General features: G+C 46.6%; 1 protein-coding gene and 1 pseudogene across 2 annotated transcripts; both read right to left on the reverse strand.

Annotated features, from left to right (window-relative positions):
• Positions 1-18,402: 18,402 nt before the first annotated feature.
• PLAUR (plasminogen activator, urokinase receptor) lies at positions 18,403-38,741 on the reverse strand. 2 transcript variants are annotated; one of them, XM_088449727.1, is made up of 7 exons: positions 38,638-38,741; positions 29,106-29,219; positions 26,486-26,635; positions 23,403-23,540; positions 23,144-23,287; positions 21,020-21,145; positions 18,403-18,925 (listed from the first exon to the last, which is right to left on the reverse strand). In XM_088449727.1, exons 1-7 carry the CDS (start codon positions 38,684-38,686, stop codon positions 18,687-18,689), a joined length of 960 nt encoding a protein of 319 aa, XP_088305853.1. In that variant the 5' UTR covers positions 38,687-38,741; the 3' UTR covers positions 18,403-18,686. The 2 variants fall into 2 exon arrangements, with proteins under 2 accessions (XP_088305853.1, XP_088305854.1); XM_088449728.1 differs by having other exon boundaries at positions 18,758-18,925; positions 21,024-21,145.
• An 18,210-nt stretch (positions 38,742-56,951) lies between these two features.
• Positions 56,952-57,936, reverse strand: LOC148502534 (uncharacterized; annotated as a pseudogene).
• Positions 57,937-72,089: the final 14,153 nt, after the last annotated feature.

Here is a 72,089-nt window from a genome sequence, read left to right on the forward strand (position 1 = left end):
TATTCCTCCCCTTGTAGTGCCCCCAGTAGTATTCCCCCCCTGTAGTGCTCCCAGTAGTATCCCCCCCCTTGTAGGGCCCCCAGTAGTATTTCCCCCCTGTAGTGCTCCCAGTAGTCCCCCCAGTAGTATTCCCCCCCTGTAGTGCTCCCAGTAGTATCCCCCCTTGTAGTGCCCCCAGTAGTATTTCCCCCCTGTAGTGCTCCCAGTAGTCCCCCCCTGTAGTGCTCCCAGTAGTATCCCCCCCTTGTAGTGCCCCCAGTAGTATTCCCCCCTGTAGTGCTCCCAGTAGTCCCCCCCATGTAGTGCCCCCAGTAGTATTCCCCCCTGTAGTGCTCCCAGTAGTATCCCCCCCCTTGTAGTGCCCCCAGTAGTATTCCCCCCCTGTAGTGCTCCCAGTAGTCCCCCCAGTAGTATTCCCCCCCTTGTAGTGCCCCCAGTAGTATTTCCCCCCTGTAGTGCTCCCAGTAGTCCCCCCTTGTAGTGCCCCCAGTAGTATTCCCCCCCCTGTAGTGCTCCCAGTAGTATCCCCCCCTTGTAGTGCCCCCAGTAGTATTCCCCCCTTGTAGTGCTCCCAGTAGTATCCCCCCCCTTGTAGTGCCCCCAGTAGTATTCCCCCCCTGTAGTGCTCCCAGTAGTCCCCCCAGTAGTATTCCCCCCTTGTAGTGCCCCCAGTAGTATTTCCCCCCTGTAGTGCTCCCAGTAGTCCCCCCCTTGTAGTGCCCCCAGTAGTATTCCCCCCCCTGTAGTGCTCCCAGTAGTATCCCCCCCCTTGTAGTGCCCCCAGTAGTATTCCCCCATGTAGTGCTCCCAGTAGTCCCCCCCTTGTAGTGCCCCCTGTAGTAATCAACCTCCCCCCGCAGTAGAGACATAATAAAAAAATTAAAAAAACCCACTTACCTGACACCCGCTCCTGCTCCTGGTCCCGCCGCCAAGATCAGCTCCTCCGTCCGCCGCTTTGCATTATGGGAGTGACGCGTCACTCCCATTACCCACTGCGGGAACCGGAAGATGTCCGGCTCTGGCAGTGGGAGCAGCAGCTGATGAGAGTCTGTCTGACTCTCATCAGCTGCTAAAGCAAACACACAGCTGCCGGCGCCGGCGGCTGTGTTTGTGCTGTGTAGCGCTGACCGAACTCCGTCCGGTCAGCGCTACACACGCGGTGCAGCTGTGTCACAGAGACACAGACTGCCCGCAGCCCACATGGTACGCAGCTGAGGCATCCCTTCACTATGTGGCGCCTTACGAACCGGCCCTGAAAAGAGGTATATGTGACATTTAGGGGTTTAGTGCGGGTTTTTAGAAGTGGAGTTATTGCCCATAGCAACCAATCAGATTCTAGCTATTATCTTCTAGAACTAAGATACTAGATAAATGATAAGTAGAATCTGTTTGGTTGCTATGGGCAACATCTCCACTTTTAAAAACCTGCACTAATGTACCCCTTAATGTCTATTACACGTGATGTGAATGAGTTAATGCACAGGTTCTCAAACTCGGTCATCAGGACCGCAAACAGTGCATGTTTTCCACATCTCCTCACAGAATCGCAAGTGAAATAATTAGCTCCACCTGTGGATCTTTTAAATTGTGTCAGTGAGAAATGAATACACCTGTGCACCTGCTGGGTGACCTGGAAAACGTGACCTGTGTGGGGTCCTGAGGACCGAGTTTGAGAACCACTGAGTTAATGTAAGCAGTCCTTCTTCATTGACTTCTATGGACACCATTCTACTGAGCACAGACTATTCTGTGTACCAGGACACCCTTTGTGTACATACATCTGCCATGGATCAGCAGCCCTGTGCTTATCCTGGTACTAGCATACCTCCCAACTGTCCCGCATTCAGCGGGACAGTCCCGTTTTTCTGGAACTGTCGCGCTGTCCCACCTGCGGGCCACAGTGTCCCGCGGTGGGGGGGAGTTGGGGAGAGCACACCCGCTGCTCTGCATAGCAGAGCAGCGGGCATACAGAAGGTGAACAGATGCCGTGCGACGCGCACGGCATCTGTTCACTAGTGTAGGGAGAGCCTGGGGGACTGCCCAGCATCTCGGAGAGTGCTGGGCATGCCCCCTATAACGACGTAAACGGGGGTTGCCACGAGGCTCCGCCCTGGTTTGCAGATGCCACGCACCGTTTTCGGAAACGTGCGAAGGGTCCCTCTTCCCAGCCTTCAAAAGTTGGGAGGTATGAACTAGTATGATAAAGCTCTGGGATTGTTCCCATGTAAGGATATTACAGGTGCACCGGTGTCATCACTTGAACTGTCTGTGACATCTGACTCCTCAGTAGGACTTTGAGCATAGAGAGGTAATAATGGTGGTGTGTGGAGATTAATAGGACTGTGTGTAGTTTTGTAAATGTTCATGTTTGTCTTTACGCAACTTTGGGTGAACTTACACTTGTAACCTTTGTTTTTCGAAATCCGAAATGTTTTCTCTATTTTTTTCTTTTGTAGCTGCGTTTTTTTACCTTGTATTTGCGAACTAATTAGCGCATTTTTAATACTTTCTATTGTGACTTGTATTTGCGAACTACTTAGCGCATTTTTATTACTTTCTATTGTGACTTGTATTTGCGAACTAATTAGCGCATTTTGAAATACTTATTCATCACGTAAAATTGTTTCTGTTTTCTCTTTAGCATTTGTTGGTTACATTTGGCCACAATTTGACGTAGTGTGCGCAATGTCGTTTTGCTCTTTGGCCAAATGTGTGTTTCTCCCCTTTTATGTTTGGTCTTGCCCAAAATTTAGAAACAGAAATGCCCAGCATAAAATGATGTATATTTATGTTGTGATTATTTCCAGTTTGCACGTATCATGACAATACCCCGGCATGTAAGCATCAATGGATGGTATCATCAAGCTAAGTGTTTTTTTTTTTTGGGGGGGGGGGTTAAAAAGCCTTACATTCAAATCTTGCCATTTCAGGTTGATCTGGGTTGGATTGTTCTGGCCATGCTCCCGGAAGCCGACCAACCTCAATCTCGTCCCAGGCGTAGGCATCGTAGGCGTGCAAGGCCCCAGATATTTCGAACACATGTCACCCTTTTTGGAATGCCCGATGATGAGGTTTTAAGACGCTACCGTCTTCCTCCCAAAATCATCATAGACACTCTCTCATTAATAGAGAGTGATCTTGAGCGGCAAATTGACAGTCCTACAGCAATACCACCACTTACGCAATTTATGGCGGTGTTACATTTCTGTGCCTCAGGATCGTTTCAAACAACGGTGGGAATAGTGGCGGGCATCTCACAATCCTCCTTTTCCCGGATCCTGAGGGCAGTGATGGAGGCACTTTTCAAGCACCTCCATCATTTTATTCAAATGCCTTTGGATATGGGTGCCCTTAGTGTTGCCAAGGCCAATTTTTACCAAAGAGCTGGCTTCCCACACATCATAGGGGTTGTGGATGGTACTCACATACCACTTCAGCCTCCAGCATGGCTGGAGGCAATATTTAGAAACCGGAAACACTATCACTCCCTCAATGTAATGGTGGTATGTGATGCCTCCCTCCAGATCCTGTCCCTGAATGCAAAATTACCAGGAAGTGCACATGACTCCTTCGTCATCCGGCAATCAGGGATATGGCACAAATTAACCAACCTACAAGCTGGTGATGCATGGCTTCTGGGTAAGTGGAGACCTTTAGTACATAACAATGTTAAGCTTCATACAGAGTGAGCCTGATGTTGTCTATTCTTTTTCACAGGAGACAGTGGCTACCCTTGCACGTCCTGGCTGCTCACTCCTTATTTGGCTCCCACACCAGGGCCACAAAGTGAGTTTAATGCCGCACTTACAGCCACTAGGCAAGTGGTGGAGCGCTGTATCGGCCTTTTAAAAGGCCGATTCAGATGCCTCCACCGCTCTGGTGGCGAGCTCATGTATTTGCCGGATATGGTTTCGAAAATTGTGGTCCTGTGTGGGATTTTTCACAACATCGCCATAAGGAGTGGTGTCCCAATGCAGCAAGAGGATGCCTTACCTGAGGATGGCCCCCCCAAGGTTGGTCGGAGGTCAGTATGTGGGGGGGCCATACGCGATGATGTGGTGGCCAGATATTTTAGGTAATTATTGTCCAAAAACAGTGTTTATACCCAATGTGGTACGGTTTGTTTGAGAACATCTAATTAATTTTTATTATTTTCTCCATCTTCTGTTTTTTTCCATAATCTTTGGCACTCCAACGATGACTACTTCCTGCTACCCTTAAAAAACCTGTATGTGGAAATTTTGGGGATATATTATGGAACCCATATTGCAACGCCATATTTGTGGAATCATGTTGGCATGGTCCTTCGTCAACCAGTTCTTGATTTGTTGTGTTTTTTTTATGTTTTGTTGGTATGTGTTGTATTTGTGATTATCACTGTGTGTTTTGTTTGTGAGTGACCACTTTGATTTTTGAGTTATGTTGTGAATAAATGTCTTGAGAGTGAAATTTTGTACCTTTTTTTGCACGTTACAAGCAAGTGTAACCAGGTTCACACACGTTACATTTGCCTAAGGGGTAATCCAGTAATGACGCAAGTTGAGCTAAAATGTAATATGTTTTCAGGGTCCAAACCAACACCCAAAGGAATCCTGTACAATCAGTTGGCTTCGTAATATCGGCCTAAGCAGCTTGCACCACAACTAGGAACCTGTAAAATGTAGTAATATCTAATTGTGACTACACCAAAAAAGGGAAATGAGATTGTTACTGTTAGGTGTTTCTTGTGCCTGTTTTACATAAAAATACAACACACAATCTTAGTGTCAAAAATTGCAAATCCTTGCAGGAAGAGTCTACTTATGTCAGGGTAAACAATCTCTGATTTTGAAATAACGAATGAGACAGAATGTAACTTTGAAAATATTAATTTATTTAAATATAAGGAAAAAAAAAAAAACTAGTCCCGAAGGAGAACCGACATATGGTCAAGGACCACCAGCAGACCGATTATATTGTCCCGCATACGGGCCACACAGGCGGCTAATTCAGCCCTACGCCTCTGTTCCTCTGTGGGTGAGAAAAGTGTGGGGATTAATACAACAATAATGAAACCACATTAAAAAACAAGCAAATACAAACAAACCAACAATACCAATATTTTGAAACAAAGCATAATTACACCATTAAAACCCATCCCCCCAAAATGGTGTAGCCCAAAAAGACAAGTCCAAGAAACAAATTCCAACAGGTGTGATATGTGTATGTTGAAATCAGCAGTAACAGGTAAAGGCAATCTGCTAAATCACCAAAAGTCTACCCAAAAACTCAAAAAAAGGGAACGACACATGATTACATACAAACAGTTTGTGGCGAAAAAAAAAGAAAAACACAAACATACCGTTAGAAAAAACGGCAGCTCCAGAAGGCCCTCCCTCGTCCTCCTCGGAGGTGCCTCCATTCCCCAACGATCTGGGCGGGGTAATTTCAGAATCCGGGGAGGGGGTAAGTCGAAGAGGGGTGGTTGGAGGAGAGGGGGAATTGGGACGGAGGGGAAGGAGCCCCGAAATTTCAGCCAAAGGGTCTTGGAAGGCTGGGGAGAAGTGGGAAATAGGGGAATTTGTGGTTGTGGAGGGTTGGCTGGGGGTTGGGGAGAGTGGGCGGGAGCGCCGTCTGGGATGACGATGATGGCGTAGTCTTCGCTGTGCCCCTAAAAGATGTGAAACAAATTGTTGTTAGTTTCAACCCAAAACCGAGATAAACACTATTTTCTGACCAAAAAAAAAAAAAACATGGCCATGCAGATATGAGTACAATGAATAAATATGACATACATGAAAAACATGGCCATGCAGATATGAGTACAATGAATAAATAGGACAGACATGAAAAACATGGCCGTGCAGATATGAGTACAATGAATAAATAGGACAGACATGAAAAACATGGCCATGCAGATATGAGTACAATGAATAAATAGGACAGACATGAAAAACATGGCCATGCAGATATGAGTACAATGAATAAATAGGACAGACATGAAAAACATGGCCATGCAGATATGAGTACAATGAATAAATTGGGCAGACATGAAAACATGCACACGCAGTTAGGGCCACAAAGACAAACATGAAAACCACAGTCCCTAAAACTTACTTTCTGCGATCTGCATGCGAAAGCATGCCAGCAAGCGGGGCGTCCGCCGTTGCAGGTCCGACCACCTGCGCTCCAGCTGCCCGATATGGCGGCGTGAGCCGAAGGAGTGCAGGCGGCCCCGTACCTCCGCATATGCGGAACACTTTTCGCGGTTGGTGATGGGTGGAGGCTGGCTGGTGATCCGCCTATCCATCACCTCCGTTAGCACCAGCAGCTCGCGCCTGGTGAATGCGGAGGCTCTCATGATGGCAATGGTGTATTTGTTAAAAATCATTTTTAATAAAGTGGCCATAAAAAATTTGATTGGCTAATGTATTTGGGTAATTAACAGGACCAATTCTATTGGTTAGTGTATGAGTCATGTGTTCGACAGGGCCAGAAATCTCTGGAGAGTTATGATAGGCTTGATGCAGTGACATGCGTAAGCAAATTTAAATAAAGAAATGAACCCCGGGAAATATGCGGGAAGAAAAACAAATAGAACAATTGTTTAATTGGGGCTAACATGTATTTTGACAAATAAAAGCGAATGTTTAAGCCGTACGCATTCTGCGGGTAAACACAAACACGGACAAGAATAAAGTTTATTGCATTGTGTTTAAAAAAAACAAAAAAACAATTAAGCTAATTGATATATTGATTGGCATGATACGATTTAGGGAGGTAGGCAGAATAAACGAGCAGTTAATCGAAATCTGACAGTCCCACTTCCGGTAGTACATGTGCGTGCGTTCCCTTCAAGCCACTTCGGGGATGTACGCTCGCTATTTGGTACGCTCGTTAGTTAGAGGAGGGGTCGGTTGAGTTTGGGGAGGATGTTTGGCTGCTTTCGAAAATACGAGCGAGTGCTTGAATTTACATATTTTTTTACGTACGCCGAACATACGAACGGCCACTTGCGTCCGGGTCTGAATGAGGGCCTAAGTGGGTTAAATAAGACAATAGTTAATCATTTTAACACTTTAAATAACTGTACTACCAATTTGCAAAAGATAACAAGCAATTATATAACCTCACACTACGGTTATTTCTTTAACCTAAACTATAACCTTAAGTGTTTCAGTCAATTCAGTACAAGCTAGCTCTGTAAAGGTGGTGCACAGTTGATGAATCTGTAATCCAATGCTCCTTGGATATGATCAGATACAAATAAATAGTTTTGGACAGGCTTGAAGGATCCATATATTTGGAGCAACCAATGACGTAGGTTATCCTTAGCAATAGTTGTGACTGCCTGATTTTACTATGTGACTCTGGGCCTGATTCAGAGCCGGACGCTATTTGCGGACGCTCGTTCAGAAAAAGGGGCTGGCTATATAAATTGAGCGCTCGCTCTTTGCGGTCTGTTGATGCCTCTATGTCTGAGCGAGCGTCCGAAACATGCGCTCGCTATTTTGTAAAGACGCCCCTGGCCGCTCGCATCATACGTCATCTCCGCTATTTGATTAATCGAGTACATCGAAAGGCGTATGAACTACTCGCTATTCTTGTGGTAGCATTTCCCTACTGCAATCATGCGAGCAGTTCAGGCTAAAAGACAACCAACTGACGTGGTCGATGACACTGCTTTGTTAATTATGCACACCCATTAAACGCCCGTTTTGACCATTTGGCACGCCTGCGTTCGGATCTCCACTCCCCCGTGTTCAAGCACCTTCCCCTGTTACCACCCACAAACGCCTCATCCTGTCACTCAAATTAGCAGCCCCTCGCTGTTTTACGAGCGCACGATTTCCGACCGCAATGACTGGTTGGCACATGCGTATTACGACCCATACGCATGCGCAGATGTGCGAACATCGCTCGGAGCGAACGAGCGACCGCTTACGAGCGGCTCTGAATCAGGCCCTCTGTCTGCTGGGTCTGGCAGTTATCAGCTGATTATGGCAACAAGCAGGCTGAAGACAATCAATTATTAATGAATAATTACTGTAGCTGCTCCCAGTCTTTTAGTTTCTCTAAAGAGGGGTACATCTACACTGGCAATAAGGGACACTGTAAGGCGAGGAAATGCAGGATCACTTGGATAAGAAGCTATGTGTCACATTAAGATCTGACAGCTGGGTAGTGAGGCTGTAATGCAGGGTAGTGCTTGGTGCATACCCTCCAACTATACCGTTTTAGCCGGTACAGTACCGTTTTCTAATGGTCTGTACCGGCAAACGGGGCTGTACCATTTTGTACCGGGTTGGTACACTCACCAGATTTGTTAAGCAGCGCTGTTGGGACACAGGACTCCCGCAGCGCTGCTGAGTGACAGCTGACCTCCGTGCTTCTCTGCCCTGACCGCCAGCGCCGGTATACATACAGAACATGCAGTATATTACTGCAAGTTCTAAACTAGCCAGCGCCCGATGCCGCCAGCCTCATGGACACGCCCCTTTACCCGTGACCACGCCCCTTTATCTGTGGCCACGCCCCCATGTACCGGGTTCTTACTGGAAAATGTTGGAGGGTATGTTGGTGTATTTACAGACCTATCCTGAAGCTGGTTATCCAGAGATGGAAATCTCTTCACAGTAGAATCACCACCCTTTCCAATTAGCTCCTCCATATATTGTACCACCTCCTTCCCAGCAGGTTATCTCAGGAAGGCTGGTTCCTCTGGTCCGTCTCCGCCTCCCCCTGACTCTTGTCCAGAAGGCAGCAGGTCTCACTGGGCACCCTCTTCCAGCTGTTACCGGCAATTCAGAGCCGACCACCACCGTTCCACTAAAGGGGCACATCCACTAGACGATCTACTCCCTGTCCAATCTCTAAACGACTTTTCCCTTGAAATTTTATCTTTCAGTCTGAACGATTTGCAAACGATCTTTAACAGATCAAGTGAAATTGACCTGCATGTTCGGTCGACTGACGAGACGATCAAACGACCAGCGGGAGCGCGCATCGTTGATCGTTAACGACCAAACACTGCACGATTTATAAACGATTTTTAAACGATTGAACGATAACGACGTCGTTATCGTTCAATCGCCTGCTAAAATCGTGTAGTGGATGCCCCCCTTAGGTCACCCAGCGCGGCTCTCGCCAGGCCAAACGCTGCCTCAGCACTGTTCAATGGCCGGTGAGTCTCTATCCGTGTCCTGGACGCTTTCTGCCAGGACCGTGAGCTGGAGCAGCCAACTGTCATTTTCAGTCAACTGTCCACTCTGCCCACACGCCCGCCTCTGCAGTTGTCCTCAATGTCCACTGTCACCAATGCCAAACAGTGCAGAGCCGCATGCACATACATTACATTATATTTAGACACAAGGGCATACTAGAATAAGTGGTACTCCCAGGTCCTAGGGTACCACACAATTCCTCTTAGCAACATATTCTCATTTGAAATCGATGCTTAGGGATGAAGTCACACAAGGTCATATTGCATTTGTAATTTATTGCATGGGCATCACAATGATCATGTATATTGTACTGAGTGAGTAGAGAAGAAATAACACAGCGGATAGCTGCAAACAAGAAATCCAGTATTGCAGGCAGCAATGTTACTTGCAAAATTTCCCAAAATATATTGATACTAATAATGTTATATAGAAATATGTCGCAACAAGCATTTAAGCATAGATACGCCCATAGGTGGAGCTAGACAAGCCCTTTGGGTGGAGCATAACACCCCCCTGCACAGCACGCTGCACATTCTGTTACCAACTATAATCTCCCTGCAACTAGTTTTCAAAAAGTAGGCAGTTATGGCCTAACCTTAATGTCGACGTTCTGACAGTGCTGATATCATAACTGTCGACCTAGTAGTTTCGAAATAATAATTGTTGATGTTGTATTGTCAATCTAATGTCTATGTGTGGGATGTACTAAGCATGAAAATGCGGCCAAAACTCAGAAAATGGAGGACGAAATTTTAATAGAATTGAGGAAAGGTAAGATTGCTGGTTTTCTGCTGCGTGTGGGTGTTGATGACAGCCTTGTTGCTGGGTTAAACTGCTTGTGTCAGATTGAGTGGATTATCCTATAGGATTGTTAGTAGGAGGAGCTAGGGTTGTCTATTTAAAGGGCTGCCAGAACTCGGCTCAGTCTCTTTTAGTTGATCTTCTTACAGAGCTAAGTATCTGAGTGTCAACTCATTGTGCCACATTTCTAGTATTTGCTTGCAGCATTCCCCTTATTCCACCCATCATGTCACGACTCCGTCGCATTGCTCCTCCTCCCAGCCGGCTGGCTGATTTTGCCTGCCCCATTCGCTTTGCTCCTGCCCGCGGATCATCCCCCATTCCTCAGCCTTCCCTCGTCAGTTTGTCACCGGGTGGATCCATCGCCCCCCCCGGCAGTCCCCTAGCACACATAGGCTCTCCCTCTGTGACCGCGCCCCCACCCCTGCTTTTACAGCCCTCCGTCAGGCAGGCTTCCCCGGCATCTCTCCCTTGCCGTACTTCGGACGAGTCGGGTCTCATGGCGGGGCGTCCTCCTTCCGCGTCTGTCGGCACTCCCGCTCCATCGCCGGGCACACCTTCCGGTGCCTCCGGGCCTGCCCCGCTCCAAGGTTTGCCCATTACAGCCAGCGTTTCTCCCCCTCCTTGCACTCCCCTCTTACCGGTTCTGGCGGGTGCTCCTCCCGCGAGTCACCCATCGGCGGCAGTTTCCCACGCTGCGGGCGGGCACATAGCAGGTCCTTCCACATGGCCTTATGCAGGCCCGGGTGCTGGGCTTGTTTCCCCGCATACCTCCTCCCCTGTCTCTATAGCACAAGGTGGTCCTGTTGGCCTGGCTCATGCGGCAGGTCCGGCGGCCATCTGACAGCCGGGCGCCATTTTGGGGATGGGCTCCCCATATTTCGACGGCACTGCCAGTCAGCTGCACAGCAGCATTGCACCGCGCTTATCAGCTCCAAGCTGGTTCCCCGCTCATGGTGGGGTGGTACCCATTTGTGTTATTTTGCAGGCAGCTTATCAGCCCCCGTGGTTTACACCAGCAGGTAGTCAGGCAGCGGCAAGCGCAGCACCAATGCCCCTTTCCATGGCCGGGCCTAACTGGGGCCAAGCATCATGGAGCTCAGGTGTTGCCCCACCTGTTTTATCCTCCCGTGCGGTAGCCCCTTCCACTTCTGTGTACGGGGCTCACTTCACGGCACCCCCTATTTACTACCCTTCAGCTTTGCCACAGCATCAATTGTACTACCCCTACTTGCCACCATGGCAAGCCTACACCTCCGCCCCGGCCGCACCCCCTCTTCGGCCGGTGTTTTATCCTCCCATTTCACTTGCGTTTCCTGTGGATAGCACCAGTCAGGCTCTTCCTATTCAAGGTCCGCGCACTGCCCCTGCGGTGGTGGACCCGACACCCTCGTCCACTATCGCTACCTTGTCCACGTTGCCGGTGCCTCACACGTCTCTTTCAGTTTCAGGTACAGATGTGGTTAGCGGGCAAGCTACCGTGGTGTCTGTAATGCCTTCGTTGTCTGAAACTGCGCAAGACCCCTCTACCCCGGCGACCGGGACAGGTGCGGAATCAAGGGATAAAGTGGGCGAAGAGGTTCCGGGCCCATCAGGTTCCGGTGAGTATGACAATGACGTGTCTTCTACTGATTCTTCCTCTTCACACTCTTCTGGCTCCCCTGCACGCCCCCGCAAAATTGCTCGAATGGTGGCGCGGCGTTTAGCAAAAAAGTCTAGTAACAATGCTAGGAAGGATGATGAGATAGGGGCAAAAGAGCAAGAAGCAGGCGCTGACACGGTACACTGTGCAAATACGGCGGTTCTCAGGGGCTTGCGTAAAAGCGTTAGAAGCAGGATTCGTAGAGGAAAATTCGTGGACCTTTTTTCGCTCACAGATGATATGAAAAAGGGTTTCACTCAGGCGAAGAAGTCGGGCGGCATTGGCGAAGATGCCTTTTGCAGCTTTAACGCATGGTTGAAGGGAATGCTCATTTTCGCGACATGCTACTTGGAGACCAGGGCAGCCGAGCATGTTAACATTCTAAGATATTTATTCTTGGTTCTTGACATGTTCGTCAGGTCTCGTAATCTGGCCTGGCGTGAATATGACTCTCAATTCCGGAAGAAGCATGACGGTGCTCTCCTCATTCCATTTGGGGTAAAAGACATAGAGGTTTGGCTGGAGGTGTCGCAGCAACGTCGGCCCCCCTTGGATGGTGCTCCCACTCGTAAGAATCTTGCAAACAACAGGCAGGGGACGGCGGGAGGGGGGAGAGGAAAATGTTTCGCCTATAATGACTCCAAGTGTACGCGAGGTGCAGGCTGTCGTTTTAGCCACTCCTGTCGTCTCTGCGGGGGGGAGCATCCAGCCAAGGATTGTCGACGGGGTACAGGAAGTGTGTCACAGGATAGAGGAGAGGGTCACAAAGGAAATGGTTAAAGCCGTTTCTCCAGTATGCTTGGCTTCTCTTACCAGATGGCTAAAGTTATATCCTTGTAGAGAGGATGCTTTGTTTTTGTTAGAAGGTTTTACAGTTGGTTTTCGTTTGCCTATAATGGAGCCTTTGCGGATAAGGGCGTCACAGAATTTGCGTTCTGCCAGGGATTTTCCAGGGGAGTTGAGGAGTAAAGTGGGTGCGGAGGTTTTGCTGGGGAGGATGGAGGGTCCCTTTCCCTGTCCTCCTTTGCATAACCTCTGTATATCCCCGGTGGGGGTGGTTCCCAAAAAAGTGCCGGGTAAGTTTCGCTTGATTCAACATCTCTCTCATCCTCGGGGCGGATCAGTGAATGATGCCATACCTGAGAGCTATTGTAGGGTAGTGTATCAATCTTTTGATGCTACTTTAGACTTAGGGCCTGATTCAGACCCACTCGCGAGCGGCTGTCCACTCGCAAGTGGGTCGATGGTCTGCACTGAGCATGCGCACGACGGAGGGAGCTCCGTCGTGTGCATGCGCCAGACGCGACGAGCGAAGGACTTTCCTTCGCTCGTTGTGTCTGATCAAAGGGGGCGTGCTGTCGATGTTGATTGACAGCACGCCCCCTTTGGTGGGCGTGCCGGGGGCGTGCCTCCCTGACGGGGGCGTTCCCAAGGGAACGCCTACCGTCAGAAGCCGGCCCACTGACATCACTAGTGATGTCAGTGGGAATGATTTTGGTTCTGATAGAGCCAAAATCACTCCGGGCCTTGCGGATGAAAACCTCAACCGCAGGCTCCGGCTCGCAGTTTCGATGGTCGCGATGGTCACGACCATCGCGGCCATCAAACTGCACGCTCGTATAGGCTGTGGGTGGTGACCCACAGCTATACGAGCGTCCAGGAGGACGCTCCATTTTTATGGAGGGCGGCCCTCATTCAGAGCGTGCGCTCTGCTCAGAGCGTACGGCTCTGAATGAGGGCCTTAGTTCGCAGTTTTGTTAGTGGCGCTTTAATGGCGAAGCTAGACATAGAAGCTGCATTTCGTTTGTTACCGATGCATCCGGAGGCCATGCAATTCATGGGTTTTAGATTGGATTCGGGTTATTTTGTAGACAAATGTTTGCCCATGGGTTGCGCGGTTTCCTGTGCCTATTTTGAGAAATTCAGCTCTTTTCTTCAATGGTGTCTGCATGCCGGTACAGGTCAGATGGGTATAGCACACTATTTGGATGATTTTCTCTTTATAGGCCCAGGAAAGAGCGAAGTTTGTGCTGATCTTCTCTTTTCTGCGCAGGCTTTGTTCAAAGTGTTAGGTGTCCCCATTGCCCATGACAAGACGGAGGGTCCGGTGGCGTGTTTGTCGTACTTAGGCATAGAGATAGACACGGCAGCGGGTTGTTGCAGGCTACCTAAGGATAAAGTGGAGAAACTGCAGGAACTAATGGAGTCGTGTTTAGCAGCAGAATCAGTTAGGTTACGCAGGGTTCAATCGCTCCTGGGTTCATTAAACTTTGCCTGTCGGATCATTCCAGGGGGTAGAGTTTTATGCAGAAAATTGGAGAGGGCCACAGTCGGTGCGACGTGGCCGCATCAGTATATTCGCCTGTCAGTAGAGATTAAAGAGGATCTTAGGAATTGGAAGCGTTTTTTGTTGCGTTTCAACGGTGAACGCATTTGGCCTTCACCCCCGTTGGCGAATAGCATGCTTCAACTTTTTACTGATGCGGCTGGGTCGTCTGGTTTTGGGGCCTTTTTCAATGGGGAGTGGTGTGCTGCTCCATGGCCTCTTGATTGGCACAGGGAGGGGCTGACGAATAACATGTTGTTGTTGGAGCTTTTCCCAATTGTCGTAGCGGTGGAACTCTGGTCTGTACGACTGAGTAACTGCCAAGTAGTATTTTGGTGTGACAATCTGGGAGTGGTTCACGCCATCAACAACCAACGTTCGTCCTCACCTTTTGTTTTGCGTTTGCTTCGGCATTTAGTTTTGCGCTGCCTCGAGGGCAATATAAGATTCAGAGCTAGACATGTACCGGGTGTCTGTAACGAGATTGCTGATGCTTTGTCTCGCTTTCAATTTGCGCTCTTTAAAGCTCTTGTCCCGTCGGCTTCTGACGTTGGTATGGTGTGCCCCCCTTTTGTGTGGCAGATCATCAGGCCGGCTTAGAAGGTTTGGCGTTACAATCGCTTGCCCCGTCAACTCTCAAGGCTTATTCGGCCGCTTGGCGGGATTGGCGCACTCATGGTGCACTCCTTGAGAAGGAGGGTAAGTCGGCGGAGGAGTTGATTTCTTCCTTTGTTTGGGAAAGATATCAACGGGGTAGGTCCAGGGCCTCCATGGGATCCGCGCTTGCAGGGATTTCTTTTTTTTGTAAGCTGAAGGGTTTGCATGACCCCACCAAGTCTTTTGTGTTAACGAAGGCCATGAAAGGTTGGGCTAAGGTTTTCCCCGTTCGTTCGGATTCACGGCGGCCTGTGGACTTACAGTTGTTGGCAAGTTTGTTATCAATTATGGGGAGGGTGGCTTCTGATAATTTTGAGGCTTGTCTTTTTCGTCTTACATTTGCAGCGGCATTTTTTGGTGCATTTAGAGTTAGTGAGCTGGTAGCTTCCAACAAGGCGTCCAATTCCTCAGGACTTTTGTTGGGCGATATCGTTTTTACAGATTCGTCGGTGCTTTGTCGACTTCGTTTCTCTAAAACCGATCAAACAGGCAGGGGCAAGTGGGTTACTTTACCACAACAGCAGGACAAGAATATTTGTCCGGTGCACTTAGCGGCAAATTACATGGTAATGCGCCCTTCGGGGGGAGCGCAATGGTTACTACATGCGGATAATTCACCCCTCACGAAATACCAGTTCGCAGCAGAATTTAGGAAAGGCTTGCTTGAATTAGGGGCAGATCCGTCAGAATATGGTACTCATTCCTTCCGCATTGGGGCCGCTACTAGCGCGGCTCTCGCTGGAGCTTCAGCAGACTCCATTCAGCAAGTAGGGCGTTGGAAGTCGGCCGCTTTTAAGAAGTATGTGCGCTGCGACAAGGTATAGATGCGCTCCTGGCGTCAACCCGAAAACGTTGCTTACCCGCCAATTGTTCAACGGCTAGCGTTGAGCAATTGGGGGTGTGAAGGAATTTTTTTAATTTTTCCTCCCGTTAGCCATGATTTGGCCCATATTTGGTTCACGGGAAGGTTTTTTGGGTTTTCTTCTTCACTCGGGTTCCAGTTTCCCCACATTTGCATCCCTGCTAGTTAGTTGCCATGTGTTGTTAAAGTTGTGTTTGTGTTTTTGGGTATGGTGCGGTTCTTAAGGTTAGGGTTTTTTCTCTTTTTCCACAGATTTGGCAAATGAAGATGTGACAGTGTGGCTAGTGGGCCATTCTTATATTTTTTGGGCGGAAAAACATGTCTTGTCACAGGGTCAGAACTTGTGGCCGAGTGGTGTTAGTGTTTGCTGGATTGGTGTGAGAGGTTTACGTGTGGAGTCGGTTCTAGGATTGACTCTTTCATCTGTTTCCAAATGGGGAATTCCCAAATTCTTGGTGCTCCATGTTGGAGGGAATGATCTTAGGGCCTGATTCAGACCCACTCGCGAGCGGCTCGCAAGTGGGTCGATGTTATGGACTGAGCATGCGCACGACGGAGGGAGCTCCGTCGTGCGCATGCGCCAGACGCGACGAGCGAAGGAAAGTCCTTCGCTCGTTGTGTCCGATCAAAGGGGGCGTGCTGTCAATGTTGATTGACAGCACGCCCCCTTTGGTGGGCGTGCCAGGGGCGTGCCTCCCTGACGGGGGCGTTCCCACGGGAACGCCTCCCGTCAAAAGCCAGCCCACTGACATCACTAGTGATGTCAGTGGGAGTGATTTTGGCTCTGATAGAGCCAAAATCACTCCGGAGCTTGCGGTTGAAAACCTCAACCGCAGGCTCCGGCTCGCAAATTCGATGGTCGCGATGGTCTCGACCATCGCGACCATCACAATGCACGCTCGTATAGCCTGTGGGTGGTGACCCACAGCTATACGAGCGTCCAGGAGGACGCTCCATGAAAATGGAGCCCGGCCCTCATTCAGAGCGTGCGCTCTGCTCAGAGCGTACGGCTCTGAATGAGGGCCTTAGTCAGTTGAAAGGTGTTGAATTGATTGTGAGGCTGCGTGAAGTTTTGGAAGAGATTCGTGTCAGATGGCCGACAATTCAGATTGTTTGGTCGGATATGATGCCGCGTTTGAATTGGAGAGGTGTGCGCAAGCATGGTGCGTTGGATAGGTCACGAAAGAAGGTGAATGTGGCAATTACGAGACATGTTGAGTCTCTGGGTGGAATGGCGATTAGACATGTTTTTCTGGTCGGAGAGCTTGGGAAGTTTTTTCGGCATGATGGGGTACATCTTAACGCTGTGGGCACGGCTTTGTTTGTTAAGGACTTGTTCTCGTTCCTGGGTTAGGATTTTGGTTTTTGGGTGGCGGGCCAGTCTCTTTTAGGGCCTGGCTTTGGCGAGAGTACGCTGCAACTCAGTGTCTTTAGAGGGCGTAAGACAACTTTGTGGGGGCACTGACCCTCGTTGCCCCTGGCGAATTTGTCCTGCTCTGTACGGGGGACCCGGGTGCTGGCTGTACGGTAGCACCTCGGATTGGCCCTAGAGGGAAGTGAGACTCTCACATCGTTAGTACGTCTAGAGGGGGGGACTTTTAAGTAGTTCTCCGAGTATTCTGATCAGCGTGAAAGCTAGAACTGAGTTTGCAGCGTCTCTTAGCTACCCTCGTTAGGTTGATTAATAATTTATAAATAAAAAGCTGTGACCTTTTTAGCCAAGCTCTGGTGTCCGTGTCTTTATTTATTTATATATTGGTTAAGTAAGATATCAAGGTGTTAAGATATATTTGAAGCAGTAAACCAATGCAGATCTTATGCTGTTTTCTGAGTTTTGGCTGCATTTCCATATGTACCAAGCTCCGGAATATGATAGATTCTTTAGGGAATCGGTATATAATGCCGGCGGCTGAATAACCGCTGGACCATATACCGACAGCAAAAGACCGAAGGACTCAAATCCCGTCTGGGGCTGGTAAGCACACTAACCATCCCCTCTCCCTATCTTAACCCTCCCTTAGTGGTGCCCAACCCTAACCTCCCTCCCTGGTGCCTAACCCTACCCTTCCCCCGTTAGTGCCTAACCCTAAGCCCCCCTCCCCGCACCCTAAACCTAACCCTCCCGGGGGGGGGGGGGCTTAAATCTAACTCTAACTCTAGTGTTGTCTAACCCTAACCCCCCCCTATCCCTATCCCTAACCCTCCCGGGGAGTGCCTAACCCTAAGTCTCCCCCGGGGGTCCCTAATCCTAACTACCCCCCCCGCGGCTAGAACCTAAGGCACCCAGCTTACCTTCGTTCGGTATGCCGGGTGCCGGGATTTCGTAGCGGGCTAATGATAGGTGTCGGGATTTCGACGCCTATCTGTAGTCCCATGTCGGGCTTTCAGTGTCGGGATATCGGCGGGCGGGCGGGATAGCGACCGCTGGTATCTTGACTACATCCCTTCTTTAGTTACCCAATAGAAGGCTATGGAGTTCTTATCGGGTTTCTTTTGAGGTGGATCCAATCGGATCCCTTTCATTGTCCCCCGCGGCGGTGTGCGCGGTTCTACGCGTGTGCAGAGGTACTTCTTGGTAATAAACCCAGAAGTCCCTCTAGCTTCTACCTAACGCGAAAAAACAGCTGTTACCGGGAGAATTGTCCTTTGCGATTCTAAGTACATAGTAACATAATTAACACCGGTATGTACACGATAAGTGGCGGGATGTACCGTGTCGCAGAAATTTCTGAACAAAACTTATACATTAAGTTTGTGCAAAGTGTGGGAAATGTGACTCATACAGGATTCTAGCAATTCCAACAAGCACATAATATAGTAGTATATAGTAGTATACTGTACATAGTTATTTAATAAATAAAAAAACAGCACTGAATGTAAAACAGTGAATCACAGTAGAACCATTCTGATATTTGTCTTTTATTACAAAATAAATTATGAGAAACAATTTTATGGATATGGACGTTATACTTATTTACAGAAAGCCAAAGGGGGAATTTAGCCATGAAACTCCTTCCCGTCCAAGTTCTTTTTTATAAATGTAGCCATTGCCTATACACATTGAGGTCAGCCATTTTATTTCTCTCACAAATGATATGCTGACAAAATGGCAGCTTCCACACTCCCTTTGTAAGTGATAGGTACACATTAAAACGTAATTCCCTGGCAATGTTTTATGCCTCATGTTCTTGGCAATCATAATAATGTTAATAGCTCTTCCATAAGCACCAGTAGAGCGGCCACGATAACTAATACACTGCTGACCGCATTGGTGGGGCCGGCGTTGTAATATGATGTGATAGACCCGGTGTTACATAGATTGCCTGTGCAGCAGTGAATCTTCTGGCTGGCCTGGATTAACATGTTTACCGAGAGGCCCAAACAGACGTCCTTGGAGCAGCAACCCCGCATGAGAGTGTTTCCCCTAGGGAACCCTGTACATATACACACAGGACGGCATGAGACAAAAATTATTATTTAAACATATATAACAATATTTTTCTTTTAATCTACAATTTTATGTATACTGGACATTCGGGCTATGATATATGAAACCCATATAGTATGCCAAACGGTTTCAATTGTTGAACCACCCATAGTAGGTAGACTTAGTACTTGTGGACAGAGCCGTAGCTAGACTTTTTGGTGCCCTGTGCCAGAAAGAGCATTGGCACCCCCCTCATTTTTCAAAGGTACATAATGCACCCAAAAAAGGGGAATGGCCTCATGGGGAAGGGCCAGGGAAGAGATAGGAGAGGCCAGGAGATGCTGGGGATGAAATAAAAGGAAGTTATAAGCGAAAATGATAATAAACAGAAATTTGACAGGACCAAACAGCGCCCCCTGACCTGTGGTGCCCTGTGCGATGGCACCGGCCGCACTACCCTAGCTACGGCCCTGGTTGTGGATGAGGTGACCTGGGAATATTCGGAAGAGGGGCCATGAGTGGGTTTAGGTATGCAGCAGTAGTACAGAATGTTAGAAGAATGTAAGGAGGCCGAGGAGTCTAGGGCCCTCATTCAGAGGCGCTCGCAAAATGCGAGCGCTCACTCTGAATGAGGGCGGCCGCTTGTCTTTTGAAGTGCGGCCTCCTGGTCGCTAGCTAAGCTGTGGGTTACCACCCACAGCTTTAGCGAGTGACCAGGTTGATGGTTGCGATGGTCAAGACCATCGCTACCATCGGGGATTGCGACGAGACCCTTGAGGTTGGGTCTCAGCAACCGCAAGCCCCAGGGAGCTTCCTGCTCTTATCGAACAGGAAGCTCCCCACTGATATCACTGCTGATGTCAGTGCGGCCGCCCACAAACGGCATGCGTTCCTTAAAGAACGCCTCCGTTTGTGAAACCACCTTCCTTTCCCGCCTACAAAACGGGTCGAGCTGTCGATCAACATCCACAGCCGCCCCTTTTGTAGCGAGCCCCGGAGCGAGAGAATTTCTCTCTCTCTCCGGGGCTTGCGCACGCGCAGTGCGGCCGCTTAACGTGCGCAGGGCCTAAACATCGACCCACTTGCGAGCGCTCAGCGCTTGCGAGCGGGTCTGAATGAGGTTCTATGTACTAAGCCATGGAGAGAGATAAATTGGAGCGAGATAAAGTACCAACCAATTAGCTCCTAACTTATTTTTCAGGCACAACCTGTAAAGTGGCAGCTAGGAGCTGATTGGTTGGTACTTTATCTCTCTACTTTTGCTTTCTCCAAGGCTTAGTACAGATCTGGTTTGTTGGGGGTAATGGAAATTAAAACTGCGTCAAGAATTGGAAATCTTGGCCAAGCCATCATGGAGAACAATTTTCCAACTCCCTGAGCTGGCATGATACAACGTGGAATTGGGTTTATGTTATTAGGCCCTGCCAGTAATAGTCCAGTGGGAGGGGTGTAGGTGCTATTGCTCTATGCTGGCAGTTCTGCTAGAGATCAGCCTTATATTCTCTCTCTACCATTGGTTTCTGTTTTGGATAATTGGCTTCATTGTGGTGGGTGTGTGCGGCTGACCAGTTCCATTTGGGTCCACTATACGTCCAGTAAGGCCGTCGTTGATACCACCCTGATGAGAGGGCCAGTCATATCACCCGTTTGGGGTGATATGAGGTGGCATGATATGAAGGAAAGTTGGAAGCCCAGATAACAATCACATTTGGGCGGGCTATTGCTCCCCCCATTTTAGCATACGATTGTTGTATTGGGTTGGACATTGGCTTTTGTCACCCCATTAAAGCCCCCTTTAACTCAACTTCTCCCCAACACATGCATTAGTGTTCTTCGATATCGCCCTCTGTCCGTCACCATTATTTATTAGTTTGTTATCAATAAAGCTTATCATTTTATTTATTTTAGTAGTTTTTCATGTTATTAATTATGTTTATTCTTAAAATGTCTGGAGCCAGGTCATCAGCGGCCATTAAGGCCTTGATAAAAACAACAACAACAACAGCAAACAGACCAAAAATTACATTTAAAATGGTTCCATTCATAGCCTGATATGAGAGATGTTTGGCATAGCATGTCACCTTAGCATGCAGTATATTACCTACTATATCCAAGCATGTATTCATGTTTCCTGTACATGAGACCGTGGTTGGGGTGGTGCATTCTCCTTTGCCGGTCTCGTTACACGCATAACACTTTACGCCATTTGCGGTCTCGTTCACCGTCACTGTTGATGAAGACAAAGATTTCATAGAACCCAATTGGATTTGTGGCTTCGCAGTAACATTGTGTTGTGCTGCTCTGTTAGTCCGGGCAGAATAACTAGCTGAGATAAAGGAGGCCAGGGTTCGCCGTGGCATGCTAGGTGGTTTGGGTGGCTCAAGAATCAATAGCTGGAATAAGGGGTATATATATTTTATTGTTTTTTTTTTTAACTACGGCCAGTAGAGACTTCACCCTATAGCAGTTTTGCAGCTGTCGCCTAAGGACTGTTCTGTATTAATATTTTAATGAAACATTTTTCTTTTTTTAAAGGTCAACAACATTACAATACGTTTTGTCTATTTTTAACTATTTGGTTATGTTCATTAAGTGCAGCTGGAAGCCTAATGCTGCCCATCCACTGCTAGATGCGGGGACGACAGCACTATTACCACATAGTAATCGTGCCGTCGTCCCCCTAGGGGTGAAGTGCATACACTGAACGTTCAGACGTTCAGTGTATGCAGATCGATCATCCCCGAACATGGCAACCTGACGGCGGTCGTCAGGTTGACCGTCATGTTCAGGCGATGATAGATGTTAAAAACGACCAGCGGGCGCGCGCATCGCTGGTGGTTTTTAACATTTTACTGCCTGATTTGCGGTTGATTTGCAAGCGATTGCACGATAACGACGTCGTTATCGTGCAATCGCCTGTCAAAATCGCCTAGTGGATGGGCAGATTAAGCCTCAAACGCTGCCTGGCTGCCAATCACACTGCGAGTAAACAAATGGCTTGTAGCGACCACAGTAACGTACCTTGACGCATGCCATGTGCATTTTACCGATAGTCACTCGGCTGCGTCAGTACATACCGACTACCCATCATTTTTATAAAATTTTCTATAAATACAACATACTGTAAAGATATTAAACCCAGTTGTGGCGTCCATTTTGTGCACAGTGCCTAAATCATACTTACCTACTTTGTAGATCAGCTTTCCTGGAGCAGCCTGGACAGCTGGTTCGGGGGCGGGGAAAGGCTGGTGATGTAATTAGGCCACTCAGGAAAAGTCAGCAATTCGCGGGTCTGCGAAGATTGGGCAGGGCAAAATGACTTAAATCGCGCCATTTAGCCCCACCCCCATTTCACGGACCCGCAAATTCACCATTAAATCTCCCCATCCTGCCCGCTTCACTAGGAAGTGGGCAGGATGCAGGACATCTGCCTACACTTTCGGGGGTGCGGGGGGCTACCCCGAAAAATCGGGAGCCTCCCGCGATTTCTGGGAGTGTAGGGAAGTATGGCCTAAATTCATGACAATGCAGTCAAAGAATGAATTAATATCTAGAGACACCATTGAGCCATGAGACACTGGTATCACTGGTTCCTAGTGAATTGATAGCTGTAGTCTCATGAATACTGGTTGAGCTCCCCTGGTACTGTGAATGGCAACTTTCAATGTATTATATAGGCTACAGGTGCTAAATAGGTTGCATCAACAGTGGACAAAAACATTCTTGACTTGGTGTGTAGCAACAATGGCTAGTTCAGGTACGTGATTACCATAAGCACTTAGGGGGAGAGTTATCAAACCGACATTGGAGTGTTCCTCCTCGGGAGAAGCCCGGGGTGGAGAAGCAGGTGGGAGGTGTTGGGGGCGGGGCCGGGCAGGTCAAGTCATCAATCCCCACCCCCTCTCTGCAATTTATCGGCTCATATTTATATAAGGGCCCCCAAAATGTTGCGATTCTCATAGAATCACGTCATTAGGTCGCTCCCCTAACGGTCTGCAAGAAAATTGGGCAGAATGCGGGAGAAGTGCCTACCCTTCCAGGGGTACGGGGGGGGGGGTTACCCGAAAATTTGGGTAATGCCTATAGCAACCAATAAGCTTGTAGCTATCATTTATCTAGTACAATCAATAAAATGATGGCTATGATGTAATAGATTGCTAATGGCAACACCCCCACTATTATGAACATCCCGAGTGTAGGTGAGGTTGTGTTTCTGACGTATTACCTGTCTTTACACCGTTGTTGCAGTTGCTGGTCCCACAACATGACACCTCTGAGTACACTCTTCCATTGCCAGTGTTATATTCCAGCCTTCGGCCACAAAGGTTACCTGTCCCACAGCCTTTTATCACCACGTCTGAGCGGCTGACTGCAGGTACAGGAGATAAGGGGGTGTTTTCAGGATGTGTATTATATGGTACATACATACATACATACATACATACATACAAGCTTTCTGGTCTAGACTTTGTCTTGTATCTCACCATTAACAAACAAGGTGGTGGCGGTCATACATCGATCCTGCACACCGGCGCACTTCAGTTGAACCAGGCTGGAGTTTGCACAGGAAACACTGTTGCCCTCACACCGCTGACAGTTCAGATTAGCAATAGGGACTCGAGCTGAAAAAGAGACCAGAGATGGTGAAATGTGGGCCTGATTCAGAGCCGCTCGTAAGCGGGCGCTCGTTCGCTCCGAGCGATGTTCGCACATCTGCGCATGCGTATGGGTCGTAATGCGGATGCGCCAACCAGTCAGTGTGGTCGGAAATCGAGCGCTCGCAAAATAACGAGTGCCTGCTAATTTGAGTGACAGGATGAGGCGTTTGTGGGTGGTAACAGGGGAAGGTGCTTGAAAACGGGGAATGGAGATCCGAACGCAGGCGTGCCAAATGGTCAAAATGGGCGTTTTAAGGGTGTGCATAATTAACAAAGCAGCGTCATCGGCCACGTCACTTGGTTGTTTCTTAGCCTGAACTGTTCGCATGATTGCGGAAGAAAAATCCTACCACAAGCACTGTGAGCAGTTCATACGCCTTTCGATGTACTCGATTAATCTAATAAATAGCGTAGATGACGTATGATGCGAGCAGCCAGGGGGCGTTTTTTTCAAAATAGCGAGCGCATGTTTCGTTCGCTCGTTCAGACATAGAGGCGTCAACAGACCGCAAAGAGCGAGCACTTAATTTAAATATCCGACCCCTTTTTTTTTTCTGAACGAGCGATCGCAAATAGTGTCCGGCTCTGAATCAGGCCCTGTATTTTTGTTGTGTTCCCTGTTACCCAGGCTTGCTAATCACCATACTATCCCTTTAAACCTGGGACATTCATGAATTACACAGGTTCTGTGGCTGACTGACTTCAAGCCTGGATTTCACCTGGTTCTTTAATCAGCCACAGAACCTGTGTAATTCATAAGCGTCCCGGTGTAAAGGGATAGTATGGTAGGCCGAATGTTACCTATTTTGTCCATAGGAATGGAGCTGAATTAACACTAGACACAAGCTCAGTGGTGCACAATTCATTGACATTTTAAATGATCTCTTGTAATTATCACTGATTATTATCAATATTGCACTACCAGGCCACAATAGTTAGCACGGCATACAGTCGGCGTGCCGACATTCATAAAGTCAACACAAGAATTTGGATACTTATGCTGTCGACGGGTTGGGTATGGGATCCCGGCAGTCAGAATACTGACAGAATAAGGTAAGAAACCTAATACTCAAGGTGCATAGACACACAACGATTTTTTGAACGATTATCGTTAACGATATCGTTTATCGTTCAATCGTTGAAAAAATCGTTCACTTTCTGAGTTAAAACGAACGATTATCGTTCATGTGCGTTCCCGTTTGTAGTTTGTAGTTCAGTCAGACTGACCAACTCAACGATTTTCATTAAGGGAATAAGCAAAAATCGTTTGTAGTTCAAAAAAATCGTTCATTACATTTAGTAAATGAACAATTTTAGTAAACGATTTTCGTTCATTTTTCCCTTGAAAAAATAAACGAAAATTGGTTACTGAAATTGTTAATTCACTAAATCGTTGTGTGTGTATGCACCTTATCCCTTACCCCTCCCTGCCCAGTGCCTAACCCTAACCTCACCCACCTAGTGCCTAAACCTAACCTCCCCCTCCCCACACCCTAAACCTAACCCTCCACCTTAGTGCCTAACCCCTAGACCTCCCCCTAACCCCCGATACTTACCTTTCGGGATGGCGGCAGTCAGGATTCCGGCGCCGGTATTTTGACCATCAGCATCCCGCATGCTGACATGGTTAAAATCTCACCATTACCATTATGGTCAGGGTTATGCTTAAGTTTAGGGCTACCTTAAAAATACATTATTGATGTTACGACCATGTTGTCATTTCGCTGAATGTCGACATGAGGGTTAATGACATAATGAACAGGTAGTTATGCTGTCTGTTGACATTATCACTACGTTGACTTGACATAGTCAAAATCGGAATAATGTACCACACACTAAAGGGCATATTCATTTATATGCCCAGCGCCGTAACTTCAAGTTACAGCGTTTAGTGCTGGCCACGCCCCCTCAGGGCATGACATCATTCCACGGGGGCGTGGCTGCCAGCAACTGGAACAACAGCGCTGCCTGAAGCATCTTCAGGATGTTCCAGGGGGGGGGCTGTTATGGTTGCAGTCAGTCGTTTGGAGCTCTGGACAATTCTGGCTGCAGGGTGCCGTTCCAGTCACTGCACTCTATGCGGCTGCACCTCTCACCTATGATTATTTACGGCCCTGAATATGCCCCTAGAGTTAGATACCATATAATGGAATTGCTGCGGTGCAGGCACAGCTACTGTCCCAGCGATTCCTACCACAGGCGATTCCACCACTAATTACTAGAAGCAAAACTTTACACAGCACTGTTAGTTCTTCAGCGCTTCACGCTGGGCAGGCGGAGGGATCCATAGGAAGGAGTGGAGTTCCACCGCTGTATAATACGCTGCAATACTTTACATAGGGGTTGTGTCACTTATTACTGCCAGCGTTGAGGCTGAGTCAGAATTCCTGGACACAAAAGCAGGTCACCAGCTACTCTACGTTGTGGCTACAGTTGTGCATTTCGTGTTCAATAAGGATCTGACAACTCCACCCATTATGTAGAGACTACCTTGGTCTTCTGGCCAGGAGGTTAGTAACATGACACCCTGATATACCATGTGCCCAGACTGTACCAGTGCCTGCACCTCTACGCCAGCCTTTGAAACCAACCCATTTACATACCCTGAATAACTGCCCTCCACAAATTCCCAGATGATCTGAAATAACAAGTCTTTGGAAAGACCAAGGTCACATCTATATCTGGCAGTAGTCTTCGTAAACCATGTCATCTACTACCGCAAGGTGGAGACTGCAAAAGTGGCCTTGGTGCCCTCCTAAGATAACAGGGAAATGCCCAGGAGACTGGCAGGATATATGGAAGCACAAATATTGGGAACTGAGGAGGAAAGAGCTCCCCCTGATGAAGATCAGTACTCTCTTGCACAAAATCTTATTTGCAACATTAGACTCTTGGTACTTGGCCCTTACCGTAGTATGTGCCGATATTACACAGGTCGGAGTTGCAGCACTGGGAACTAATATAGGTTTTCTTGAATGTCTGATCCAAATATACTGATTCATTGCACACAAGCCCCTGGGAGCAGCCTTTATACAGCCATTCTGTGATGCTGCCATTCTCTGCAAGGGAAAGATAAATTAGTCACATGGAACCAGACACATTGTTAGAGGGACAACCTGATATATATTTATTAGAGGGTTGGCCAATCCAAAGTGCATTATACACATACACGTCCACATGGCCTTCTCCTGAGTCACACGCATGTTCGCAGAGTTGACGGATGTTTTGCTACTGCAGGTGCAGAAAATTCCCTAACAACTCGTATGGCGCATGCGTTACACTGTGGGTACGCACAGAGGGGCAGTTGCTATTCAGACGCGTACTGTCAGAAATGATTCTGAAGAAGTTGTGGCTCTAATTCCATGAGAAACGCATTAATCCCTTTATCTTCTGTACACATTCTGCCCACTTCTGTACACTTTCGGGCCACTGTCCCTCCAGGATTGAAAAGCAGGAATTTTGGGATATCCAGCATTTACAACCAACTGCGAGTTCTCTTACTAAAGACTGGGGGAACTTCTTCCACTACAAATTGGAAATTACCCCCAATATACCCCACTCCTTTCTAACAACTATTAACTTTCAAAGTAACCATTTGCGGCTGGTCCGCCATCTATTATTAGCGGTACCCACTCATTTGGACACAAGTTAGCAGCCCGTCAATATGACAGGACATTGTCGCACCCGCGAAAAGTCCTTTTTGAGCGCTGAAAGGGGTCACTTTTCAGTCATTTCTGCCCGCCAGCTCGGGAGGGGGGGCTGCGAGTATAAATGTCAGCACCGGCAGCTGTGCGTGCCCGAACGGAGCTACACTTGAATTGCTCCATCGGACGTCATCTAGTGGCCGCCGGCTTGCAACATACTTGAATTCCCCCCCATTGAGGGGGGGAATTCAGACCTTTCCTTAATACCGTAAACCTGTGTTTTATATGATCTATATGTATTTTGTTTGTAATTGTGTTACCATTGTTATTTGCATATAAAATGATATACATTTTGAATGTACTGTTATCGAGCCATATGCTAAATATTTTAAAGTCGATTAGATGTCCTTAGCCAGGGGCCCATCTATAATGGGTGCAGGATGTGCGGGGCACACGGACCGCTGCGTCCAGGGGGGCCCACACCGCACACCATACACCCATATAGTCTTATACTTACCTGTCCATAGTCTCCAGAGTGCTGCTCTACAGCGCCAGGCTGGCACCATAGTGGAGCAGGAGGCAGGGGCAGTGCATTATGGCAATAGGCTGCACAGCCACTGCACTGCACGGAGGAATGGTGACCTACCATGGCCGCCACTCCACTGGCATCTCTCTCCCAGCGCCTATGTCGTCAGTTCAGTATGTGGTGCAGGAGGTGACTGTGGAGCGCTGAGTGGGGTACGTATTACTAGCGTGTCAACCCTAGAGGGAGGACCTAGAGAGATTTTCTTTTTTTTACCCTCCTCACTGAAAATAGGGCCAAGGCTTAGTACATATGAAAATGCAGTAAAACCCCTGAAAACTGGGTTTTTACCTTCATTTTTCCTTTAGTGCATCCAAAGAGGGTGTGTTTGTATTTCAGGAAAACCGAACCGCACATCTCTAATAAAAGCCACTGACAGATGAAGTGAATAACATTGAATGCCTTGTTACAATGCCACCTCACAGGGGGTGGGATATACAGTATTAGGCAGCGAGTGAACACTCAGGGCCTGCATCGTACACTAATGCATTCGCAGCCGCCATCTTTGCGAAAATATGCTAAGGCTGTAGCCGGCTGGAAATGTCATTGAGACGCCCACCGGCAGCTTCGCAGATCCAAGCAAGTGCGTACAAATACGCAGCCGCCATTGCAGACCGTTAGATAAGGGTTGTTCAGAAGTTCTATGGTGCGACTGATGGCGCTTTCTTAAATCCAATACAAATCCCAGCGGTTGCGACATTTATATATTTCACATTACTGCTGCTTAAGGGATCGCAGCCGTGGTGGTATTTGCGTTCACCTCTGAATCATAACCCAATGACTATGAACTAATGGTGCCCTTACTTCTGCAATGGATTGCCCCTTCTGCTGAGGCCGGGGTCAGGGAATCAGAGGAAATTGCCCATTCCAACCAAGAAATTATTGGGATCGGTGAGTCAGGGAGTTTTTATATGCTCTCTTTCCCCGATCTGCCAATGGATCATCGATAGCCGCCGATTGGAGAATTGGATCGGCAGAACAGGGAATCGGGGCCGCAGATCTAATGTCATATATATTTTATTTTCTGCTGTGACATCACTATTATGCTGGCTATGCAGGTAACACACTGTTTCTGCTGTAACTGCACAATAAAGTATTTACCTTGGGACAGGAATTTGATTCCTAATAGAATCCGTTGATGGTAGCAGCGTTCTCTTTGATACTTGATAAGGTCACGGTGGCATGTGTGTGTGTGTGCACTTGTGTGTTTGTGTGCGAGCGTGTGTGCGCCTGTGTGAGTGCGTGTGTTTGTGCGCGTGTGTGTTTGTGTGTTGGGTGAAGAAGCGTCTTCTCACAGCTTACCTACAATGGTGAATGCCTGTGACATACAGGTGGTCTGGTTGAGGAAACACACCTGGGTAGATTCAGGGCAGTAATACGGGTATCCGGTGCACTGGTTACATTTCAGTGTCAGACCTAAGGAAGATTTGGGTTATTATAATATTACAGCAAAGATAAAGTTGCCATTCTTATACTTAACATAAACTTCGGAGAGATGAGGGGTAGATAGAGGGGTCGGATGTCTAAGGAACTAAAGGACCTGATTCAGCTTGGATCGCAGTTGCTAATACGCACGCAATCAGACGATTGTTGCGTTCTGTGTATGCATCGCAGTGCGCGAACCGGCCACTGCGATCGGGACTGCAGGGCGAATATAGGCGTGCCATTTCTGAATAAGGTCAGAGCATGGCAATGTGTGTGTGAGACTGCGATGGTACTCGGTTGTACCGATGGTTTCTCAGTCCTCCTAAGCATTATGGATGTGTGGTAATAAAGTGGGCTTCCTTTTGCTATGCTGCGAGGGCATAGCGATTGCAATGTATTAGCAGTGGATTAGCATACCATCGCAGTTGCGATCCATAGTGAATCATGCCTTAAGAGCCTAGGGCTGGCTCTGAATAAAAATTTGGGGCCAAATGTAATAGGGTGAGAGTTTAGAAAATGTGAGAGTTTAGCAGTAAAACTCTGACACTAATACATTGATCGAGTTGTATTTTCAAAACAGGAAACACCTGGATGAGAGTTTTAATCTTGAGAGTATTTTGAATCTGAAAAACATGGGCGTTTCCTGTTCTGTGACTTTATTACATTGGCTGAGTTTAAAAATGTGACAGTCATCTCTCACATTTTCTAAACTGTCACCCTATTACATTTGTCTCTTGGTCTTCTGATACAGAGAAGCATCAAAATTGTGTCTGCGGATTTGCACTTGACTGTTAAAATAAGGACACTGGACCTCATTCAGAGTTGGTCGTAAGCGGCCGCTCGGTCGTACGCATCCGATGTTTCCAAACCACGCATGCGTACGGTTAGTTGTGCTCATGTGCGTACAAGACCTTGCGATCCAAACTGCTGTCGATCGTACAGCTTACGAGCAGGAAGTGGCCTCCGGGAGTTGATTGACATGAAAGGCCGTTTGTGGGTGTTGACGGTGGTGGTGGTGGTCTAAAAACGCAGGCGTTCCTCACCGTTTTCAGGGCGTTTTAGGGGCGTACATAAATTTCCTGCTATGACCGACATAGAAGGCCGGAAGTAGTAAAACGTCACTCTGCGAGCAGGTTAGAGGCCTGGCTGATCGTACAGCTTGAAGTTGGGTATGTGCTCTCTCAAGCCCCAGAGTACAATCGATACTATCGAATGTGACTGATGTTATGTTTGATGTTTCTATTTTGTGCCACACAATGCAAGCAGCTAATAATCATTTGTTGTTGTAATAACACTGCTAATTGGCTTATAATTGATTCAGTTGCGTTTGCATTAGAGAATAAAAAGAATAAATAAAATTTCATGGGGATGGCTTATTCTATGCGTTTTTTTTGTTAATTTTTGATGTAATTTGCACACAACACAACGATTGACTCGATCGCTAGCTGCTATCACTCGTTAGCTAGAGGAGGTGCATTGTTCATGTATGGGCGTCACTTTGGTTGCGATTGCCCGGCCGTGCGATTGTTTTTTTTTCTGATTCTCGGTCGTTAGGCGTATGACCGAGCGGCCGCTTACGACCGCCTCTGAATGAGGTCCACAGTCCCTGTTTTTATAATTTTCTTAGATTACACAGAAAGTCTGCAAGGAAGACCTATATGCCCTTTTCACTATTGCGGTTTATAAATTAGACCTAACGATGTCTCCCCAAACCCCAGCAGTGACCCTGCACATTATTTCACAAGTGTTGCTCATAGTATATATCAGCACAGTGACGCAGTGCAGAGATCATTCCTGTGACAAACATGCAAGATAAACCCCATTATAAGGTGGTGAGTAGGTTATAAAGAGAGAGTTGCCTAGTGGTAAGGATATGGACCATAGAATGGTCACTAGAGTGTAATGCAGAGACCTTTTCCTGCTGAGTAGTAGACAATACAGAACCTATAGGCTGGAAGCTAGTATGCAATACAGAGCTCATTCCATGGTGGCTAGAATAAAATATAGGATGCATTGCCTGGAATTTGCATCCAACAAAGAGCCCACAGGTGGATCCTAGTATACAACACATAATCCAAAGCATGATGAACAATAAAGAGCTCTTAGCTTTGTGGCCTGTTAACATTACAGAAGAATCCCTTCCTGGCAGTGTTTGTAAAACAAGCACCAGTCACAGGTAGCCAGTGTCAGTAGCCAGTGTCAGCCTACCTTCCTCAAGGACTCCTAACGGTTCACGTTTTTCACACCACCTGGCTGGCGCACAGGTTTATTTATAAATAACCAACACATCCTAAAGGTACTTAGGTGGCCTGGAAATCATGTTCTTGAAGACCAGTTTGAAATGCAAAGCATTTTGGAACACTCATGACTGCTGCACACTGAAGTGGATATTCATTGGTGACCAGTGTGTATAATACAGAGCCCATTCACAGGTGACTAGTGTAGAATATAGATCCCATTCCCAGATGACTAGTGTATAATACAGAGCCCATTCCCAGATGACTAGTGTAGAATATAGAACCATTCCCAGATAACTAGTGTATAATACAGAGCCCATTCATTGATGACTAGTGTATAATACAGACCCTATTCACAGAAGACTAGTGTAAAATACAGAGCCCATTCCCAGATGACTAGTGTAGAATGTAGACCCATTACCAGATGACTAGTGTAGAATGTAGCCAGCATTCCCAGATCACTAGTTTATAATACAGTGCCCATTCCAATACACACTCCATTACTAGGTCACTAGTGTCTCCATTCCCAGTGTATAATACAGAGCCCATTCCCAGATGACTAGTGTATAATACAGAGCTCATTTCCAGATGAATAGTGTAAAATACAGAGCCCATTCCCAAATTACTACTGTGGAATACAGAGCCCATTCCCAGATGAATAGTGTGGAATACAGAGCCCATTCCCAAATTACTGGTGTGGAATACAGAGCCCATTCCCAGATGACTAGTGTATAATACAGAACCCATTCCCAGATGACTAGTGTATAATACAGAGCCAATTCCAAGATGACTAGTGTATAATACAGAGCAGGTCGATGGTGACCCAGTGCGCATGCGCACGACGGAGCCGACTCCATCAAGCGCATGCGTGAGACCCGAATAGCGACAGGCAAACCGTCGCTCCGGGTCTCGTACCAAAGGGGGCGTGCTGTTGATGTTGAGTGACAGCATGCCTCCTTTGGTGGGCGGGCCGGGGGCATGGCTGCCCAGACGGAGGCGTTCCCATGGGAGTGCCTACCGTCTGGGGCCGGCCCCACTAACATCACAAGTGATGTCAGTGGGAGTGCTTTCGGCTCTGTTAGAGCCGAAAGCACTCTTGGCCTTGCGGAAACGAGACCTTACCACGACAGCTATAGCTGTGGGTGGTCACCCACAGTTATGCGAGCGGCCAGTAGGCCGCTCTAAAATACAAGAAGGCCGGCCCTGATTCAGAGCGAGCTCGAATACAGAGCCCATTCCCAGATGACTTTTGTAGAATACAGAGCCCATTTCCAGATGACTAGTGTATAATACAAAGTCCATTCCCAGATGACTATTGTAGAATACAGAGCCCTTTCCCAAATGACTTATATAATACAGAGCCCTTTCCCAGATGACTAGTGTAAAATACAGAGCCCATTCCCAGATGACCAGTGTAGAATACAGAGCCCATTCCCCAGTCACTAGTGTAGAATATAGAGCCCATTCCCAGATGACCAGTGTAGAATACACAGAGCCTACTCCCATATGACAAGTGTGTAATACAGAGCCCTTTCCCAGAAGACTATTGTCCACATTCCCAGATGACTATTATATAATACAGCGCCCATTTCCTGATGACCAGTGTAGAATACAGAGCCCATTCCCACATGACCAGTGTAGAATATAGAGCCAATTCCCACATGACCAGTGTAGAATACAGAGCCCATTCTCAGATGACTATTGTCCATATTCCACAATCACTAGTGTATAATACAAAGCCCATTCCCAAATGACTATTATGTAATACAGGGCCCTTTCCCAGATGACTAGTGTAGAATACAGAGCCCATTCCCAGATGACCAGTGTAGAATACAGAGCCCATTCCCAGATGACCAGTGTAGAATACAGAGCCAATTTCCAGATGACTATTGTCCACATTCCCAGATCTTTAGTGTATAATACAGAGCCCATTCCCAGATGACTAATAGATGACTAGTGTAGAATAAAGAGCCCATTCCCAGATGACTATTATATAATACAGAGCCCATTCCCGGATGACTAGTGTAGAATACAGAGCCCATTCCTAAATGACTATTATATAATACAGAGCCCTTTCCCAGATGACAGTGTAAAATACAGAGCCCATTCCAAGATGACCAGTGTAGAATACAGAGCCCATTCCCAGATGACTAATATATAATACAGAGCCCTTTCCCAGATGACCAGTGTAGAATACAGAGTCCATTCCCAGATGACTAATATATAATACAGAGCCCTTTCCCAGATGACCAGTGTAGAATACAGAGCCAATTTCCAGATGACTATTGTCCACATTCCCAGATCTTTAGTGTATACTAGAGAGACCATTCCCAGATGATTAATAGATGACTAGTGTAGAATAAAGAGTACATTCCAAGATGACTATTATGTAATACAGTGCCCATTACAATACACATTCCATTACCAGATGACTAGTGTCCTCATTCCCAGATGACCAGTGTAGAATACAGAGCCCATTCCCAGATGACTAGTGTAGAATACAGAGCCCACTCCCAGATGACTAGTGTTGAATACAGAGCCCACTCCCAGATGACTACTGTCGAATAAAGAGCCCATTCCCAGATGACTATTATATAATACAGAGCCCATTCCCGGATGACTAGTGTAGAATACAGAGCCCATTCCTAAATGACTATTATATAATACAGAGCCCTTTCCCAGATGACCAGTGTAGAATACAGAGCCAATTTCCAGATGACTATTGTCCACATTCCCAGATCTTTAATGTATACTAGAGAGCCCATTCCCAGATGACTAATAGATGACTAGTGTAGAATAAAGAGTACATTCCAAGATGACTATTATATAATACAGTGCCCATTACAATACACATTCCATTATCAGATGACTAGTGTCCTCATTCCCAGATGACCAGTGTAGAATACAGAGCCCATTCCCAGGTGACTAGTGTAGAATACAGAGCCCACTCCCAGATGACTAGTGTCGAATACAGAGCCTGCTCCCAGATGACTAGTGTCGAATACAGAGCACATTCCCAGATGACTATTATATAATACAGAGCCCATGCCCAGATGACTAGTGTAGAATACAGAACCCACTCCCAGATGACTAGTGTAGAATACAGAGCCCACTCCCAGATGACTAGTGTCGAATACAGAGCACATTCCCAGATGACTATTATATAATACAGAGCCCATGCCCAGATGACTAGTGTAGAATACAGAACCCACTCCCAGATGACTAGTGTATAATACAGAGCCCACTCCCAGATGACCAGTGTAGAATACAGAGCCAATTTCCAGATGACTATTGTCCACATTTCCAGATCTTTAGTGTATACTACAGAGCCCATTCCCAGATGACTAATAGATGACTAGTGTAGAATAAAGAGCCCATTCCCAGATGACTATTATATAATACAGAGCCCATTCCCGGATGACTAGTGTAGAATACAGAGCCCATTCCTAAATTACTATTATATAATACAGAGCCCTTTCCCAGATGACAGTGTAAAATACAGAGCCCATTCCAAGATGACCAGTGTAGAATACAGAGCCCATTCCCAGATGACTAATATATAATACAGAGCCCTTTCCCAGATGACCAGTGTAGAATACAGAGCCAATTTCCAGATGACTATTGTCCACATTCCCAGATCTTTAGTGTATACTAGAGAGCCCATTCCCAGATGACTAATAGATGACTAGTGTAGAATAAAGAGTACATTCCAAGATGACTATTATATAATACAGTGCCCATTACAATATACATTCCATTACCAGATGACTAGTGTCATCATTCCCAGATGACCAGTGTAGAATACAGAGCCCATTCCCAGATGACTAGTGTAGAATACAGAGCCCACTCCCTGATGACTAGTGTCGAATACAGAGCCCACTCCCAGATGACTAGTGTCGAATACAGAGCACATTCCCAGATGACTATTATATAATACAGAGCCCATGCCCAGATGACTAGTGTAGAATACAGAACCCACTCCCAGATGACTAGTTTAGAATACAGAACCCACTCCCAGATGACTAGTGTAGAATAAAGAGTACATTCCAAGATGACTATTATGTAATACAGTGCCATTACAATACACATTCCATTACCAGATGACTAGTGTCCTCATTCCCAGATGACCAGTGTAGAATACAGAGCCCATTCCCAGATGACTAGTGTAGAATACAGAGCCCACTCCCAGATGACTAGTGTTGAATACAGAGCCCACTCCCAGATGACTACTGTCGAATAAAGAGCCCATTCCCAGATGACTATTATATAATACAGAGCCCATTCCCGGATGACTAGTGTAGAATACAGAGCCCATTCCTAAATGACTATTATATAATACAGAGCCCTTTCCCAGATGACCAGTGTAGAATACAGAGCCAATTTCCAGATGACTATTGTCCACATTCCCAGATCTTTAATGTATACTAGAGAGCCCATTCCCAGATGACTAATAGATGACTAGTGTAGAATAAAGAGTACATTCCAAGATGACTATTATATAATACAGTGCCCATTACAATACACATTCCATTATCAGATGACTAGTGTCCTCATTCCCAGATGACCAGTGTAGAATACAGAGCCCATTCCCAGGTGACTAGTGTAGAATACAGAGCCCACTCCCAGATGACTAGTGTCGAATACAGAGCCTGCTCCCAGATGACTAGTGTCGAATACAGAGCACATTCCCAGATGACTATTATATAATACAGAGCCCATGCCCAGATGACTAGTGTAGAATACAGAACCCACTCCCAGATGACTAGTGTAGAATACAGAGCCCACTCCCAGATGACTAGTGTCGAATACAGAGCACATTCCCAGATGACTATTATATAATACAGAGCCCATGCCCAGATGACTAGTGTAGAATACAGAACCCACTCCCAGATGACTAGTGTATAATACAGAGCCCACTCCCAGATGACCAGTGTAGAATACAGAGCCAATTTCCAGATGACTATTGTCCACATTTCCAGATCTTTAGTGTATACTACAGAGCCCATTCCCAGATGACTAATAGATGACTAGTGTAGAATAAAGAGCCCATTCCCAGATGACTATTATATAATACAGAGCCCATTCCCGGATGACTAGTGTAGAATACAGAGCCCATTCCTAAATTACTATTATATAATACAGAGCCCTTTCCCAGATGACAGTGTAAAATACAGAGCCCATTCCAAGATGACCAGTGTAGAATACAGAGCCCATTCCCAGATGACTAATATATAATACAGAGCCCTTTCCCAGATGACCAGTGTAGAATACAGAGCCAATTTCCAGATGACTATTGTCCACATTCCCAGATCTTTAGTGTATACTAGAGAGCCCATTCCCAGATGACTAATAGATGACTAGTGTAGAATAAAGAGTACATTCCAAGATGACTATTATATAATACAGTGCCCATTACAATACACATTCCATTACCAGATGACTAGTGTCATCATACCCAGATGACCAGTGTAGAATACAGAGCCCATTCCCAGATGACTAGTGTAGAATACAGAGCCCACTCCCTGATGACTAGTGTCGAATACAGAGCCCACTCCCAGATGACTAGTGTCGAATACAGAGCACATTCCCAGATGACTATTATATAATACAGAGCCCATGCCCAGATGACTAGTGTAGAATACAGAACCCACTCCCAGATGACTAGTTTAGAATACAGAACCCACTCCCAGATGACTAGTGTAGAATACAGAACCCACTCCCAGATGACTAGTGTAGAATAAAGAGCCCATTCCCATACACATTCCATTTCCAGATGACTAGTGTCCCCATTCCCAGAAGACCAATGTAGAATAAAGAGCCCACTCCCAGATAACTAGTGTAGAACATACTTGCCTAGCCTTCCGATTCGGCCGGGAGCCTCCCGAAAATCGGGTGCCGCTCCCGGGGCGTCATTGTAGCCCCACCCCGTGCTTCACAATTCCATTAATCTTGGCATTGTGAAGAGAGGGCGGGGCCATGATGACGTGATTGTGCTGTCACGCCATATGCCCCGCCCCAATGATGCGTTATGCTCCAGGCCATGCCCCCGTGTGGTTGCCCGACAGCTCCCTCCTGGAAGGGGGGAGCCAGATGTCGGCAACCCTGGTGTAGAATACAGAGCCCACTCCCAGATGACTAGTGTATAATGGGGGGTATCCACTAAGCGATTTAAGCAAGCGATTGCACGATAACGATGTCGTTATCGTGCAATCGCTTGCAAATCGCGCATGCATCGCGCATGCATCGGGGATGTTTTGGACGGAAGCGACCCGCGATGCGCATACCCGCGGGTCGCTTCCAACATCCGACATCGCCCGTACATGCAGGTCGACCTGACGATCTCGTCAGGTTCAGCATGTGCGGGGATGAGGGATGTGCCGGGACTGAACGAGTGAACGCTCAGTCTAGGCACATCACTAGCTACACAAACGACAGCACGATTGCAATGTCACAATCGTGCTGTCGTTTGTATATCGCTTAGTGGATACCCCCCATAATACAGTGCCCATTCCAATACACATTCCATTGCCAGATGACTGCAGTCTCTAGATTATATTTCACCTCGTCTAAGTAAAATACAGGCTGTAGGTCCGAGTGTTATATGTAACCCAGTTATACACTTTTGTTGCTGTGTAGTACACAACTAAAGCTGATTTTATTTATGACTCTTTTCCTTTCTGTCTTCTATCCATTTGCTAATTTCAATTACACCCACATTTCTTACAACCACTTAAACTATTAGCATAAAACTGTAAGGTGCACATTACATATACGGATGCCAAGAATCTCCATATTTTAGGATTAACAAATTCTATGCAAATAATTCTTCCAAAATCCAAATACCAAACCGCTTTCCAAACTGGCTCCTGGATTCTACGCAGGTCTTATTATTAGGATAACATGTATCAGACACACATGTGCACACATCTGTACAATGCACAGAGACGAAGCCTAGTCATGTAACACCAGTTACTGTACATGTATGCCTAGTACACATGGGGAACTCTTACATCTGCAGTGAGTTTGCTAAGCAAAAAAAAAAATCCTTGGCTGTAGAAATCGATTTATCCAAAGAATCTGCTTCACTTTGATCTAATTTTGCATTACGGAAACATTCACGTCTACTACTCCCCCTGCACATATAATCCCATTTCTACGTGTCAGCCCCTCACCTGTAGGCAGGAATACACAGAAGAACAGGAGCGGCAGCCAATTGCTCATTTTAGCTATTTCTCCAAATTTTCTCTGTATCTTTACCTCGTTCCTTTCTCTCTGCTCAGGCTACACCTGTGTGACTGCACCTGATCCGCCCTCCTGTCTTCCTTGGGGTCATCCCCTCCCTAACCTGATATTTGCTGCCTTTCTGCCCCGGCTGCATATTTTACAGCTTTGTCTGCTACAGAATGGGGACAGAAAAGCTGCATTCAGAGAATTAGAGATAATGGCAGATTAAAGGTTAGGACATTTTGTTTTTCCTGTGGAGTAATCAGCACTTGGGGAAACTCCTGTCAGAAGTAAAATAGGTCAATTGGATTATGATTTATCTTTATCTGTTGTCCACATTCTAGATTTCCTCATACATGGTACATCATGCTTGCCTACTTTCCCGGGACGGCTGAGAGGTTCCCAAAAAATCAGGTGGTGCTCACGGCCACCCAGAAAAGCGGGCACGTCTCCCAGCAGGCCGCCTACCCCCTGACCCCCTCACACACACCCCCACAGGGGGCCTGTTGATGCGATTCACGCTGAATCGGGTCATCATGGCCTCGCCCCCTGCTGCAAGATACTGATAATCTTGGCATTGTGCCCAGGGGGGGCGTCATTGTTGTCCCGCCACCTGCTTCACAATTCCATTAATCTTGGCATTGTGAAGAGAGGGCGGGGCCATGATGACGTGATTGTGCTGTCACGCCATATGCCCCGCCCCAATGATGCATTATGCTCCAGGCAATGCCCCCTTTTCGGAGCGACACGCCCCCCGTGTGGTTGCCCGACAGCTCCCTCCCAGAAGGAGGGAGCCAAATGTCGGCAACCCTGGTGTAGAATACAGAGCCCACTCCCATATGACTAGTGTATAATGGGGGGCATCCACTAAGCGATTTAAGCAAGCGATTGCACGATAATGATGTCGTTATCGTGCAATCGCTTGCAAATCGCGCATGCATCGGGGATGTTTTGGACGGAAGCGACCCGCGATGCGCATGCCCGTGGGTCGCTTCCGACATCCGACATCGCCCGTACATGCAGGTCGACCTGACGATCTCGTCAGGTTCAGCATGTGCGGGGATGAGGGATGTGCCGGGACTGAACGAGTGAACGCTCAGTCTAGGCACATCACTAGCTATACAAATGACAGCACGATTGCAATGTCACAATCGTGCTGTCGTTTGTATATCGCTTAGCGGGCAGCGCCATGCTAAGCAAGGTTTATTTTTATTTACAAATGCATGGCCGCGGAATTGCGTAATAACTTCATGATGCAGTCACGTCATGACGTCATGACATAGCTGGCGGCCAATCACCATGGCATTGGGGGGCATTGAGAATCTGGATGGACGGAATTTATACAGAGGCTTGGAACTGACTGCTCTGCCTCCCGGAAGCATGAGCTGACTGGGAGACAGAGCCGAACGAGGAGCTGAGGCAAAGGCATGTCAGAGGAGCCACACTTCCGGGTTCTGGTGTCATTATCAAAACCCGGTCATCAGCTACAGTGAGTACAGCAGGACGCATCTTCACAAGGGACTGCATTAAACCTTCTCTGCACACTCTAAAACTACATGAGGTATCTTTCTGCCATCTCCCCCATTAATTTCCTTCTGTCTCTCTCTCAGCTCTCCGTATTCCTCCTCCTCACTCTCTCTTCCATCTCCCCTGATTTGTTGTCTCTCTTTCCTGTTTCCCCCTCTTCCCCTCTCATCTCCCCCTATTCCTAAACTCTGCTGTCTGCCCTAATTCTTCCTGTCTCCTGTCTCTGCCTATTCTTACCCTTTATCTCCCATCACCCCTATTCCTCCTCTCTCCCAGCTCCGCCTTTCTCCAATGTTTCTCCCAGCTTTCCATATTCTTTCTCTCACTCTCCTAGCTTCCTCTCTTTCTCCTATGTCTCTCCCATCTCCCCCTATTCCTTCTCTCTCTCTCTCCCGGGATCCCCTCTTTCTCCTATGTCTCTCCCGGCATCCCCTCTTTCTCCTATGTCTCTCCCGGCTTCCCCTCTTTCTCCTATGTCTCTCCCGGCTTCCCCTCTTTCTCCTATGTCTCTCCCGGCTTCTGCTCTTTCTCCTATGTCTCTCCCGGCTTCCCCTCTTTCTCCTATGTCTCTCCCGGCTTCCCCTCTTTCTCCTATGTCTCTCCCGGCTTCCCCTCTTTCTCCTATGTCTCTCCCGGCTTCCCCTCTTTCTCCTATGTCTCTCCCGGCTTCTGCTCTTTCTCCTATGTCTCTCCCGGCTTCCCCTCTTTCTCCTATGTCTCTCCCGGCTTCCCCTCTTTCTCCTATGTCTCTCCCGGATTCCCCTCTTTTACCTATGTCTCTCCCGGCTTCCCCTCTTTCTCCTATGTCTCTCCCGGCTTCCCCTATTCCTTCTCTCGCACTCCCGGCTTCCCCTCTTCATTCCTACTCTTTCTCAGATCCCTTTTCCTGTGTCTTTCCTGGCCTCCCCAATTCCCTCTCTCGGCTTCCCCTCTTTCTCTTATGTCTCTCCCAGCTTCCCCTCTTTCTCCTATGTCTCTCACGGCTTCCCCTCTTTCTCCTATGTCTCTCCCGGCTTCCCCTCTTTCTCCTATGTCTCTCCCAGCTTCCCCGATTCCTTCTCTCGCACTCCCGTCTTCCCCTATTCATTCCTACTCTTTCTCAGATCCCTTTTCCTGTGTCTTTCCTGGCCTCCCCAATTCCCTCTCTCGGCTTCCCCTATTTCTCCTATGTCTCTCCCGTCTTCCCCTATTCATTCCTACTCTTTTCCTCTTTTCCTATTCCTTCTCCTCTTTTCCTATTCCTTCATTCCTACTCTTTTCCTCTTTTCCTATTCCTTCTCTCGCTCTCCCGGCTTTCCCTCTTTCTTCTATGTCTTTCCCGTCTTCCCCTATTCATTCCTACTCTTTCTCAGATCCCTTTTCCTGTGTCTTTCCTGGCCTCCCCAATTCCCTCTCTCGGCTTCCCCTATTTCTCCTATGTCTCTCCCAGCTTCCCCAATTCCTTCACTCTCTCTCGGCCCAACTTATTCCTTCACTCTTTAGTAGATCTCCCTATTTCTTCTCTCTCCCAGTTCAACCTATTCCTTCTCTCTCTCTCCCAGCTCTCCCTATTCCTTCTCTCTCCCAGATCTCCCTATTCCTTCTCTCTCCCGGCTCTCCCGATTCCTTCTCTCTCTCTCCCGGCTCTCCCTATTCCTTCTCTCTCCTGGCTCTCCCTATTCCTTCTCTCCCGGCTCTCCCTATTCCTTCTCTCTCTCTCGGCTCTCCCTATTCCGTGTCTCTCCCGGCTCTCCCTATTCCTTCTCTCTCTCCCGGCTCTCCCTATTCCTACTCTTTCTCCCGGCTCTCCCTATTCCTTCTCTCTCTCCCGCCTCTCCCTATTCCTTCTCTCTCTCCCGGCTCTCCCTATTCCTTCTCTATCCCGGCTCTCCCTATTCCTTCTCTCTCTCCCGGATCTCCCTACTCCTTCTCTCTCTCCCGGCTCTCCCTATTCCTTCTCTCTCTCCCGGCTCTCCCTATTCCTTCTCTATCCCAGCTCTCCCTATTCCTTCTCTCCCGGCTCCCCCTATTCCTTCTCTCTCTCCTGGCTCTCCCTATTCCTACTCTCTCTCCCGGCTCTCCCTATTCCTTCTCTATCCCGGCTCTCCCTATTCCTTCTCTCTCTCCCGGCTCTCCCTATTCCTTCTCTATCCCAGCTCTCCCTATTCCTTCTCTCCCGGCTCCCCCTATTCCTTCTCTCTCTCCTGGCTCTCCCTATTCCTTCTCTCTCTCCCGGCTCTCCCTATTCCTTCTCTATCCCGGCTCTCCCTATTCCTTCTCTCTCTCCCGGCTCTCCCTATTCCTTCTCTCTCCTGGCTCTCCCTATTCCTTCTCTCCCGGCTCTCCCTATTCGTCTCTCTCCTGGCTCTCCCTATTCTTACTCTCTCTCCCGGCTCTCCCTATTCCTTCTCTCTCTCCCGGCTCTCCCTATTCCTTCTCTCTCTCCCGGCTCTCCCTATTCCTTCTCTATCCCAGCTCTCCCTATTCCTTCTCTATCCCGGCTCTCCCTATTCCTACTCTTTCTCCCGGCTCTCCCTATTCCTTCTCTCTCTCCCGGCTCTCCCTATTCCTTCTCTCTCTCCCGGCTCTCCCTATTCCTTCTCTATCCCGGCTCTCCCTATTCCTTCTCTCTCTCCCGGCTCTCCCTATTCCGTCTCTCTCTCCCGGCTCTCCCTATTCCATCTCTATCCCGGCTCTCCCTATTCCTTCTCTCTTTCCCAGCTCTCCCTATTCCTTCTCTCTCTCCCGGGTCTCCCTATTCCTTCTCTCTCTCCCACCGGCTCTCCCTATTCCTTCTCTCTCCTGGCTCTCCCTATTCCTTCTCTCCCGGCTCCCCCTATTCCTTCTCTCTCTCCTGGCTCTCCCTATTCCTACTCTCTCTCCCGGCTCTCCCTATTCCTTCTCTCTCTCCCGGCTCTCCCTATTCCTTCTCTCTCTCCCGGCTCTCCCTATTCCTTCTCTCTCTCCCGGGTCTCCCTATTCCTTCTCTCTCTCCCGGCTCTCCCTATTCCTTCTCTCTCCTGGCTCTCCCTATTCCTTCTCTCCCGGCTCTCCCTATTCCTTCTCTCTCTCCTGGCTCTCCCTATTCCTACTCTCTCTCCCGGCTCTCCCTATTCCTTCTCTCTCTCCCGGCTCTCCCTATTCCTTCTCTCTCTCCCGGCTCTCCCTATTCCTTCTCTATCCCAGCTCTCCCTATTCCTTCTCTATCCCAGCTCTCCCTATTCCTACTCTCTCTCCCAGCTCTCCCTATTTCTTCTCTCTCTCCCGGCTCTCCCTATTCCTACTCTCTCTCCCAGCTCTCCCTATTCCTTCTCTCTCTCCCGGATCTCCCTATTCCTTCTCTCTCTCCCGGCTCTCCCTATTCCTTCTCTCTCTCTCTCCCGGCTCTCCCGATTCCTTCTCTCTCCCGGCTCTCCCTATTCCTTCTCTATCCCGGCTCTCCCTATTCCTTCTCTCTCTCCCATGGGAATGCCTACCGTTTGGGGGAGGCCCCACTGACATCACTAGTGATGTCAGTGGAGAGCTTCTGGCTCAGACAGAGCCAGAAGCTCTCCGGGGCTTACGACAAGGGAGACCCTACCCTAGGGTCTCGTCGTAAGACCATCGCGACCATCACCTTAGGCGGTCGTAAGGCTGTGGGTGTTAACCCACAGCCTTACCACCGCAAAGGAGGACGTCTTGAAAATTCAAGAGGTCCTCCCCTCATTCAGACCGACCGCACACTCTTTGCAACCGGCTCTGAATGAGGTCCCACATGCGTGCAACATCGTTATGTAGTGATGTCATTACGCAGCCACGTAATGATGTCATAACACGGTCGGGTATGAGATGAGCGGTGGCGGTGGGGCCCTGGAGTAATCTGGGAGGAATGGCTGGATGGCATTTTGGCAGCTCCTGTGAGTTGCCTGCGGGACTGTCTGGCAGCACCGCGCTGAGGACAGTGTGGAGTCTCTGGAGTGTCACGTTCGGCTGCGGTGATGTCATGATGCGGCTGACCCAGGGATAAAAATCGCGACAGGGGTGGGCAGGAAGCTGACTGGACGCCATATTCGGACACCTCTTGATCTGCTGACAGACACCGTCTACACACACCAAGGTATTACTGTGTGTGGCGTAATGTGTAAGGGGCATTATTGCGTGTGTCATAATGTTTAAGGGGCATTACTGTATAGCATAATGTATAAGGGGCACTACTACTGTGTGACATAAAGTGAATGGGTGCTGGGTGGCATAACGTGAATGGGCTCTACTGTGTGGTGTAATGTGAATAAGGGATATTACTGTGCAGTGTAGTGTGATGAAGGGACACTACCATATGACATAATGTGATGAAGGGACACTACTGTGTGTTGTAATGTGATGAAGGGACACTACCGTGTGACGTAATGTGATGAAGGGACACTACCATGTCGTGTAATATAATGAAGGGACACTACCGTGTGATGTAATGTGATGAAGGGACACTACCGTGTGATGTAGTGTGATAAAGGGACACTACTGTGTGATGTAATGTGATGAAGGGACACTACCGTGTGATGTAATGTGATGAAGGGACACTACCGTGTGATGTGATGTGATGAAGGGGCACTACCGTGTGATGTAATGTGATGAAGGGACAATACCGTGTGATGTAATGTGATGAAGGGACACTACCGTGTGATGTAATGTGATGAAGGGACACTACCGTGTGATGTAATGTGATGAAGGGACACTACCGTGTGATGTAATGTGAAGAAGGGACACTACCGTGTGATGTACTGTGATGAAGGGACACTACCGTGTGATGTAATGTGATGAAGGGACACAACCGTGTGATGTAATGTGAAGAAGGGACACTACCGTGTGATGTACTGTGATGAAGGGACACTACCGTGTGATGTAATGTGATGAAGGGACACTACCGTGTGATGTACTGTGATGAAGGGACACTACCGTGTGATGTAATGTGATGAAGGGACACTACTGTGTGATGTACTGTGATGAAGGGACACTACCGTGTGATGTAATGTGATGAAGGGACACTACCGTGTGATGTAATGTGATGAAGGGACACTACCGTGTGATGCAATGTGATGAAGGGACACTACCGTGTGATGCAATGTGATGAAGGGACACTACCGTGTGATGTAATGTGATGAAGGGACACTACCGTGTGATGTGATGTGATGAAGGGACACTACCGTGTCGTGTAATATGTTAAAGGGACACTACCGTGTGATGTAATGTGATGAAGGGACACTACCGTGTGATGTAGTATGATGAAGGGACACTACCGTGTGATGAAATGTGATGAAGGGACACTACCGTGTGATGTAATGTGATGAAGGGACACTACCGTGTGATGTAGTGTGATGCAGGGACACTACAGTGTGATGTACCGTGATGAAGGGACACTACCGTGTGATGTACCGTGATGAAGGGACACTACCGTGTGATGTACTGTGATGAAGGGACACTACCATGTGACGTAATGTGATGAAAGGATACTACCGTGTGATGTACTGTGATGAAGGGACACTACCGTGTGATGTAATGTGATGAAGGGACACTACCGTGTGATGAAATGTGATGAAAGGACACTACCGTGTGATGTAATGTGATGAAGGGACACTACCGTGTGATGTAATATGTTGAAGAGACACTACCGTGTGATGTAATGTGATGAAAGGATACTACCGTGTGATGTACTGTGATGAAGGGACACTACCGTGTGATGTAGTGTGATGAAGGGACACTACCGTGTGATGTAGTGTGATGAAGGGACACTACCGTGTGATGTAATGTGATGAAGGGACACTACCGTGTGATGTACTGTGATGAAGGGACACTACCGTGTGATGTAGTTTGATGAAGGGACACTGCCGTGTGATGTAATGTGATGAAGGGACGCTACCGTGTGATGTAGTGTGATGAAGGGACACTACCGTGTGATGAAATGTGATGAAGGGACACTACCGTGTGATGTAATGTGATGAAGGGACACTACCGTGTGATGTACTGTGATGAAGGGACACTACCGTGTGATGTAATGTGATGAAGGGACACTACCGTGTGATGAAATGTGATGAAGGGACACTACTGTGTGATGTGATGTGAAGAAGGGACACTACCGTGTGACGTAGTGTGATGAAGGGACACTACCGTGTGACGTAATGTGATGAAAGGACACTACCGTGTGACGTAATGTGATGAAGGGACACTACCGTGTGACGTAATGTGATGAAGGGACACTACCGTGTGATGTACTGTGATGAAGGGACACTACCGTGTGATGTAATGATATCAAGGGACACTACCGTGTGATGTAATGTGATGAAAGGACACTACCGTGTGACGTAATGTGATGAAGGGACACTACCGTGTGACGTAATGTGATGAAGGGACACTACCGTGTGATGTACTGTGATGAAGGGACACTACCGTGTGATGTAATGATATCAAGGGACACTACCGTGTGATGTAATGTGATGAAAGGACACTACCGTGTGACGTAATGTGATGAAGGGACACTACCGTGTGATCTAATGTGATGAAGGGACACTACCGTGTGACGTAATGTGATGAAGGGACACTACCGTGTGATGTAATGTGATGAAAGGACACTACCGTGTGATGTAATGTGATGAAGGGACACTACCGTGTGATGTAATGTGATGAAAGGACACTACCGTGTGACGTAATGTGATGAAAGGACAGTACCGTGTGACATAATGTGATGAAGGGACACTACCGTGTGACGTAATGTGATGAAGGGACACTACCGTGTGATGTAATGTGATGAAAGGACACTACCGTGTGACGTAATGTGATGAAGGGACACTACCGTGTGACATAATGTGATGAACGGACACTACCGTGTGATGTAATGTGATGAAAGGACACTACTGTGTGATGTAATGTGTTGAAGGGACACTACTGTGTGATGTAATGTGATGAAGGGATATTACCGTGTGATGTAATGTGATGAAGGGACACTACCGTGTGATGTACTGTGATGAAGGGACACTACCGTGTGATGTAATGTGATGAAGGGACACTACCGTGTGATGTAGTGTGATGAAGGGACACTACCGTGTGATGTAATGTGGTGAAGGGACACTACCGTGTGATGTAGTGTGATGAAGGGACACTACCGTGTGATGTACTGTGATGAAGGGACACTACCGTGTGATGTAGTGTGATGAAGGGACACTACTGTGTGATGTAATGTGATGAAGGGACACTACCGTGTGATGTAATGTGATGAAGGGACACTACCGTGTGATGTAATGTGATGAAGGGACACTACCGTGTGATGTAATGTGATGAAGGAACACTACCGTGTGATGTAATGTGATGAAGGGACACTACCCTCTGATGTAATGTGACGAAGGGACACTACCGTGTGACGTAATGTGATGAAGGGACACTACCGTGTGACGTAATGTGATGAAGGGACACTACCGTGTGACGTAATGTGATGAAGGGACCCTACTGTGTGAAGTAGCGTGAAACTACTGTGCGACGTAATATGATCAAGGGACACTACCGTGTGACGTAATGTGATGAAGGGACCCTACTGTGTGAAGTAACGTGAATCTACTGTACGACGTAATGTGATGAAGGAGCACTACTGTGCTGTATAATTTCTTTAGATTGTAAGCTCTCATGAGCAGGGCCCTCTTTCCTCATGTGCTTCTCCTAATAGTTTCTTCTACTCCTTACTCCTCATAAGGGCATCTGACACTTTATTGCTGACTCCCTGCTTCTTCTTTTGAGCATTATGATCGCTAATGCAGCGTTTTCTTGTCCTGTATTGTTTTGAATTGTAAGTCACTGATTACTTTGTAAGGCGCTGCGGAACACTTGTGGCACCTTACAAAGTAAGGAAGATAATAATGTCACTAAGAGGCACTACTGTGTGGCATAATTTGAATTGGGGTTACTATTATGCGGTTACGCCCCTTCCCAGCAAGACCACACCTGGATTTTCACTTCACTTCGAAACGCTCTTTTGTCCAAATGTGGAGTTACGGTTCTGCTTTGGTGTGCACAGATATGTCCTCTGCGTTCAGCACCCCTGCCCTAAAAAATGTCTACAGCGAATACTATCTAATCTTCTACAACTTCAAAACTAGGGCTTGGTCATTTGGGAAAATGCCTTCCCCTTTCTTTGTGTGTGACTAACACCAGTGAAGTGCCAGTTTTACCTAAGGCTGTGTACACACCTATAGATATCTGCCTGGTGGGCAGGAAAATCTGGACCATTTTCCAACATCTGGGAGCAAATTTCTATTGTTATTTGCCTCCATACATTACCAGGTTTTCCATCCCACCATACGGATTGGACAGATATCTATAGGTGTGTACACAGCTCAACAGAACCAACACAATACCAAATGTTTGACTATGGCACATGTTCGACTCCCCTGCAGGATGTATGTAGAAGAGAGTGGGAGTGGTCAGGAATTGTAAGGGGAGGGGTCTATGCCAGGAGCCAGATGCTGACGCGAGATGGGCCTGTTGGCTCTTTAAATGCCAGGGCCTATTTTTAGTCCCAGTCCGGCCCTGCCTGACATTGTGAGGGAGCCGGCACCTCAACCACAAGGCAGTCCGCACCTCCCCTCCTGCACACCCGACTTCCCCCACCAGTAAGAAGAACGGGACCATGGGGTTCGGGCAGCTAGGCCACGCCCCGTCCAACAAGGTCACGCCCCCTTTTCAGCGTCAGCATCCCTCCCCGCGATGGGTGACACCGTGGGGAGGGGACGCCACTGTCTATGGTATTTATATCTAAACCGAATAATGCTTCGCATAAAATTAGGAACATTATCAACCATAATGATTCCACTTTGAAGCACGATCCGATACTGAAAAACGAATTAGATGACCCACCTACTATTGTCTTTAGGAAGGCAGAGAGTTTACAAAACAAACTGGTAAGGAGTCATTTTTACCGTAGAGAAGAATGAAGAACTCCTAATGATGCTTTGGACTGGCTTAGTTCCAAACCTCTAGGCTGCTATAGATGTGGCCACAATAGGTGCATCACATGTAAATATGTCTGTCACCGACAAACCAGTTTTCGTTCTATTGTAACAGGACAGTCTTTTCCTATTAAATCCTTTTTAAATTGCGAGTCAGATTTTGTGATACATGTTCTTACCAGTTCGTGTAAAAAACAATATGTGGGACGTACAGTAAGAAAATTCAAGAATCGGTTCTTAGAACATAGAAGAAATATCATTAATGGTATGATGAAACACAGTGTTCCTTGTCACTTCACTCACGCCCATCATTCCAATTTAGAATTTTGACTGCTGTCATGATTGAACAGATCCCTCGTACACAGAAAGTGTGTGTGGGTGGGGGGGATCGATATCGACTTCTGTGTGCTAGGGAGACATTTTGGATTCATTCCCTCCACACCTTGTTCCCAGAGGGTGTGAATGAGAATTAAGACGGAGTGCATTTTATATGCAGGAAGTAAAAATTAAACACCCGAGGCAGTTTGTCTGACTACGGGCTATAGAGGGTTAAGTTTTGCTGCTAGGCAGTTATAGAGTATGAGGTGAGTTAGGTCAGCCTATAGGAAGGATCCTGGGGGGTGGGGTTTCAGGGACATTTCAGGGAGATTGTGCTAGCAGCCATTTTAGATCTGCTTCCTTTGGCTTGTTCAGCTGCCAGGAAGGTTCTTGGTGCAGTAAAAGTGATATAAGTATTGTTATTACTCTTATTGTACTCACACTTCTTCCTCTTCACTTTCATCTCCTTCAGTTCCCTTTCTCTGTTCGCTTCTGTATCTGTCTCTTCTGTGCTGTATTATTCCCCCCTTTATTCTTTCTGGTCCGTCTCTCCTTTATTCCCTTGTCGCCTCTCCCCCTGCGTCTGCCGGTATGCCTCGGCCCCGCCGCTCTGAAGCCTCAGCCCCCGTTCGCCCCTGTCGCTCTGTCCCAGTCCCCGCTCCCTATGCGGAGGCCGGGGGTCCTGTAACTCAGGCGCAGGCCTCGACCGCTGCTTTCGTCCGGGGGCACCCGGCAGTGACACTGGTCAGCGGGGGAGACATTCGGCTGGGGACTTCCCGGCCACATTGTCTGGTGCTGCACCCCGTGAGGGAGCTCGCGGGTGCTAATGGGCGGGTGTGGGCATGGTGGGTGGCGCCGCGGCTGCAGGTAGCCGCCGCCGGGCACGCTGGTCCCTCTTCTCGCTCCCCTCTAGTGTCTGCAGGGGCCTCGGGTTCAAATTCCTGGGTGAGCTCTGGGTGAGCTGTGAGGACTCTGAACCAGGGCCTGAGCTGCCGCGGGGGGGGGGGGTAGAAATAGTCAGCGTCGACGGTGCCCGGCGCCACCTACTGGTGCACAGAGGCAGCAGGCCTCTGTGCCTCCTTTAGTTCAGCCACCTGTCAGGCCTGGTGGCTCCACTGCGCAGGGAGCTTTGACATATGCGCAGCTGGTAGCCGGGGTACTCCCTGCGGCCACCCCTGAGGAATTTTTGTTTGGCCACTGGTTTTTACCTAGGCTGTTGCCGGCTGGTGGAGGTTTTTGTGTTTTTGCCTCAGGTCAAGTCCTTCCCCTTCCCTCCCCCCCATTTGTTATTTTTCTTGTGTAGGCCTAGGTCTTTCTCTTCCTTTTCTGAATTACTTCCTATCTCACAGTCTGTTTACCTTCCTCGTACAGGAGCTCAAATGGATTCATCACCGGTCTGGATAGTTGGGCAATCTTTTGTTTTTTGGGCTGGTGGGTCTCATTTTGTCCATGGTCAGTTCCCTGTTTTAGAAACGTTAGATGGTTGGGAGTTAGGGGCATGCGTTGGGATGCTTTCGGTCTGTGGTGTCGTTTGGTTTTCCTTTGGTCCTCCTCATTCATTTAGGGGGAAATTACTTGACTTCCTGGACTGGGCTGGATCTGAGATGTGCCATGACAGCTGATTTGGGGAGCTTTGCGGCCATGTGGCCTTTTTGTGTGCTCCTCTGGTCAGATATCATTCCACGTCGTACGTGGCGTGGTTGTGTGTCTCCAGGGGCCCTTGATGCGGCTAGGAGGCGTGTGAATGCAGTGGTAGCCCGTTATGTACGCGGTCTCGGTGGAGGTGTGATCTCACACCCGGGAATTCGGTTTCGAGATTTTCATCTATTTCGTCCAGACTGGGTGCATTTGAATGGGGAGGTTTGTTTTTTGTTTGTGGAAGATTTAGCTTGGGGTATTTTGGAGGTTATGGGTTAGGTCATGATGGCAGCACGGGCCTCGGCTGAGGTCCGTGGTTGGCGGGAAAGAACGGTTGCAGTCGCTATCTGTCTATGGAGCTTCAGGTGCTCTCCCTCCCCAATACATGGCTTAGGCTGATTCTTCCCTACTGGGGTCAGTGGTACCATCGCTCCAGGTGAGCTCATGTTGTGTCATTGGGGCGGGAGGTGGATACCTTGGGCGCAATAATGGGTTGGCTGGCCGCCTCCCATTTTGGTACGGGTCAAGTATGGAGTGACAGTTGGTGGATCTTGCATTGTGGGGCCGTTCTTTCGGTGCCACCATTCTTTATCTGTACTTTCCTCTTCTTAGTCACTTAGCATTGTTAGCATTTTTTAGTATCTGCTAGTTTAAATAGCTATTTATAGTTTTAAATAGGAAAAGTAATAAAAGCTGACCTTCCTTTCCCCTTAAGCAAGTCTCAGTGTCGTTATTTCTATATTATTATGGTTACTGGTTTGCACTATGCTGGCAGTGGGAGGACAGGCATCTGGTGATGGGGAGTTTATGTAGAATTGGACTTTTAATAGATTTTATTTTTAGAGGGTAGGAATCAATTTGTGAGACTATCTCTTTAATTACTATTCTAGTCTGTTTAAGATATCGAGTACATACCCTTTATGCTTATATATCCATTCATGGGTGTATATATGTCTATTAATTTAAAAATATATCATGTTGCATATTTATTTATTTTTTTATAATTTTTTTGTTTTGTTTATAGGTATGATCAATATGTCTCTATTTGTTTTTTTTTCATGTGTTCACACATTTTCACCAGCTCTGCTATATATCATATTTCATATTGTTATTATTTTGATTTTTATCTTATATATTTATATATATATTTTTTTATATTGTATTTACCATATACATCTCTCTCTCTCTCTCTCTCTCTCTCTCTCTCTCTCTCTCTCTATATGTATGTTTATCACTATACTTATTTCTATATGTATCGAGTGCAGCGTGTTTAAAACATGTGCATGTCACTATCCAATACATCAGCAAGTCATTTGTTTCTGCTTCATAGCAACATAGGTATGAACGATCAAATGCTAATTGACACTAATTGAGGAAAAAATGTCCCCATATAAGGCTGTCACAATACTCTATTCACATTATCCCTTCTGAGGAAACTGGGAGCTGTTTAACGCAGAGAAATGTGTCAAGGCTGAATATTATATCGGTTCTGGATCCAGCAAAAAGCCACTTCGCATTGATGCAATACCGCTGTTCATGGGATTGATCCCTATCACCGGGTGTCTGTTACCATCTGCCTCGGCTGTCTCATCTTACAACGCCGCACTCCAACGTTTGGAGAGATACAGCAAATAGCCGATCTAGAGACCACGTGGACGGGTCTCGCTGTTAGGACCATTTCGGTACGCTGTCAGCCTGTGCGGCTTGGGGACTAAAGGACTGCAGGAGGATTTATCTGGGTCTCTGATTACATCGTGTGAGTACCACCTCTGGTCCATAGGCATCCTTACCAGCAGCTCCTGTGCTATTTATTCATTTACAATATGAAATCTGAACTTTTGTTTCTTTAAAAACCACCCTGGAGATCAGCTTATGGCTTTAAGCGAACTACTACATATATACTATATTGAAGCTTGAACTGCTACACTCTTGCTCGCTTTTATACACTGTATACTTATGTGACTTGCTGGCCCATTACCCTGATATTTATTTATTGATTACTATTTTACTTGTGTCATTGCAATTGCTTTTTTTTGGGTATTAAAAATATTCAATTTATTTTATTTATCGGAGGGTATTTGTCTTTAGCGCTCACTTTTTTCCCCACATTTTCGGGGTTTGACCACATTTCTCACGTTGCTGCATCCTGCCCACAATGTGCCAGTAAAAAACTTTCAAAAACACTCACCTGTTTCTGACGCATTTCACTAAATGCATCCGAACACTTGAATAAGTTTGAGGATAGATAAGCACCCTGTTAGATATGTAATTTTGTTAGGTAAGTTAAGGGTTAAAAGCTGGGGGGGTGCGGTTAGTTATTGGTCACTTGAGGAGTGTAAGCCTATGGTAAGATTTAGGGGAGGGCTTAGAGGTCCCATATAAATAGCCTGGTGAGGGGAGCCATCTTCCTCTTTCCAGTTTATTCAACCCCAGCCACCCACCCGTTTCAGATGGTTTTTATAATATTTTCTTTTGTTGAATTGTGCATTTGTCTGTGGTTTCTCCCAACAGATAGAGGTGCGGCCTGGTGGGAAACAGTGCTCCTGGGCGGCCTATTATTAGCGCTGGAATGCCTGTGGTAGCATCTTTCCTTTGAGAGCGGCAAGTTTGGTCACCGCCTAAAGGGGGACCTGGTCTCCGTTCCAAGGGAGGGGCAAAGGCTGTGCCAATTAAGGGAGGATGGTACTGCCCCAGGTCAGGCTGCACAGGGCGGGAATCCCCCTCTATTATTTAGTATTAGTCTACATCGGGCTGTGGCCTCGGAGCACTGCTTTCCTCTTGCCACTGTCAGTTCTGTATTTAAGCTATGCCTATAAATACAATGAGCTCAGAGACCTTCGTTGCTTTTGTTTGCTACAGCACAATGCTGTGTATACACAGGAGAGAGAGATCCAAGAACATGACTGTCTTGTGTAGTGTGAAATCAATCTCTGGTTTAATGGCGGCAAACTACATACATTTATAGTTTCTGAAGGACACAACTGTTTTCGATTACATTTAGAAAAAACCACAGGGCTGGGTAAAGATTTGGAATCGCATACCTTACCATATATGTACATATGCTTTTCTGTGAATATATGACTGAGTCTGCACACGGAATTAACTCTTTCCTGCCCTGTGCATTTACTTACAATGAATACGTGGCATACTTGAAAAGACTTTTAGGATACAAAATGAATTCTATACTTCCACATTTTCCTCCTTTTTGATTCAAATCTTACATACTGTTGTTTTTTCTAACTTACCTAGCCATGACCCATCCCCTATGTATTTGGTCCCTACTTCACACAACAAGTTATCCCCCCTAACGAGGTAGCTGCATGGGGCAGTGCCCATTCAAGACCATATAGGCGATGAGTCTCTTAGTCCCTATAGTCCTGAATCTTCCTTTTCATCCGTATCCTTGTAGAAGTCTTCTATTTTTGCCATACATTGTTCGCACAAGTCTCTGCAAAGCAATGGTTCTCTTGTCTTGCAGATTACACAAAAGTTCTGGGCGTTTTCATGTAGCAGGATCATAGTTGTCTTTGACATTTCTTTAGATGCTTTAAACCTAGAACAGTAATCAAGTGTAAGTATTTTCCTTATTAACCATACAACAAATCTAACAACAATATAAATGATTACTACTAATGCAAATCCTTTAGCTATTAACATGAGGATACCTGAAAGCCAACCTCCTATCCCCTTGAACCAATTTGCTGGATTCAACCATGAAAACCATCCATTACTATCAATATCATACTCTGGATCATTATGCGTCTTCCTAAACTGCTCCTTCAATTCCTTGACCTTCTTCAAGTGTGCATATATTGGGTCAGTAAAATTATCAGCTATATAATTACAGCAAGCAGGTCCCACTATCTGACACATGCCCCCTTGTGAGGCTGTTAGATAGTCCAGAACCAGATGATGCTGTCTGAGAATCTTGGTATGATACCTTAAAGTCTCATCAACTATTTCTAATGCATCCAATATTTCATCTGTAACGTTGTCAAATAATTTAGCTAATGCTTCTATATTATGAGCATTCTGTATACTAAGTCCGGATATTGATAAAGCTAGGCCCATTTTCTTATACCATGGGATATATACTAAATCATGAGCATGAGATTTACTTTTTATAAGATCCTTCCTTACTCGATGATTTGCTGGGCTATTGGTTATATCTTTGGTTTCTGCTATCCATGAAGCGGGGCTCAGTCTTGCTATAGTGCAACTGCCTGACCCTCCCCAGGGTTGAAATTTATATGCCTTATTACCACACATAAAATAATACCCTTTTGGTAGTAAATGCTGTCCAGTTTTAATTACTTGTTGAGCATGCCATAACAACCTTGAAGTATTTTTTACAGGGCAACTCTCTAGCACGTGATATATACCTTGGACATCCGAAGTGCATCGTATATCATTTGTGGTGTTATCCCAAACACTGGATTGATTGAGATATTGTTCCCATCTAGTATCGCTAGTGTTATATTCTATTAGTAGTTGCTATGTCGGTACCTCACCAATATAGCGAATTACTTGTTTAGCATAAAAGGTAACATTTACTTTAAAATTAATAGTTCCTAACTTTAGGTTTGCATTTTTAGACCCTTCATTTTTAATATTAACACAGTCGTCTTGATAGCACATTTGGCCAAAATTGTTCCACTGGTCAAATGAACCATCACATACTGCTTTCCAAAAGGGAGGTTGGGTCCACCCAGCCACAAACAATTGTACTGCTGAGTTGTTAAATGGCTCATGTGTCAATTTTATTGGCCTAGTCCAGGTGTCTATAGCTTTACTTAATTCATCCCAACTTACTGGGGTTGCCACATATGGCATGGTTTTAGCTGAAATCGGGGAATGTGTACAAATCCAACAATCAGTGAGGTTAATATCTTGCATTAATCGATAGTGCATTTGCAAGAACTTGTTATCCCATATTTCATTAAGCTGTTCATGCAATTCTCTTTTAACTCTTACCAAGGATTGATTAGTTCCATTTGTACTATTAAAAGCATCATTACCCCTGTTTATCAATTCCTCAAAATTAATTGCTAAAATAAGTATAATAACCATAGCAGAACATAGAATACATCCCCACAAGCCTCTATCAGGCTTGGGGCCTAAAAGCATATATTTATTCATTTTACTCCAACTCCCCTTGTGTAAAGATCTTGCAATGCGATGCGTGTATCCACGTATTTTTCTCTGCCACCTTCACCGCTGTAGGAGTTGTCAGGAGAACCTGGTAAGGACCCTCGTATCTGGGCTCAAGGACCTTCCTCAGATGTCTTTTGATGACTACCCATTCTCCAGGCTGCAGCTTATGAGAACTACAGTCTGCATTGGGATCTGGAATGGATGAAAACACCTGATGGTGGATTTGAGTTAGTTGTTTCTGCAACTGTATCATATAACCAGTCAAATCACCATGTAGATGTTGCAACTGCTGAGGAAAGTAACAACCAAGTTTGTATGGACTACCAAACAGTATCTCATATGCTGTCAGCTTAGTCTTTTTCAGTGGGGTATTTCTTACAAAATGTAGAGCCATTGGAAGGCATTCTACCCAAGTTTTACTTGTTTCTGCCATTAATTTTTGTATCTTAAGTTTTAGGGTGCCATTTAGTCTCTCCACGCGCCCGGAACTTTGTGGGTGGTACAGCACGTGAAGGGCAGAGACTATCCCTAGGTCACTCATTATATGTTGTGCAATTTCACCTGAAAAATGAGTACCTCTGTCACTTTATATTGTCTCTGGTACCCCATATCTGCAAATGACTTCTTCGATTAGCTTTTTTGCTACTGTTTTAGCATTTGCTGCCCTACAGGCCCAGGCCTCAGGCCAGTGACTGTAAAGGTCGGTTGCCACGAGGACATAGACATACCCAGAGCAGGGAGGCAGTTGGATGAAATCTATTTGGATTCTCTGAAAAGGAAAAAATGTCTGTGGGGTGCTTTTGAGTGGTACCTTGACAGCTTTGCCAGGGTTGTGAAGTGCACATACCATGCACCCAGACACAAAGGCTTGTGCAGCCTGGCCAAACCCTGGAGCATGCCAATGTTTTTTAACAGTGTTGATCATAGTGTCTCTAGACACATGCACCTTTCCATGCAGGATTTGTGCCATCACTGGGTAGAGGCTCCTGGGCAGGCAAGTGAGTCCTTTACATGACCATTCTCCTTGTATACACACAGCTCCTTGTTTCTGCCAGGCTTTCAACTCATCTGGAGAGGCCTGTTTTTGGAACTGTAAGAGAAGGTCCTGACTCACTTTAGGGGATTCACAGCTGATGCTATAAGAGTAGCTGATTGTGGTGACTGTTGTAGGGGCTTAATGGCTGCCTCCTTGGCAGCAGCATCCACACATGCATTTCCCTTTGCTTCTGGCGTCTGTTCCCTAGTGTGAGCTTTGACCTTTATTACTGAAAGTTGCCTGGGAACCTGAAAGGCCTCAAATAACTGTCTAATCAAGTTTGCATGTTTTATTGGTTTACCTGTAGACCCTACAAAGTTCCTACTTTTCCAGATTGGACCGTAATCTTGAGCGATCCCGTAGGCATACCTGGAATCAGTGTAAATGTTTACAGTCTGTCCCTCAGCATAAAGGCATGCAGCCTTTAATGCCTCTAATTCAGCCTCTTGGGCTGACATGGTAGGTGGTAAAAGTTCTTGAATGATTGGCTCATGTGCAGTAGTAACTGCATATCCCGTATGTGGGTGGTCATCTACATAATACCTTGAACCATCTACAAACAATTCTAATTGTGCATTAGGAATTGGTATGTCTAATACAGGAGAGATCTGTGCGATTTCCTGTTCCATAAGCTGAATACAATCATGCTCGCAGCATGTGTCTGAAGAAAAAAGATTGTGATTTTCACTTTCCTTTCTGCTATCGTTACTGTCACTGGCAGCACTACTATTAATGAGCATATCTGGTGCTGCTAGAGTGTCAATGTCTCCTGTTTCTAAACTTCCTCCTTTTGAATCTTTCGGAAGTAATGACGCTGGATTCAATACCGTGCACCTCTGTATGTTTACATTACACGGGGTAAGTAAAGCATGTTTTGTGAGTCTAGCTGCAGATAAGTGTTTAGTCTGTGCCTGATTGAGTATTTCTGTAACAGCATGTGGCACTTGTACTATCAATGAATGACCTAACACAATATCTGCAGTTTTGTCTAGTAAAATGGCTGCCGCTGCCACCCCCTGATACAGGTTGGAGCAGCTCTGATGACTGGGTCTAGCTGTAGGGAATAGTAAGCCAAAGGCCTCTGCCTACCCCAATGTTCTTGTGTCAACACCCCTTGTGCGTGACCCTGGACCTCATGACAGTATAGTGTAAAAGGTTTACTGTAATTGGGTAAAGCCAGGGCTGGAGCAGATATAATGTCTTTCTTTAACTCCTGAAACACCTGATTCTGCTCATCTGTCAATTTCAGAGGGCCTTGCTGCTTATCACCTTTTAGTGCATCATATAGAATTTGAAGCTTAGAAGATGCACCTGGGATCCAATCCCTACAATATGTGATCAGCCCTAAAAAGGCTCTTAACTGTTTCAGTGTCTGGGGTGGTTTTACATCTAGTATAATCTGTTTTCTCTCTTCCAGGATGTGCTTAGCCTGGTGGGTTATACAATGGCCTAGGAATTGTACCTTAGGCCGTGCAACTTGTATTTTGTCTCTTGACACCTTACATTGTGCTTCATGTAGAAATGTCAATAATGATACTGTCTCTTCTATGCACATTGTTTCACTATTGGTACATAGCAACAAATCGTCTACATACTGGATGAGCACTGTTTCTGGATCTATTGGTACCCATCCTTTTAATACCAGTGTCATAGAAGGCACTAGGTGAAGTGGCTCCTCCTTGTGGTAATCTTGTCCACGTGTATTGTTGACTTTTGTGAGTGAAGGCTAACATTAATTGACTTTCTTCCGTCAGAGGGACTGAGAAAAAAGCGTTCACCAAGTCTATGACTGTGAAGTGTGTAGCAGAGGGAGGGATCTGGTTTAGCAGCGTATGTGGATTTGGCACAATAGGATTATCAATTACCATATGCTTGTTAACCTCCCTAAGATCATGAATTAGTCTGTAAGATACAGGTTCATTATCCTTAGATCGTTTCTTAACTGGATACAACGGAGTGTTCCATGGGGATCTGCAGGGTTTTAACACTCCTGCTTGTACATATTGTTGTATCTGTGTTTCTATTGCCTGTGTCTGGCCTTCGTTAAGGGGGTACTGTTTCATTTTCACAGGTGTTGCTGTAGGTTTAATTTTGATTGTTACTGGATCTACTGGTAGGAGTCCTACATCCATTTTTCGCCTTTGCCCATACCCCTGATGGTACCCTTGCCTCAATTACAGACAATAAGGGTTCCTCCTTTTGTTCAGAGGGTAAACATGTCATTAGGGATTATGCAGTGTCATAGGCCATAGTTTGCAACAATCCTGCTGGTGTACTTAACATAGCTTCCCCATTTCTGTACACTATGCTAGCTTCCAGAGCTGCCAGTAGGTCAGCTCCTAATAAATTCACTGGTGAATCTTTTGAAATTAGAAACTGGGTTGTTAGCACTACTCCTGAGTCTAATTCAATCTGTATAGGTTTGGTTTTAGGGAGGCTGATAACTTGGCCCCCCACTCCCACTACATTAGTGGAGCCTGAGCCCATATACTTGGGTTCTACTATATTTTCTTTTAAGAGACTTGTAGCAGCCCCAGAGTCTATGAGACAGGTTATCTTTTTATTTCCCAATTTAACAGGTATCATAATTTGTGGTCCTGTTGGGGCATTACATGTTAAGGGACAAATTAGACTCTGGGGGCCTGTTTCCTATTGCTGGCTAAGATTCACCAAAAGGTCTTGGGTCTGGAGTTTCTTTAACTTGGGACAATTCCTCTTAATGTGTCTCTGCTCCATGCAATTGAAACAAAGCCCTTTTTTCATGCATTCTTGCATTCATGCATTCTTCTGATCTTTTAGATTGCTGACCACTTGGCTTGGGTGGTCTATAGCCCTGTTCCTTGTTACCCTTCTGATTTAAATTAGGGTAAGTAAGAACATACATGGGCTTGGGCATGGCATCTTTTTTCCTATCGCACTTTTCTTGCCTTTCCTTAGCATTATCTTCTATTCTGGCCTACAGACCTTTAACTGTCGCATTAATTCAGGATTCATTCCAGCAAACAAAGTTAATTTCAGAATCCTTACATGACCAGGGTCTTGTGTGTTAAACCCCTGGTCTGTATGCCTCTTAAGGAGTTGCTCATAATATTCCACCACAGATTGACCCTTAGTTTGGTTCTCTTCTATAGCGGGCATGTTAGCAGCCTCTCTCTGGGCCCAAACTCTGCAACTAGCTACCCATTCGGTTCCGCTTTCTGCTGTTGTCTGGCCTGCTATGTTTAGTGGATTAAAATCATTATCACCATTTCCTGCTCTAGCCTGAGCTATTTGATTAGCTACATGTACTCCTGATGCTGTTTCAGTGAGATCATGCATATCTAACCATGTGGCATTATGAACACTTCTAATCCTTTCCATATACCTGAGGAAACCCATAGGATTGTTTCTGGGGTCTGGTAAATCTTTTATGAACCCCATTGCTTCCACAGGGGTCCAAGGCTTATAGGAGGAGGTGGTACGTACTACATTACCATCATTGTCTCTTGACTGTGAGACTGAAACTGGAAATAATGGTCTAGTGTCATAAGGTGGTGGGGCTGTAGCCCCTTTAGGTTCTTCAGAGAAAGGGTCTCTTCTATTACTTCTTAGAACCTTACAAGTAGTACATTGTTTATCTTGCCAATAATGGCAGACTCCACAGTCACATCTCCAAGTATATTTAGCTGGATTTCTGATGTGATGCAATATTTGTTCTGGAGTCAATGGGTTTTTTGGTCTTAAATTATCAATCAGTCCTAACCCACAGGTTGGACATTGTTCAGACCATAGGGCCTGACAATTTTTACATATTGTATCCCCTAGTTTACTACATCTTTCAATCCAGTTATCTACCTTATCTTCTATACCCTGTTTCCTTATCTGCGATCTATGCTCCCTTCTTATGGGTTTTTATGGGTTCCTATGGGTTTTTAGAATCAAACCAATGCTCCTCACCTAATCCTGCCTTTTTAAACATCTTCACAAAACTGTTGCCCTTTGTATCACCATATAGTTTCTTTATCACCTGCAGGGCAGTGCCCTGAGGCACTGACTTACTGTCAGTATTTCCCATTTGTTAAAACTGTCCCTCATTCTAACAAGTTTTATGGTCAAAATCCCTTATGACCTATATCTGTGGAACCTACTGGTCCCTAAGTATCCTGACTATATGTCTAATTTATGGACTTCCTTATTGTGAAGGGTCTATTGGCTAATTGGTGCAGTTAACTGAATATTATTCCCTCTAATTTATCTGGTTACTGTTACTTTTTATTAGGGTCTATCTCTTTGTTCTTTTGATAACTAGATATAACAACAGACTGTTCTAAAAATTTCTGGTCCCTCTTGTCAAAACCCAGTGGGTGTTGAATGCAGATCTAATGGACTTTCTTTGGTTTCTTCTATATCATAACCTAACCCACTCAATGTTAAATCTATAGGATATACTAATGGTACTCTAACTACACATTTCTAAATGGGTTAAATACATTTTCATAGATGTACAAGACAAACAAGACACTTCTTTGACCTAGTATGCCTCATATGGGTCATAGATAGGAATTGCAAAAAAGATAAGCATTCAGGCACCTGCCTTTATACAACAGGACTTCAATCACTTGACATTACAGCATGTCCTTTCTCCCAAAGCATGCAGACCTGAGAATTGCCCCAGCATGATCCAGTATACACCGCGCAATCATGCCAAGGTTAATCCCCCCTTCTGCACACTCTGAGGATGTTCAGACACACAAATGCACACAGACAAAATATCTCTTATACGTCAGTCAGGCCTAACATATAACAACAAATGACAGATTGGTTAGTACATTTCAGAAAAATAATAAAAAAGCAGTGAGGGTGTCTATAAATACCCAGTGTGATCCCAGGACAGAACTACGTGTGATGAAAGGCAGAGGAATCAGAACTGAGTCCTCTCAGACACGCTTGTTGTCCATCCAGTGATCAGCTTGCTGGATATCTCGGTGGAACCTTCAGTTGTCAGTTCTGTATTTAAGCTATGGCTATAAATAAAATGAGCCCAGAGACCCTCGTTGCTTTTGTTTGCTACAGCACAATGCTGTGTATACACAGGAGAGAGAGATCTAAGAACACGACTGTCTTGTGTAGTGTGAAATCAATCTCTGGTTTAATGGTGGCAAACTACATACATTTATAGTTTCTGAAGGACACATCTGTTTTTGATTACATTTAGAAAAACCACAGGGCTGGGTAAAGATTTGGAATCGCATAACCATATATGTACATATGCTTTTCTGTGAATATATGACTGAGTCTGCACACAGAATTAACTCTTTCCTGCCCTGTGCATTTACTTACAATGAATACGTGGCATACTTGAAAAGACTTTTAGGATACAAAATGAATTCTATACCTCCACACCACCTATTCTAGAATTTCAATTTGATTAATAAATTCTGTCTGTGACCGCTTTTAATTCCATATACATGTGTCAGTGTGTTTATTTCTAGGTTTAGGATTAAGTTAAGTTAACAAAAGGGAATAATAAAACAAATGGAGACTTATGCCCCTTTAGTTTCTAGAAACAGGAAAATACAACCCACATGCTCAGCCCTTTCTTCTGTAGACTATTAATATTTAAGTGTATTTTGTACCTTGTGTTTTATTAAAACCTAATAATTGTCATTTCTTATTGTCTCTATTCGTGGCAATAAGAAATTATATTTCACCCGAATGTACTAATAGGAGGGTGGATCCAAAAGTCAAATGGCGTTATTTGTTTTTCGACATAGGGGCATATTCAATAGGCTGTGAGACTAGCAAAAATCCTGCACCTGCGAGGTTTTTCCTACAGGTGCGGGTTTTTTGCTATTCTATTAGCTGAGTGCTGATCCATTCTGGGCTGGTGCTCTGCTGTCTGCTGTGTCCATCTGGGCTGGTGCTGCATCCATCTGGGTCCAAGTTCTGGACTCCCAAATATAAATATATTGTCTTTTTTTTGCCAATTTTTTCGTGTGCATGTCAGCCACACCTGGCTGTCCACTGTCATCGGCGTAGGTCTGCAGGGGTGCTGTGCTCCTGTCTGTCGAGGGGCTGCTGCCCAAAATAATAAATAAACAATTTTTATTGTGTGCATGTTAGCCACACCTGTCATCGGCGTAGCTGTGCAGGGGTGGTGTGCTGCTGTCTGTCAAGGGGCTGCATGAATATTGCAACAAAAACATTTTTTGTAAGTTATTGGGTTACAAAAAGATTTTTTTTTTTTAATTTTAAACATAGCAGTAATATTATCCTAACAGCTGATAAAGTTATATGCTCTAAAAAACTAAAGCCTATATCCTAAATTCTAAAACTGTTCTATTCAAAAACGTAAACAAAAGCAAAGATTATAAGTCTAGTGTGTTATAGAGTGTTATTAGAACAAACGGAACAGAGCATTAAATGCAACATTTCATTTTAAGGTTTAAGTTTTACGTTATGTCTTGAGATCATTTAGAAAGCAAAAAAAGAGCTCCACCACAAGCGGCAGATGACTAAACTCACACACAAAGTATTAATAGAAATAGATACAACACTAGATCAGATGTTTACCCTGGAGGATCTGTCTGATTCATCATGGTGCCCCCAAGACCAAGATTGTGCAAATTCTGCCAAAAGAGAGACTGACACCACAGCTAAACATAAGAGTCACCTTCTGGATGTGAATTGTCTCATTTGCATGGGGAAAACCCATCCCTCAGATGAGATGGATCTCAGCCAGTGGACAACATTGAAATCACCATTAAAAAGTCACAATGGAACACTACAGTGTGAAGAATCTTTCTTCATAGTCAGGAGATGCCTCAGAGACCATGAAAAAAGATGCTCTAGGTGCTGAACTTCAAGGGATTTCTCCATCATGTTCTGCAGTGTGGAAAGGTTTCATTTGCATGTTTTCTTTAAAGCAGTTTAAAGTTACAGCCTTCAAAGTGTCTGGCTATAACACCCACCATTGCCAGGAATTACCAAAGATTATTACAATCAAAAGATCTGTCCAGAATCTGTCTGGGAATTCATGGATCGCATTTTGGCCTCAATGCACTGAGACATCCAGTGATTCTGTCACTGTGTTCTATAGCCGACTTTATTCCTACCTGAATCGCAAACTGAAATAGTAAGCACAGACAACATGGAGGCCTTCGTTATTCCGCTGCCTGCAAGCCAACCTATACCTCCCAGACTACACCCACTGGGGGGATCAGGTCTTGATAATAACTGTCCCCATCTGTTGCTAGGCCTTCTTCTTCCAAACCATCCATCCTGGACTTCCTGTCCAAAAAGGGTGAGCAGGGTACAGAAAGAGGAGCTAGATGTCCCCGATAACATTTTTTTCATCTATAATAGATGATGTGGAGAGATAAGAGCTTCAGATGTTGGAATAGGGGCTCCCACCTATTTGGCTTCCCTCCAGAGAACAGAGCTCTGTTCCTTAGGAAGTGTCTATGCCTGAGCTGATAGGTAGGTAGTCTCTGTCTGTTGGTAAACACCCTTCAGGAGATGGCAACCCAAAATAACAACAACTATAATAATAATAATAATAATAATGTGTCCACTGATAATGATAACCAGCCTGATCCCTTAACAGCAACATACCCCATATGGCCAACTCATAACATGACACCCAGTTTGCAGCCTCCTCTTCCTTATGACACTAAACCAGTCGCCATGGTTGATCAATCAGCCATGTGTGGTCCACCCAATTTTTGGCCTTCTACATTCTAACATATTCACATATCTAAGAAGTGGACAGTGGGAACAATGGCAATTTGAAGGCCACTAACTAACTCTGTTTTTTTTAATGTCCCTGTACAGGTTGGGAAATTCCATTACAGAACAGAAGGTTTGCAAAGGATTATTTAAGTCAATTGTTTATTTATATTTGGAAAGCACGCTTCCTAGTCCCATTCTGGGATGAAAAAAATCCACTCCCAGAAAGCAGGCATGGCGCTCAAGAAAGAATTCCCAAGAAAGACACAACATTAGACTTAAACCTTAAATCTGAAATGTTGCATTTAATGCTCTGTTCCGCTTGATCACATATCTCATATGGTTAAGTGGACAGTGGGAACAATGGCAGTTTGAAGGCCACTAACTAAATCTGTTTTTTTTTAATGTCCCTGTACAGGTTGGAAAATGCCTTTACAGAACAGAAGGTTTGCAAAGGATTATTTAAGTCAATCTTTTTTTGGAAGCACTCTTCATGGTCCCCTTCTGGGATGAAAATCCACTCCTAGCCGCAGAAGCAGGCACAGGATTCTCAAGAAAGACACAACATAAGGCCTTAAATCAGGGGTAGCCAACCTCGGTCCTCGAGAGCTCACGTTTTCCAGATGACCTAGCACAGGTGTATTCATTACTCACCAAAACATTTAGAAAGATCCACAGGTGGAGTTAATTATTATAGTTTTGATTCTGTGAGGAGACCTGGAAAACATGCACTGTTGGTAGCTCTCGAGGATGAGGGTTGGCCACCCCTGCCCTTAAATCATAGATCTTACACTTGTCCACATATCTGTGCTGGTTAAGTGGCACTTTGAAGCCACTAACTAACTATGATATTTTTTTTATGTCCCTGTACAGGTTGGGAAATGCCTTTATAGGAGGTTTGCAAAGCATTATTTAAGTCAATTGTTTATTTTTTTGGAAATCACTCTTCCTGGTCCCCTTTTGGGATGAGAAAATCAACTCCCAGCAGCAGCAGCCATGCTGAAGGATTCTTCTGTGGCAAGGACGGATGTAAATGTACTGTATCACATTTTTTTTGTAAATGCCTCCTCCCCTCCCCTTCTCCCTCATAAATAATATTTTGAATCAAAAAATGAAATTAAATTTACTATCAATCAACCCTTCCTGTCCCTGCCCTACCTTCAACTACAAACATACTCCAACTCCCTCAGGCCTCTCTTGAATAATAAAAGTGTTTCCTGATGTGCCATGTTTGAAGTTGAACTGCCATGTGTTTGTGCCGCCCACTGCTGCAGCTCAGCTTAGTCAGCCAGCTATCTTGGTGCAAATTTTGGGCCTAAACAAGATGAACAAATCAATATTGTGAGCTGTGAGGTGGTCAAAATTGACTGGAAATGAGTGGAAATAAATGTTATTGAGGTTATTTATACTGTAGGAACAAAAAAGGCCAATTTTATGTGATTTTAGCTGTTTTTTTTATTTTATAAGAAAAAATCCAGATCCCAAAAAAAAAACACGAAAACAAAACACGGAGGTGAGGTTTTGGAACAACCAATCCAGATCCCAAACCAGGGGAGATCCAGATCCAAAGCCAAAATCAAAACACGGGGGTCGGCGCATATCTCTAATAATTTCTTGTTTTGTTTATTTTGTCTGACCTTTTGGCCATTTTGTGTGATGAAGTTCTGTTAACATTGCGTTTGAATAAAAGTCACATCGTACCCCTGGGTAGTTTTTGATTTGTCAGAAAATCTATTTTCTATTTTATTACAAAGTGATTAATTACAGTAGAACAATTTATGTTGGAGTGATGCCGGTGCTGGGATCCCGCAGGTACTGAGAGTACTTTGATTGAACAATGTATTTTGAATTGTTTTCAGAAACCTCCCCGCACCACTCTGCTGACATTCTACTAAACTTATCAACACAAGATAATTACTTTATGTATTTACCTGTACCAGGAAAGTGGTATACTGTTATAGCCTCTACTGTCTACTGGTTACTGCAGCCTCTACTGTCTACTGGTTACTGCAGCCTCCACTGTCTACTGGTTACTGCAGCCTCTACTGTCTACTGGTTACTGCAGCCTCTACTGCATACTGGTTACTGCAGCCTCTACTGTCTACTGGTTACTGAAGCCTCTACTGGTTACTGCAGCCTCTACTGTATATTGGTTACTGCAGCCTCTACTGCAGTGGCAAACGCAGGATTTTGAAAGGGGGGTTTCCAATTTTTGGTTACAAAACCAATGGCAAAAAACACATACAGGCAGCACTCCTCCTCCTCCTCCTCCTCAATAATCCAAGCTAGTTAATCCATTGCTGTGCAACCTTTCAGATGCCTTGACAAAATAGGTAATACATACATTTGAAACATGGCACAGAAATGGATTAATAAACTTGGATTATTGAGTACCAGAGGAGCGCTGCCTGTATCTGATTTGCTATGCTTAGGATTTGGACCCCGTCCGTTGAAAAATTATATATATATATATATTAATATATATACATACACACACACGGTGGTTGAAGTGAACATTTTGAAGTGGGGGTATAAATATATCGGTGGGGCTTTGCTTAGGCCCAAACATTGAACCACCCTGATATTTCCATACCCCCACTTCAAAATAAGGACAGTGACCTGGGCCTAATGCCTAGGGTCACTTACCTAGAGCACAGGCTTTTTGCCTACTTAACAAGCACCAAAGGCCTGAGGACTGACTGGGCCCACGGGCCTAGTGTCCAACAACCCCGGTGGTCTAGGGAGGATTAAATAAGTGAAAGTGGGCGAAGCCGCCTACCATGGCGCTGGGAGAGGCTGCAGTGGGGAGATTCATTTAGGTTTTTTCCTTCCACCACTGTAGCACTCTCCGGTCCTCAGCTTCTTGTTCCTCAGCTTCTTGCCAGCAGCACTTTCTCTTCTGTGACCAGCTCTTCCTACTTCTTTTCTTATGGAAGTCCTCTTTCCTCCCTCTCTGCTCCTCTTGCAGCAGCACACCTTTACTTACTGCAGCACACACCTCTCCTCACACCTCCCCTCCCCACAGCACACACCTATCTTCACACCTCCCCTCCCCACAGCACTCACTTCTCCTCACACCCCCCACAGCACTCACCTCTCCTCAAACCTCCCCTCCCCACAGCACTCACACCCCCCACAGCACTCACCTCTCCTCACACCTCCCCTCCCCACAGCACTCACCTCTCCTCACACCCCCCACAGCACTCACCTCTCCTCAAACCTCCCCTCCCCACAGCACTCACTTCACCTCACACCCCCCACAGCACTCACCTCTCCTCACACCTCCCCTTCCCACAGCACTCACCTCTCCTCACACCTCCCCTCCCCACAGCACTCACCTCTCCTCACACCTCCCCTCACCACAGCACTCCCCACAGCACTCGCCTCTCCTTACACCTCCCCTCACCACAGCACTCACCTCTCCTCACACCTCCCCTTCCCCTCATAGCAGCATACCTCCTCACATGACCACTCACCTCTCCTCACACCACTCACCTAACTTCAGCACTAACTTCTCCACTCCCCTCACACCACCCCTCCGCCCTCAGCACTCGCCACAGCACTTCGTTCCCCTTATCTATACACACACACACAGCCCCTCATAATCTGTAAACACAGACTCATTATGTGTACACACACAGCCCCTCACCATCTGCATACACAGCACACACCGCCCCTCACCATAAGTACACACAGCCCCTCACCATAAGTACACACAGCCCCTCACCATCTGCATACACAGTACACACAGCCCCTCACCATCTGCATACACAGTACACACAGCCCCTCGCCATATGTACACACAGCCCCTCACTATCTGCATACACAGTACACACAGCCCCTCGCCATATGTACACACAGCCCCTCACTATCTGCATACACAGTACACACAACCCCTCACCATTTGATTGCATACACAGCACCTTAAATCTGATCTGCATACACACACAGCCTGTAATCTGCATACACAGTACCTGCAGGCGCAGCCCCTCGCCATCTGATCTGCAAACAAACATCCCCTTCACTGGCATCTCTGCACACAGCCCCTTCACGTAGCCCCACTCCTCAGCACTCGCTTCGCCGCAGCTGTGTTTGCTGCAGAGTGCACCCTTCCCTTCAGGATCCCCGATGGTATTGTAGAATACTGTGCCGGTATGCGATGACCGACGGCCAATTAGGAGCGGGAACGTAGCTGCTCTTGGTTGGCTGCCGGCTGCGCGGACCGACAGCCAATTAGGAACGGCCACTTGGCTGCTCCTGATTGGCTGCCGATCCGCGAGCCGTGATTGGCTCGCGTGACCGGCACCAGTGGCCAAATGAACTCTACTCCCAATGCCGACGGGTGACTTATTAAGCTGTGCCGCAGTGGATCGGCGGGCAGGGGGGGTTTCTAGGTACTCGGAACCCCCCCCTGCATGCTCGTATGTACTGTAAACTGGTTACTGCGGCCTCTACTGTATACTGGTTACTGCAGCCTCTACTGTCTACTGGTTACTGCAGCCTACACTGTATACTGGTTACTGCAGCCTCTACTGTCTACTGGTTACTGCAGCCTCTACTGTCTACTGCCAATGAATGGCCCGCTGTCCCCATACACTAACATCACAGATATCTCCTGCTTATCTTCGTCTCCCGATGTGGCCCACTGTCCCCATACACTAGTATCACAGATATCTCCTGCTTACCTTCCTCTGGCAGAATGGCCCGCTGTCCCCATACACTAGTATCACAGATATCTCCTGCTTACCTTCCTCTATCTTCTGGCAGAATGGCCCGCTGTCCCCATACACTAGTATCACAAATATCCTGCTTACCTTCTTCTCCAATAATGGCTGTGAAGTTCTGGTTTTGTTGTGGGCCCGGGGTGGTGATAGGAGCAGACACTGAAGCAGGTTTAAATGAAAAGGTGGAACTTTTAATGAGTGGTTTGATAGACATGAATATGACAAAACCTAAAGTCCAGATATAGCACTAAGTGCACTTGGGAGCGGTGGTGAAACAATGGGAAAAAGTCCAGTTAGTGACAGACAATGAAAAATGTCCAGGTAGTGACTGGTTAAATAGAAAATGTCCATGTAGTGGCAGACAATGGGAACTGTCCAGGTAGTGACTGGTTAATAGGGAAATGTCCAGTTGATGACAGGCTGGAAAAATCAGGTGTGGTGGCTGAAATGAAGAATGCAGGCTGAGGAAGGATTATCCAGGTGAGTGTCAGTGGAGGCAAGGTGCAGGGTGAACAGCAGACTCAGGTACTCAGGCAAGGGGAAGGTAATGGAGGATGCAGGGTAGTCCAGCGGGGTTTGAGCAGACAAGCAGGCAGGCAGGTAGCGTATCACAGGAAAACAGGTGGTGAGCACAGGGAACTCTCTCGGCTATGCTGAGAAACACGTTGCACTGGCAATGAAGAGAGGCTCTGGACCTCCTTAAATCCAGAGTGCCGCACTGTGACTGGCCAGAGAGAGCACGTGACACACCAGGATTGGACGGCTGAATCACATGGCCGGAGGCAAGATGGCGGCGTCCATGCTGAACATAACGGAAGCACCACCAGGCCTCACCAGCCAAACACCAGTACCACTGCCAGACACCCCCCCGCCACAGTGACCTCACAGGTATTACCCGTCGACCACTATGCCGAGAAACTCTGGACGTGACAATGGCCCGCTGTCCCCATACACTAGTATTCCAAATATCTCCTGCTTACCTTCCTCTCCTGGAATGGCCCGCTGTCCCCATACACTAGCATCACAGATATCTCCTGCTTACCTTCCTCTGGTGGAATGGCCCGCTGTCTCCATACACTAGTATCACAGCTAACTTCTGCTTACCTTCCTCTCCCGGAATGGCCCACTGTCCCCATACACTAGTATCACATATATCTCCTGCTTACCTTCCTCTCCCGGAATGGCCCGCTGTCCCCATACACTAGTATCACAGCTAACTCCTGCTTACCTTCCTCTCCCAGAATGGCCCGCTGTCCCCATACACTAGTGTCACAGAAATCTCCTACTTAACTTCCTCTGGCAGAATGGTCTGCTGTCCCCATACATTAGCATCACAGATATCTCCTGCATAGCTTCCTCTGGCATAATGGCCCGCTGTCCCCATACACTAGTATCACAGATATCTCCTACTTACCTTCCTCTGGCGGAATGGCCCGCTGTCCCCATACACTAGCATCACAGATATCTCCTACCTACCTTCCTCTGGCGGAATGGCCCGCTGTCCCCATACACTAGCATCACAGATATCTCCTGCTTAGCTTCCTCTGGTGGAATGTCCCGCTGTCCCCATACACTGGTATCACAGATATCTCCTACTTACCATCCTCTGGCGAAATTGTCAACTATCCCCATACCATTGGCGTATCTATAATGGCAGCGTGACCCGCACCGCACACACTGCACCCATATTATTTTAAACTTACCTGTTCATGGTCCCGCGTCGGGTGTCAGCGGTGCTCAGAACACCGAAATATGGCTGCCGCGGCCATTTTTTTGGCATTCTGCGCATGTGCAGTATACTCCGTGCACACTCTAGTGCTTGGAGTCTACTGCGCATGCACAGAACACCGGAAAATGGCCACTGCGGCCATTTTTCCGGCTATCCACGCATGCGCAGTAGACTCCGGGCACACTCTAGTGCCCAGAGTCTACTAAGGCTACGGTGGCTGGCTAGTCACGTAAGTCAGCTGCCGGCCACCATGGAGAGAGGAGGGGGCCTTCCATGGGAAGTGCACACAGGCCCCCTCCTCTCTTAAGACGCCCCTGCCCCGTACACTAGTATCATAGATATGTCCTCATATCACCGGGCTCACAACCAGCTCCTTGACTATGGGAAGGAGTCCCGGGTTGTGAAGAGGGATCCTTTCGGATCCCTCCACCCCTATCCTGCTCCTTCTGCCGGACTATCAACTGAACATGCCCTTCAATCTGACGACGCTCGTCAGGTTCGGCATGTACAGAGATAGGAGGTCGGGCTCCTGCACTGAATGACATTCAGTGAACGCTGTTCAGTATAGGCACCGCACGCGGCGACCTGAAAGTCTGAACGTTCAGACTTTCAGGTCGCCTAA

This window comes from Taudactylus pleione, unplaced genomic scaffold, assembly GCF_031769625.1.
Source record: "Taudactylus pleione unplaced genomic scaffold, aTauple2 ptg000494l, whole genome shotgun sequence".
Taxonomy (NCBI): Eukaryota; Metazoa; Chordata; class Amphibia; order Anura; family Myobatrachidae; genus Taudactylus; species Taudactylus pleione.

Coding starts and splice junctions, on each gene's coding strand:
- PLAUR (XM_088449727.1), bottom strand. CDS start 38,686: ATGAGCAATTGGCTGCCGCTCCTGTTCTTCTGTGTATTCCTGCCTACA. Junction 23,288..23,402: donor CACCACCTTGTTTGTTAATG/GTGAGATACAAG, acceptor CTGTACCTGCAG/TCAGCCGCTCAGACGTGGTG. Junction 18,926..21,019: donor TACATGCTTGGATATAGTAG/GTAATATACTGC, acceptor GTATATGTACAG/GGTTCCCTAGGGGAAACACT.